Raw genomic sequence first — 72089 nt, 5'->3', positions numbered from 1 at the left:
ATCAACTATTTTACAGTTTCACCTTTACATGATTCACAAAGTCACAGAACTGCCAAAAATATCAACACAAATATACCAACTGCTGCACCGTCGTCAGCATCAGCATCAGCAACAACAACAGCAACTGCAAGCACTACAGTATCCAACGTTTCAACTTCAAATTCCACTTCAAAAGTTTTTATTAAAAAATCTGGTAGTAATTCATCTACGCAGAGTTCTAATCGTAAAGACAGTTTTGGTTCAAGGGACTCACTTAATGACATACTATCCGAAACTGGTTTGCAAAGTGGAAACGTTGCAGCGCAACGTAAATCTTTGGAAAATAAAAATTTAGATTTATCAAACGCACCCGATGGTAGCGGTAGCAATCGTTTGTTAGTGAAAAAATTCGAAACGAAAACAGTGCACTCTTCTAGTAGCAACATCACCACAAGCAGCACTGCCATGTCTACAAACATTTCCACAAGTGAACTTCGCAAGAGTATAGAAAATTTAGATGAGAAATTAAAGACTCCACCACCTGTACTTACCAAGAAACCAACAATACCAACTAAGAAATCCACAACAGTGACAAGTGTTGCTGGTAAGTTATTTTAAAATATTTACACCAAATCCAGATCCAAACCCAAATAATCAAAAATATATTTCTCTATTTAAAGGCAACCTTTTATCTGGACTCAAACAAAAAGTTAAAAATGTTGAAAATAAACTAACCACATCAGCCTCGCATGATTACGCAGACGGCATAGCTAGCAGCAGAATGCAGAGTGGTAGTAGTGGTTTACCTGATCTTGCACCCAGCGGTAATGTTGTGATGCGACGTGCAGCAACTGTTGATGCAGATACAGATTTCGATCGCGTTGAACGCGCTTCTATACTAACAGATATGCGTGCAGGACGCGTAAAGGCACCAAAACGACGACCACCATCAGCCGCTATGAATATAGTGGGTGAAAGTAATAACAATTCAGTGTATGTCAATGGTAGCGGTGGTTCTAGTGGCACAGAACAACACTCCACTGATGATGGTAAACCACAATCGTCAGATGATAATTCATTAAGTGAAGAACAACAACTAATCAAACCAAAACCACGTGAATGGGAGAAGAAAAAAGCACCATGGATGGCAGAATTAAAGGCATCACAAGTTAAAAAGAAAACATCACCAAATATAGAACCACGCACTATCGGTACTGAAAGTACTAATGCAACTGGTAGCACAGTGGCTGAACGTACATCAAAACTATTGGGTGATGATACAAAAATCAGTAATAGTTCTAGTGCAAGTAGTTCGAGTATAAGTTCGAGTACTACAACTAAAGTGCAATCATCTTCTGTAACATCAAGCGTAATGCAACAATCAATGACTGTTGAAAGTAGTCAACAAATGCATAAGAAAGAATTAAATACTACAACAACAATGGATGCAATGAGCAAAAGTATGAGCAATAAATTAGCTGCGGAAATTGCAACAACAACTACAGCAACAACAAATGATGATGTACGTACACGTCCCAATAGTCTATCGATACGTAATCGTAGTATATCACCTTCAGTAAATAGTACACGATCAAGTGCTTCGAAGAGTTCAGCCTCACCAGCAACTGTAAATATGGCTGATGGTAATAGTGAAGCGCCCAATAATAGTAATTCTATAATATCTGCTGTCAGTTCTACAGCGGCTAAAACAACGATTGTCAATAATCATCATGCGCATACAAATAATAACGCCGCCTCCACAAGCACAACGACAGTACATGAGAATAATGTGGCCACTGTAAGTGGAAAGTCAAGTCACGATAGTGCACGTGTGCAAGAGCTTGAAAAACGCGTTGATAAATTGGAAACCATAGTAAATTCACAGCAACGCACTATTGACGAACTCATACGTACACTCCGTGAAGAAACCGATCGTGTGAAGGTGCTGCGTGGTGAACTTGATAAATATGCACAGTGCGTGACACAAGTTTAATTTTAATTGTTTTATATGCTCGCTATGTAGTTACATTAAAAAAAAAATCAATGATCAAGCAATCTTGTAGAACCTTAGATAATGTTACGTTGCATTTGTTCTTTTAGCATTCCGAGTTTATTTTAGATAAAATTATTGTATTTGTTTTATATGCATAGACCATATATGTAGAGAGAGGAATAAACTTTTCAAAAGTGGCACATAAATTTATTTAAAGTTAAAATAATGTATACTGTATTTTTTCTTCTATTTTTCTTTTCATGCAATAATGGTTTTTTTCTAATTTAGAAATCAATATATAATAAAGCAATTTAAAATTTAAAGACTGACGTTTCTTAAAGCTTTTAAATACATATTAATATTCTGACATCAAATAAAAATATTTTTTGATTTCAAGCTAAATAATATATTCAGTTATGCAAAGATTTTAACGATCAAAATGTTCTATATAAGCTACAAATTATAATTTTTATTTCTTATACCAAACTTCTTTATTTCTTAATATTGTATAGTATAGTATTTATTATTATATGGTATTTAATATTATATACTTATTATTATATAGTATTTAATATTATATAGTTATTATTATATAGTATGTAATATTATATATTAATTAATATTATAAAGTAAATAAAATTAAAAGTATGTACTTTTTAATATTACATAGTATAGTATTTAATATTATATTATATCATTTAAAATTGTATACATAAAATGTTTTGCTTTCTTTTTTTTTTATTAACGTGACTTCAAACCAAACTGCTGTAATTAAATTAAAAATTATCCATGTGCCACTTAGAAATAATAACCATTTTCTATCCAATCTTAACGTAAAAAATTGATGCTAGCTGTAAAACTTGCTAAATTTTTTTTAAATATGAACCCCATTCCACTTTCATTGTTTGATTAAACGTCAATGCATGATTTTTCAATTGTATATATAATTTTTTGATTTTAAAAATCTTTCATATCATATTTTTAAATATTTTTAATGAATGTAACAATATGATATGTGTGTAGGAAACCGATATTTCAAAGATTGACTATTTCAATATTCTTTATGTTCATTGCATTTAGCTGCGAAGAAATAAAAAAATAGACGCATGTTTTACTCTCAAAATCAATTATCAATCCGCTTCAATCGGTTATTGCTTTGTTAATATCCCATATATTTTAGAAACATTATTAAATCCCTTTGAAATGATGCTAAGCTACACCACTGCTTGTGTTATAAAAATAATAACAAATAAAATGATCAATAACTATATACATGTAAATTAAGTTAAACTCTAAAAAATAAATGTGTATTAAAAAAAATGTAAATTAAAACGTATTATATTTTTTCTATAAATAACCATATATATTTTATACTTACATTTAGAAGTTTAGTACATATATAAGATTAAAAAAAAAATTAATTATTAAGCAACTATTTTGCAATATTTTTATTAATGACTTTTATGTATTTAGCTTTGAGTTTTCAGTTAAAAACTTTATAAATTTTAAAATATTTCAGAAAATTCAATTGTTAATTTAACTTTGCCATGTTTAGCGAAAATTAATTTAATTTTAAATAATATAAAAAAATGCATGCAAAAATTTATCCCCAAATGTTTTGTAAATTTTTAATTAATGCGAATTACAATAATATATCTTTTGATGATTTTTATTTTTAAAATAAAAATAAATCAAGAATATATTTTTTGGTTACAATTTGCTGCTATATATTTTATGATTATAATTTGTATTATTATTTATATATAAATTTTAATTTTGTGAAATAAAAATAAGTAAAATAAAATATAATTGTAAAAATCAACAAAATTTAAATAAATTCAAAAATAAAATATTAATGTTTTCTAATCAATTTTAAGTATAAGTTTATATTGCTTTTTTAATAGCTGTTAATTTCAACAATTGGGTCGATTTGTTTGTTTTTATTATATTTTGATAGAGAAAAAATTGTTAATATTTTGTTATATTGTTTGTTGAAAAAATTATTGATGCTGCATAATTATTTAGGAGTGCTTTTTGCATTGTCTTTTCACAAATAATACGTTACATATCTATGTTATACTATAAAATTTATTATTAATAATAAGAGATATTGATAGATTAGTATAACATAGAAAAAAAATCCAAAGTAACTAAAATACTAACAAAGTATTAATAAAAAAAGGACTACGAAAATTAAAGCATAATAATCATAAAAGAATAGAAATTCTTTTTTAACTTAAAGAATAATAATAAAAGAACAGTGAGAATTATAAAATAATAATAATAATTATAAAAGAATAATAAAAACATTAGTAGAATAATAATGACTGAAGAAAATGAAAATAATAATAAAAATAATAGAAGAATTATAATGATAATAATAACAGAATGATAAAAACAACAATAAAATAATTATGATAATAATAGAAAAGTGATAGTAATTGAACAAAAATAATAGAATAAAAATAATTTATTTATTATATATAAATATTAATAATAACATTATTTATTATGTATTTATTATATATAATTATATAAACAAAAGGAACAATTATAATAATAATAAAACAACAATAATATTGGACAAAAATAATAATAGAGTTAGTAATAGTAGTAAAAATTGCTATAGAATAATAATGATAATAATAGTATAATACTAATAAAAAAATAATTGAATTAAATTAATTCTAGAATAACAATAATATTGGAATAATAATGAAAAATAATGAAATTAAAAGTATTATAATATTAATAATAATAAAATAATAATAATACAAGACTAATAATAATAATAGAATAAGAATAATTATTGAATAATAATATTTGAATAATACTAATAACAGAATTATAATAATAAAATTATGATATAATAATAAAAAAATTAGAACAATAATAACAATATTAATAGAATAAAAATAATTATAGAATAATAACATTTGAATAATGCTAAGAACCGAATTGTAATAATAAAATAACGATAGAATAATAATAAAAATAGAACAATAATATCAATAAAAATTATTTACTGTCTTCATAAAATAATAAAACTAAAATAATTACCATAATTACAGAACAAGAACAAAAAATTTCTATTTAAAATATTATTAGAAGAAAATACATCACAGCGATATAATATTGATAACGGAAATAATATAATTATAATACTGAAAATAAGAGAGTAATAATAATAAGAGAATAATTGTAATAATAGAATAAAAAAATAGAATAGTGAGTTTAATAGAATCATAATGGTAATACAGTAATAATAATGATAAAATAGTAATTACAACAAAATAATTAAATATTATGAATATATAACAATAATAATATAATAACAGCATGAACACTGTGTGTATAACTGCAATGCAATAATAATAATAGAATAATAATTGTGGAAAAATATTGATTAAATACGTAAATAAATAAAGTTTAAAAATAAAAAATTATTCAAATTTTGAAAAAAAAAAAATTACAAGACATTAAAATGAATTGATTTTAATTAAAAATAAAAATAAATAAATCAAAAAATGAGCAAATTTCCTATACAATAATGTGATAATGTATATATCATTATTATATTGTGTTATCTTAGATTTTTGTTTAGTGTGTTATATTTATCTTTTAGTGCATTTTTAAATGTCTATATAAATATTTTATATTATATATTTTATTATCATTCTCTTTTCTATATAATTGGTTACACTATCAACTTTATCAAATGCAACAGAAAACAAACGAGGAGAGGTAAATTCGACAATTGGATGTTTTAGGTATACATTTTGTTGGAGTTTATATATACATAGCATAATTTATATGTATTTAATACAAAGTAAAAATAGTTTATAATTAATATCGGTTGTTAAGCAAAGTATATATAGTTTAATAATATTTTAAAAATTACCAAAAATAATTTATATAATTATATGTAATTAAATTATATAAAATTAATTTGTTATTATAAATAAATTACTTATCTATTTGTGATGTGGAAACATTAAAGTTGAAGTAATTTTATTTATTCATTTTTTTTTGTAATTTTTATATATAATATTAAAAAAAAAACTAATTGTATTATAAGCAACTTCAATTTCGAAATTATATAAAACAAAATGGTATTATTATAATATTATAAATTATTATCAACATGATTGAAATACGTTTTATAGGCTTTCATCAAATAAGGTTTTTTTTTTCTTAATATTATTTTTAAATTAAATTAAACCAGATTTAAAGGTTATAACATGGATCAAATTAAAATTTTTTAAAGCCTTTATGTATAAAATTGACTGACTAATAGACTATCAGAAAAAATTTGTTTTGTATTATATTTTTATTCAACTTATTTTCCCACTGTATTGTCTTTTTCTGCATATATATTTTATAAATTTAATAATGTTAATTAATTACACCAGATATTTACATTCAGTTCTTTAAGTTTAAAAAAAGATTATTTTTTAAAAGTATCTATAACTATGTATGCCATTCCGATTATACTTTTTACATATTTGAATGTATTGTTTTTAGCTTGGTTATTTTATTTTAATTTGTGTTATCTCCTTGTTATATTGTTTGGTATAACAACCCTGTTATGGGTTATGAAAATATATATATCAATTAAACATTTACGCAAAGTATTAAAAATAAATAACTTTTATGGCGTCAACGGAAGATAAAAATATATCTTGGCTTAATATTTTGTAGTTTATTAACATAGATAATAAATTTATATATATATATATAATAAAAAATTTTAAAGTTATATTGAATATTTTATGTGGCAATTAATTTATAACAGAAGCTGCCAGAAAAAACGTGTAAAATAAAATATATTTTTAACATAAAAAAAATAAGAATATAAATCATTTTTAAAAGGAATAATAAAATGAATATCATATTAAAGTATTAAAGGTCGATTTTAAGCTCTATGTATATATTTTATTATTTACTAAATTTATAAACATGCATATCTCACTGTACAAACATTTCATCACTACTATACTTTAATAAGTCGTTACTTCTTATATTCAATTTCTACATAATATATGCATATTTGTATGCGTGATATATTACACATTTACCTATGTATACATTAACAACTTATACACTGCATATTAACCCTGTTTAGGGCATATAAAACAAAATAAACAAAGTTAATGAGAATTATTAAATATTGTACAGTAATTTGATATAAATATAATAACTAATAAATTGATATGTTAAATATTTATATTGCCGGTAATTTTTTGGATTAATTTTGTTTAATATGCCATAAACATAAATTATATATTAAAATACTAAACCTAAAACGAATGTTATATGTTAGGGAAAAATTTGAATATGAAATAAATTTAAAATAAATTAATCATGTTGATAAGGATTATATTGAAAGTATTTCAAATTTTGTATAACAAATATATATTCATACAAATTTGTTTCAGATATTTAAAATATTAATTTCTAATTAAAGTATAAAAGAACAAATATCATTTTTGAATTTAAGTCTTAATAACTAAAAGTTGATTTAAATAAAAATGACCATTTCGTAATAAAAAACATGTTAATTATTGGTTAAAACCAAAAATATATAAAAAATATATTTTTAAAACTTAAAAAAGAGACTTAAACTATAATCAAGTTAAAAATAACAATAATAAAAAGAAAATAATTACAAAATTTAAAATAGTATTCAATCATATGTTTTATAACCAAATAAAAAATTAAGAGTTATTGCTATAAAGAGAATTTTATTTAAAATAATTTGATACCATATATAAAAATAATTTTATATATTAAAAGTTTATAATTGATTTCACTTTTTTAGAGAAATAGTTTTCAGATTAATTGATTTAAATTTAATTAATATAATAATATAAAATTAAAAAACAGTTTTTATTTATAAATTCATTTTTTGAATCATAAATATTTTTATACTATATAATAAACTAAAAAATTATTATTTTGAAAAAACAATTGAGAACTTTTACAAAATAATATATCATATATTAAAAAAAATTTTAAAATTATGAAATTTTATTTTTTAAAGTTGTAACTAATTTAAAAATTTTAAATTGTATAACTAATTTAAACTTATAAATACTTTTTTAGCATAAAAAAATAATTTAAAACTTTAAAAATAATTTTTATTTACTCAAATAACAATTAAAATAACATGAAATAATATTTAAAAACTAAAATATTTTGAAACCAGAAAAAGTAGAACACGTCATTTAATTAAATTACAATAATTTAAGAATATAAGATTCAATTGAAATATTTATTTAATATATAAAAATTTAATTACAAAAATAATTTTGAACTTGTAAAATATTTTTAAATTTTGAAAATAGTTTTAATTTGGAAAGCAATTTAAAGTTGCGAAAACAAAGTAATTTGAAATTGTAAATAAAATTTAATTTAATTATTATTATATTAATTCAAATAAGTTAACTACATAAAAATTTATTTCAATTTTTAATAGAATTTCAAAAATAATTTTATATATAAAATATAACTTACACTAAAATAAAAAAAAAGATGAAAAAATTTAAAATAATTTCAAACGATAAAACTTAATAATAATAATATAAAATTAAAGCATTGAATATATTTTTGTATTAACGAAAAGTTAATATTTATATTATATTTAATTAATAGTCACACGTTTTTATGTAGCTTTAAATTTTATTTTTCTATGTAATTATGCAAATATTTTATTATATTTTATATAAAAGTTGAATGCAATATTCTTAACATATTGCTTATGTAAACCAAAACAATAATTAATATAATATTAATATAAAAAATGTTTTTTACAATCAATAATGTGTAAACAAAAATGTTTAAGAGAACTATGGTAGGTTAAATACAATTTTATAAATATAATAAAATAAATACATATAATAATGTTTTTTATTTTAAATAGTAATGTTTGGCTTAATAATGATTTCAAATAAAAAAATAGGAAATAAATTAAAAAAAAATAATTCAAAAAAATTATTGGACTATTATAATAATAATTAATTATTTTTAAATCATTTCGTTTAGGCACAGAGCTCTATAATTAATCATTACTATAACATTATTTAAAGTTAACATAAAAAAAGGTAAACATAATTTTAAGTTAACATAGTTTTACGTTAACATAGTTTTATACAGGAAGCGTAAAACTATGCTTTAATATTTTTTCTTTTCAAATGTTAAACAACCCAACAGGCATTGAAAGTGTGAAACCTATTATTATTTTTGGTAGTTATAATAAATAAATTTATTATTTTTGTAATATGATATGATTCTTATAAAGAGAATTATAGATAATTTATTATGTTATCATATTTAGTCAGACAAAAGAAAAACCGTTTGATCATGTTATATGCTCCAAATTGGGAGAAAGTGAAGCAGAGAATAAAATCAATATCAATAAAATCAATTGATTATTCATATAAAGATGGAAGATGGAGCAATGGAACTTAGGAACTTCTTTTCGTTTTGTACAGACGACAACTGCATAAAGTTCTAAAAATGTAAGTTCTGAGGTAAACAATCTTCAAGTTCGTATTAAAAAAATGAAGAGCTATATAAAAAGATGAAGAATCAAAGCAAAGGCTAAAAGATGAGAGCTGAATAATGAAATCAAAACATAAAAAATATGAAATAAAAATACTGATATTATATGGCAAAAATAGTGTAGAATACTTAGATCTAATTTTTGACTTAACCTTTTTGATTAACCTTTTTAGAGAATATAAAGATCAAAAAGCGTACTTGTACTATAATTCCGATTGCTTCTATAATTATGATATGATAATTATTTCACGATTAACTAATTACAGCTCAAACTGCCTACTGGCTGAATGTTTTATGACAATACTATTTTATAAACCATTATTAAACCATAACTCTAAGATGTGTGTTAAGATATATATAAATTAAGTTCTAAAAATCGAAACTGTTGAAAAACACATCAAGTACACAGCTCTGAAATTATTTAATTCTCTGGAAACACTCTTTCAAAACCTCCAACCTACCTTCCAACCAATCAAGAGTATAAGCTAGCTGGTCTACAAAACATACTTTTAATTAACTCATCTGAATAACTTAATATTCCATTTGTAGAGAATATTAATTACAGTGGATAACTTAACTTATCCAGAGCATTATTGAATAAAAGCGCTTCAGAGAATAAGAATATCGAATATATTATACGGTTTCTAGAAAAAGACTTATAAGTAACGCATTAAGTCAATTAGCGTAGACAAGATTTTGAGGGAGATAAGCAGATTTCTTTCGAAGTAGTTTGAATTAATGGCAAATATAGCTTTTCAAACCGCGACCGAGGTCTCCATAGAGAGAATAAGAAAAAAAAAGTAAAAAGGGATCAAAAGAAATAAAGAGTGTGTTAGAAAGATAGAGACAGAATTGAAGTGATAGATATCGAAATGGTGAAACAGATAGGGGGAAAAGTGTAGGGGTAGATGGTGAGAGAACGAGAGAGAAAGAGGAAGAAATAAAATAAACAAACAGTCTAAATAAAATTTTCGAGAAGGTGATTAATAAAATTATACGCAATATATAAATAACAAAATACAAAAATTTATTTTTTTTGGTTCAATACATACATAAACATATAACATTCAAAAAATCAATATGAGTGGTGTGTCCACATTGAAACAATGGACAAGATGCATATGTAGGAATAAGTCGTTAAGTCCTCGTGAAGAAATGATAATGCATCTTCGATCATTTTTTTATAATCAAATAAATACATATATACATGTTTTAAACTTTTATCGTACTATATTTAACAACAAAATAAGTTTAGAAACGAAATACGAAACAGTAAATACTTTTATTATTGTCTTTGATTACATCAATGATGTTTTGGATGATGTGTAGCTCTTCTATACTGCCAAGTTTAAGATATTTGAATAAACTCCTTAGTACATACATGATCTTTTTTAGTAGAATAGTTTTTTAAAAGAAATTTGACGCTATAATTGGCTGACATTATCCAAGGTAGTATCTGCAAATCAGTAACAGATTTACATTTTCTTTTATTTTGTTTTACATTCTTTTATTTCATTTCATTTTATTCCATTTCAGTTTTTAATAAAATTAAAATAATACATTTTTAAATAAATATCAAATTAACAAAATGTACTGTTTTATTGGCTTTGAAATCATTCGAAATGTAATTGAAACCATTTTCAAGCCGGTAGACCTTTTAAAGATGCTGTGAATATCAACGGGAAAACTTTATTGACTCGTTCCACTCTATTTATATTTCATGTTGTAAACTTTTTACACTGAAATATCAGTGTGACATTTTTTTCGAAATTTTAGTGCAAACCAGTAAATGGAAATTAATTGATAATGAAGTATAACTTGATTAGTTAGTTGATCAACCTACTTTGAATTTTCCTTTTCTTCATTGCAATGAAATTAGATCAAATTAAAATAGTTTACTTACAGACCGCAGAAGAGATTAATTTAATAAACCAATAAAGTTGAATAAGTGAAGAAAGCGAAGATAAACGTGGGAAAATTTGGTATAAATGAAATTGTTTTGACGTGAAAAATATATTTAATATATAGACTGTATATAAATAAACTCATATTCCTACATAATTAGTTACATTTCTCATGGTAAGTAGGTGGTTTAAGTAATAGGTCAATCGATATCTTTCAATAAGTCGCTTAGGATAATTAATAGAATAACCATTTTCAGGCAAACTTTGTATTATTTCTAGAATAACATGTTTTGTCTAACGTTTTTTTAATATCTAAGTAACTATTTATTCTTCGTTGAATCTCTATCCATAGATCTGACAGACTTGTGGTATGGTGCATTTTTTCATAACTTTCTTTAAACGCACTAATAACATAACATAATTAATAATCACAATTATTTGCATATCTTTTCTTAAGATACATGATGAATATAATATAATCCGCTTCCCAAAATATAGAGACCGTTACATTGTCAGTTGACATTTGCATTATTGGCTGCCTTAGACGGCTTTCCGTAAATGGCATCTATGCAGTATATTGCAAATTTGACTCTGGAATTTAAAAGTAGGACAATGTTTCATTCATTGTCATTATCATTAGCAAAAAATACTTGAAATCATCAACACGTTGTTGTTTTTATCGATTGTGACCAAATACTGTACTAATTTCAAAAGCAACTTTTGTAGGAAATAATGATCTTTAACTGAAATTTTTAACGATCGTAATATGAGCTTATGAGTTTTTTGTTATGAGCTTTTTCAGTTAGAAGATTTTCATCCACTTTTACGACATGACCAAGCCAATGAAGCCACAGAATTTTAACACGCTTAACCAAGTCAACATCGCGGTGTAGATTTTACCGCTCAACGTTGTAAGGAATTCAATACTCGTTACTAACATCAGGGTTCTCAATCTTCCAAACAATTGTTCTAAACTTATATAAAGTTATTATTATCTAAACTTTTGCACTACACAACACGATAGCCATGATAAAAGAAACCTGTAGATCATAATTTTCCTCTGTCGAGGCGTATGATATTTAACTCAACTTAAGGTAATATCTTTTGGCTAGACTAACTCCTTGTGGAATCTGTAGTTTAATGTTATTTTTATTGTAAAAATCGGTTTTCAAATAAGATTCACATATATCATAACTTCGAATTAAATAAGAAATGGAAAGACTTAACGATATGTTGGCACCTGTAAGCAATTTGCCCACGTTCAATTAAAAGTATATCCAATACTCTTATTTAGATGTTTTCTTACACGTCATTGCAGTGTAGATAACCATGCTAGAAGATTGAATCTCCCTCTCAATTATCCCTGTCGTAGTTTTATTGAGCACGATTAAAGTATCTCCCATCTTTGTTCTTGTCTAACACATACGCGGTACCGCTTTACCAATCTAGGGGCCTTCTTTTTTAAGAAGCTTGGACTTCTCTTAAATAGTATTATAAGTTTTGCCAATAGTTCAAGGTGGTTTTAAGCCTCTGAGTTTTTTCTTCTACGGTAACACAATGGACCTGTAGATTTAAGTGGATCGATTTGGATTGCCGGTATAACCTAATCTAACCTAACTTTAAATTAATAGTAATAATAATCACCTTATTTAACACCAAATTTTTATACAATTTATATAAAATTTATTTCAAAATCAGAAAAATTTAAATTCTAATGTTTTGGAATTAGTAAAGATATACTTATAATTATAAGTATACAACAATAGTGATCTTAAAATATTATTTTATAAAAATTTATGCGATTAAGATATTTCGGACAACTTCGAATTTATACGCGGGTTACAAGATGCTTTTGAGTTAAGATAAGAATAAACAGGGTACTAGCTCCGAACGGAGCAGAGCACTGCGACCAGATTGATCTTTAGTGCTACAACTGACCCTAACCGAACAGAAGACATTCCGCTTTCCAAATGAAGACCAGAATGTCGTCCGTTAAGGACCTCCTAATGTCAGAAGGGGAGAGGAACTCTCCTCTCAGTGAAATCCTCCTTGCCCAGATCAAGGCTGGGCAGTCACAGAGAATGTGACTGTAAGTCTCGTCAGCTTCTAAGCAGAATCGACACTCCATCTCTTTGGACAGACCTATTTTATTAAGGTGATAACGCAGTCCATAGTAACCCGTTAAATATCCTGATGAGTTGCTGATGAGTTGTGTTGTTGATATTTTGATAATTAATTGAATATGTGTAAATAATTTGTTCTTAATCAATCAATTACTTTTGTAAAATATTGATTGCGGTGATTACAGTAATAATAAGAAATATATTACATATCAAACTCTTATTATTCATACTTATTAAATTAATTTTATAGGCTATAAATTACCTTAATTATAATAAATGGTCTTAATAAGATAATAACAGATAAGCATGAAGAAATAATTTTCATACTCGCACTATTGAAAATAATGAAACGTAATTGATTTGACTTAATTTACACATATTTTATACTCCTACATATTTTTACGCAATTTATGTGTTCATAAATACATAAAAATTAAGTGTTATGACTTTTAGAATTGCAAAAGATTATTACAAAAAAAACAAAAAAAAAAATTATGAAGTAAATAAATCGAATTCCACAGTTGAAACGATTTTCATGTTAAACTTCTTCCTTATGTGCCGTTTATTGTCAATAATGAACCAATAACCAATTAAATAATTAATATAGTTAATAAAATATATAATAAAATTGCAATGAATATTTTTCTATTCAAATAATATATTATTTCCAATACTTAAGTCGGAAATTAAACCAATACCGCAGTAATGAAGACTAAAACAAAAGACTTAAGACACAAACTTCTCAAGCGATCGAATATTTACAGTCGCGGCACACGCAATATTTATAAAAAGGTTTTGCTTTATAAATGTTTTGAGTAGTCGCACCTTGCAGTCACACACTTTAAGATATTGAAAAGAATAAAATAGTTGAAGAAGTAAAAAAAGAAAGTAAAAATAATTAATACAACTGCAACACGCAATTTTGTATTAATTTAAAAAAAAATTATAAAAAAATATTTAAAATATTGTTGATATTTAAATATAGCAGATGCATCTTCATAAAAACTATCTTCATCTAATAGGATTTATATGGCTTAATAGCAACGCAAGCATTTTACAAGAGTTATCTCAATGTGTGGAAAATGCCGAAAAAATAATTTAAAAAATTATGAAAAATTAAACAAGTGAATTAGTGAAGAGTATCTAGAATTTCTAAGAGATTAGATAATATCAAATATGAATGTAAAGAGAAAACTGGTTTTATTTTACTTTTAAGAGAAACTTGCAAAATTACTGCTTTTATCACAACAATAGCAAGCACGACAGAAACCTATTAAACTTCAAATATTTTATGTAGAATTATATGTTAATAGGTATTTGGTTGGTCTTTATGACATTATAAGTACACTACGCATATAAATGATTAGTTTTGTTTCAAAAATATTCTATACATTTTTTACAGTTACTTATTTTCATAATTAACTCGCTAAATATATAGTAATTAGTCAAATTTATTTTAGTGGTTGGTTGGTTACAGCGGCAGATTACCATATATTTTCCACTGTCCATAACTAGAAATTTTATGCAGAAACTTTAAGAGATAAAAAAAAACAAAGTACATCCCAGATCATTCGTTTTTGCCGATGAGCAATTTGACACATCTCTAACAACTTATTTCTTGTGCAAGCCAAAACAGTCACAGAGAAAATGAATAATTGTTGCTCTTTCATGTAAATTCCCAAAACATGTGCTCAAAAAAAACACTTCTTTAACAACCTATTTGTTTTGGAAGCACTGATTTAATTAAACTTTGCTATTTAATTAAGAATTTTAAATTGCATGACAAGAAATCTATATCGAATAGATAAGAGATTGTGAAAATGTTCAAATACAAAAAAATATTTTTTTGAGTTAATTCTTGAGTTGATATTGCTGTTTCGGATATCGTCAAATATCGGTTATTAGTAGTCTTTGGAAAAATCGGTTAGTTTAATTGCCGTTTATAAGCTCTGAACTGCAAATATCAGTAAATAAATCTTTTTAACTTTGAACAGTGGACTCGTGTACAAAAGCTCAGGTTTTACATATAATGGATTGACATGAGAGCTTTGTTTGTAATTTTAGTTATCAAAAAAAATTTAATTTTGTATTGAAAGCAACAACAATTGACAACCCAAATTATTAATATGACAGCTAAAATTATTCTTGATTTCGTTAGCAAAACCATGGTAAGTTCAAAATAGAATTGAATCGTAAATTCTTTAACTTGGACATTTAACCATATGTTAGTACAGTATTGTATAGTAAGAATTTATGCTTTTTTGAATAGTTTTGCAGACTGAAAGAAATTTTCATACAAAATGAAATAAAAATTGTTATTTATCATGTGTATGTATCATAAGTGCAAAATAAATATTTTGTGAAAATAGTTAAAAACTGTGAACAATATGATAATACTAACAATCATATTTGAATAATACATCGTGTGAAGCGATATTTTTGCTTTTTAATTTCAGATGTCAGTTTGAAATTTTTGATAGCTAAAATTACAATCAAAACTCTCATTTGAATGCAGTATTGAAATTTTATCAATTTTTATTGATTTTATTGGTATTCATAAACAACCATTGCACTTGCTGTGCTATTAATTATAACTGACACATAAACCACAGCTATTACATTATCTCATACAGGATTCACATGAGAGATACCTATGTTTATTATTTTAACTGTCAATTGTTGTTGCTTTCAATGCAAATAAAAATTTTTAACAGCTAAAATTATAAACAAAACTATCGTATGAATCGAGTATTAATTTGTGTTAATAAATTTTAGAGTTTTGTCAATTTTTATTGGTTGTTTATAAACAGCCATTGCGTTGGCTGTGCTATTAATTATAGCTATTATATAAACCATAGCTATAGCTAACTTAACTTATCTTAATTTAAGTTAACATACACTTAATTTCTGTTACTTAAATTAAGAATATTATTATTTTATTATTCATTTAACTTCTGCACTATCAATAGTCTTAATTAAAACTAACGCATTTAACGACAGTTATATAAAATATTACTCATACATTATAAATTGCTGGTTTCTTCAAACATCAACATCAACACTGACACTGATTTATGCATTGTATCGAATCTATTAGACGCACCATTAAGCGTAGTGAATCAAGTGTATTAATAGCGCTAATTGGTGCAAATAAGAGTGAGAGTGAATTTGAATTTTTGGTGCTTATCGTTTAGTGGCGCGAACAACAAGTGAATACGAACAACAGTTAGTTTTGCTGTTAAGCACGGCTAAGCTAAGACCAGCTAAGACCAGCTAAGAAGCGTGAGCCTATGTAAGAGACGAGCAAGCAGCTTAGAGCTGCTGAGCATAAGCAGGGCAAATGTGAGCTATTTCCTCTCGAAATTTTTCGTTTGTTATTTGTTTTGTTTTTGTTTTTGTTTGTTTTGCTTTGATTACAGCTTGTTTTAAATTATTTTTTTTTTCTTCTTGTTTTGTTTTTTGTTTTTGTTTTTGTGTATTTTTTGCTTTACTTTTGACTTTTAATAGCAAATGCAGCTTGATGCTGGCTTTGGTGCTCGCTAGTGGAGTAGCTTTTGCTCTTACCATTTCTGCTGCTGCTGCTGCTGCTGTTGTTGCTATTGCTGCTAATGCTAAGCCAAGTTTACTTGCCAATATTATGGTGGTTGTTTTACTTGTTATATTGTTATTATTTTTATTATTGCTATTGTTGTTGTTGTTGCTGTTCTTGCTGTGTTTGTTGCTATAGTCATTGTTATTGTTGTTGTTGTTGTTGAAATTATTGTGTGATATTGTAAGCTAAGGTAGAGTAAGTAAGGTAAGATATGGTATGGTATGGTATGGTAAGGTAAGGTAAGGTAAGGTAAGGTTGTGTTTTATGTTGTTTTTGTTTTATTTTGCTTTGTGGCGGTGTTGTGTTCTGCAAAAATCAAAAAGAGCACAAGACATGAAAACAAAAAACAAAAAACAAAAAACAAAAACAAAAAATACTAAAGTGCTTATGCTAAAATTGTTTGCTTGACGTTTACACAGACTTCATTCACTATCAGTTTCAGATCGTTTGGGTAAATCAGTTAAATGTGGACGCTGTACCGATTCGGACGTAAAAATTTAACTAGAACGGAAAAAGAATATAAGAAACAGTTGGGGGAAAAATGCTGAGATTGACAATTTGAGCTTAAGTTGAGCTTGACTTTAAGATTGTGCAATGAGAAAAAGTGTTAAAAAATTATTTAATTTGAAAAATTATTTATAATAAAAAATTAAATATTAAATTATTTAATTATATATGAAATAATAATGAAAATAAATTTGTTTCTAATAGAATATTTTTTTTTATTTTAACTTGAATTGCATAAACTTGGCCTAAATAGAAACAAATAAACACAGCTGAAAACATATTTAAGGACAAAAATACATAAATTTTACAATTGCAATTAGATAAAATCAATTTTTCCGTTGAAGTCAGTTAAATAAATGTTTTCAGAGTGTGTGGCATTGTAAAATTAAGGAAAAAAAATTTTTTTTTTTATAAAATTCTACAAAGAACAAAGTTTCACTTACTTAACTTACTGCTCTCATTTGACTTAGACTTGTCTTTGAAATTTCGTACTGCAAATTGCAGCATTAACAAGTATGCAAAAAATCTATCTTAGCACAAAAAAATAAATTTTGTATCTCAAAAAAAAAAAAACAAAAAAAAAAAGAAAATACCGAAAAAATATACGCGCGTGCAGTTGTCTACTTAAGCCAAAAAATTTACGCTAAAAACAGTTAACAAGAGAACAGTTAATATTCGTAACTACTACGCGAAAATCGTAACTAATAAAAATTAAAAAAAAAATAAAAAAAATAACGAATTAACAAAAACAAATACTACGCGTTTCCATTGCTTCTTTTATGGTTTTAAGTTTTTAAGTTTACTCGAATGCCTCCTAAAATTACCACAAAAATAGTGTAATCAGTTAAAGAACAACTTGAGCGCGGCTTAAAAATAACGACTTATAAATAGTAATAAAAACGTTAACAATACAAAACGAATGAACGGTTTTTTGCTTCTAAACTATGTTTACTGAAGTATACGGGCGAAATCTATACAAAACCACGGATTAAAGCAATCGATGTGGGTGAATTGGTAAGTTGAGAAAGAAGTAAATATTATGTATAGAAAAAAAAACACAATTACTTAAAATAATTTAAGACAAACCGACAGACATTTGAGAGGTAAAAAAAAAATCTCAAAAGAAAAAAAATGTATCTAAAAAATTGGTTAACAAGTAAGTAACGCTTTTTGTGGCAAAATCTTGTAGACGGACAGTCAGTTTTTGTGATACAATTGCTGAAAAGCGCGCATGCAAATTGACCAAGTGATCAATTTGAAATGTGAGCTGTTGCACATGCGCCAAACTCATGCAAAATAAACTTTAAAACAAAAAAAAAAATATACAAAAAGTCTGGATATTCAGACTCAGCGGTACTAAAATTCAAATCCAAATCTACAACGAATACCCAACCAAATAGACACCGCCGCACGCTCAGAAACCTACAAACGAACAGGCTGACCTAACTGACTGACTGACTGACTGTATGACTGAGTATTCGAGCACATATCTTTGTGTATATTTAATATCTTTTAACTTGGCCCAAAGACGGCAAACGGGGCTATAATAACTAGCAATATTGCTAGAAGTAAAGATACACTCATGTACAATAATATGTATAAAATCAAGAAAAAATCATTTTTATTTATATGTACGTCAAGGTCATGGATGTGAATGAAAGTGTTTCTATATGTATATGTAACATTACTAATACAATATATAGCAGCGTTGTACCGACATATCTGTGCATTTTTTTTTTGTATCTGTGTATATTGCATTGACTTGGCTTTTAAAAGAAGTTATAATCCGAAATATCCAAAATAATAATGAGAAAAAAAAAATTATTAATAAATATGTTGGAAAAAAAATATGTAATCAATTGATATTTAAAATTCCAAAGGAAATAGATGATTGACAGGCTAAATAAATGAAATAACACCTAAAGAAATATAAGTACAATACCCAAAAAAAAATTTTTTCCAAAAAAAAAAATATATCGTTTCTTTTATTTTTTTTTTATTGTTTATATTATGTAGTTAGCTTAATTTTTCATATCATGAAGAAACTTGGTCAAATTGTGTACTCATAAAATTTGAAGAAACTAAAAACAACAACAATAACGACAATCTAAACAATAATAATAATGAAAAAAAAGTTACAACAAAAAAATGTGGTTATTAAAATCAGTGTTTCTTTCATTGTTTTTCTGTACTTGGCTAGGCTGGCTATGGAGGTGTTCATGGTGGTGGTGCTAGTGCTAGTGATGGTAGTACTGGTGCTGGTGCTGGTGCTAGTCGTCATGTTAGTTGATATTATGCGGTTATTGTTATGATTACAAATAGCAGTAGTTGTAGTCTTCAATACCTATCTATCTTTCTAAATCTCAAGTTAAATGGAAATCAAAAACCAATCACGTGTTGCAATGAATTTTTTATGCTGCAACTATCAACAACAATACCAATAACACCAGCAGCACAAATAGCACCAACAGCAACTGTTCAAAAACAAAAAAAAAAATGCTACCAACATCACCATCACCAGTACCAGCACCAGCACTAGTAATACTTGTACCAATAAACCAACACCGACAGCGATAGCAACACTAAAACTATCAGAAAATTTATAATAGTTAGTGGCATTTTAACCAAGTTAGTAACAACAATTGGCGCTGTTATTATCTTCTTGTTCTTTTTGTTGTTGTTTAGTTATAATACATATATTAATTTAAAAAAAAACAACAAGTAAACAGCAAAAAAAATCTATTTATTGTACTATTATCTTAACTAGCTGTAGTCGCGGCACATAACCGCACAATATATGTAAGAATTCTTCCTAACAAGATACTTCTTATTAGTTTCAAACAGTAACTATGATTTTAACACAATTTCTTTAAAGTTTATAATATTAAATAAAATAAAAATTCATATATATGCCTAAAGCATTAGACTGCCAAGGTTCAATTTAAACAAAGTCCATTGAAGCTGAATTGAAATCATAACTTAAAAGATATTTAATAGAAATTGTGACTATAACATATCATTATCACTATGATTAACATAAGAATCTTCTATTTTCGTTCACCAACATTAGATCATAATCTTAAGCTTTCGCTCTCCAACACCATATGTGCAGATTTCTTAAATATTCCAGCCTATTAGCAAATTGTCTATTTAATTTTAATGTTTTCTTCTGGGCAATTAGGTTAATTTTATTAAATTAAAAGTAATATAAATATGATTATATGTAAATATATTGGGTTTCGCTATTGTTGTAATTTTATAAAAAGTTTCATGGTTTCAATTTTAAATATTGAATACAATAAACATTCCAGACACCCCTGAAAAACTTAGCAAAAACTAAAGAGACATTGGGTTAATGATAAAAATTCTATTTCTATTTATATCCCAAGATATAAACTAAATTTTACTTTTATTAAAAATCTTCAACTTAAGAATTTTAGTTAAAAAGTTCAATATTTTGAACATCTTTAACATTCGTCTTCAGGAAGTTTATACAACAACTATAAATATATATGAAAGTATAATCATCTGTTAAAAAGTTGCTGTCTTCGACTAAGTAATTTGTTATAAATGTATCTTTTACAACATTTTTGTCAGGTATAATTTATATCTTCACCACTAGAGTCCCTTTAATTTTGTTTAACAAACACGAATTACATTTTCCGATAGCAACTCTAGGATTTATGGCATCCAATGTATTCAATGCAAAAAGCCCAGTTCCTTGTTTTTGTTATTAGAAAAGTTCAATGCATTCTTTTAGACATGGTAGTAACTATTTTATCGGCTATATAAAAGGTCAGTATATTTTATTACATTATATATTGTACTAAATTATGTTTGATATGAATTAGATATTACTTGTTATTTTGCCAACAACAGTTGCTGGTTAGAATATTTTTGAATATTGTGGGTAGTATATATTGTATATAGCGATAATGTACTTTTTAAATATCAGACTTTCACATAATTTTTAATTATAAGACATCTCAACAATTTATTTTTTACTTGGTTTTATTTAGTAACTAACCATTTTGTTCAAATACTACACACTTACTGTAATTAAAGCTACCTCTAATGCGTACCCTCAGTACTCTAATGAGTACTCAACTTCTCCTCGTACTCTAATGACTTCTCTTAGTACTCTAATGAGTACTTTCAGTACTCTAATGAGTACTCTCAGTACTCTAATGAGTACTCTCAGTACTCTAATGAGTACTCTCAGTACTCTAATGAGTACTCTCAGTACTCTAATGAGTACACTCAGTACTCTAATGAGTACACTCAGTACTCTAATGAGTACACTCAGTACTCTAATGAGTACTCTCAGTACTCAGCCTAATGATTTCTCTTAGTACTCTAATGAGTACTCTCAATACTCTAATAAGTACTCTCAGTACTCTAATGAGTACTCTCAGTACTCTAATATTTACTCTCAGTACTATAATGAGTACTCTGAGTACTCTAATGTGTACTCTCAGTACTCTAATGAGTACTCTCAGTACTCTAATGAGTACTCTCAGTACTCTAATGAGTACTCTCAGTACTCTATGAGTATCTCGTATCTATTGAGACTCTCAGTACTCTCAGGGTCTCTCAGTACTTCTATGGTCTTCAGTACTCTAATGAGTACTCTCAGTACTCTAATGAGTACTCTCAGTACTCTAATGAGTACTCTCAGTACTCTAATGAGTACTCTCAGTACTCTAATGAGTACTCTCAGTACTCTAATGAGTACTCTCAGTACTTTAACAACTATTCTCAGTACCTTAACAACTACTCTCAGTACTTTAACAAGTAATCTCAATATTTTAACAGATACGTTTAGTGCCTTAACAAGTACTCTCAATACTCTAATGAGTACTATCAATACTGTAGAAGTTATAAGGAAAAGAAAAAAGAAAATCTCAAATACCTTTTCTGTAGCTGCCTAGCTTTGGCTAGAAGCAGACTGACTTTCTTTGGAATTAAACGTTTGAGTGCTGCTCTTACAATATGCTTATGAACTTTATTCCATTTTCGTTTTGAATAAAAGGTACGTACGGCTATAAAGTGCTAATATTAAGTAATTCTTGTGATTTATTCAGGCCTTGAAATTGGACCAAGCCTAAAAATAGTTAAAGTTGCATGTAAGCAATAGATTGATCAATTAGCACGACTGCCACAATAACACATTGCAACCTGATAAATCCTTCCGTGCCCTCTGTTGAATATATTTCCCGGGTAAATGTATTTGATCTTTAAATATTTATAAATTTTATGTAAACATATATATATAACTAATTTTAATTATTTAAATTTTTAATACTTTTGCGCATAAGTAAATTATAAATATAATACGTTATCGAATAAGTACTGCATTATTTTAAATAACTTTTAACTAAATGCAGTCAGACTTTATATTAGTTTTCTTAAAACTGTTAAAAAATATTAACAAAAAAAAATACATAGATTTTCGTTTATTTATTATTAATTTTTTTTATAGTTTGGTAAGAAATTGCAGTTGCAACATGCAACGTTTAAGCCATAAACTTGTTTCAAATGTTATTGGAAATCAAAATTACTTTAAAGTAACGTCAGTACTTCGGCAGAAAATTGCACACAATAATACAGAAAATACATTTAAAATTGCATATAATATATAAAAAAACATATATATAGTACATAGCATATCGTGTTTATATCTACATATATAGATAGTATATTTAATAAGTAAATGTCTACATTTATAGATACAAGATACAAGATACAATAAATAGTATAGTATGCGCATACATGAAATAGTTATATTAATAGATGGAGAACTGCATGCGAACGTGGCTCCAACAATTAAAGTTCCAAGTTAATGACAACAATAGTTTAAGCAATGAAGACTAAAAAAATTCGATAAAAAAAGAAGAAATATTAATATATATAATAAAAAAAAGGAATAATTAAAAAATATGAAACTAAGTATAAAAAAGTTATATTGAAAAGCCAATTGCATTCCAAACAATTGTAATGCAACTTAATTGTTTTCTGTTTTGAATTACACATAATAATTAAACAATCATTAAACCAGTTTAAAATCATAAATCCAATAATATAAAAAGTATCTCAACAAATATGTGAGGTGAATGATTAAGACCAAGTTAATGCCATTTTTGACGAATTAAAAAAAGAAAAACAAAAATTCAAAAATAAAATAAAAGGCTAAAGAAATACTAAAGAGTGCATTAAACTATAAAATGTTAAATAAAATATATATAAAAAAATATACAACTATCACTAACAGTTAGAGGACAAGCATTAAAGCCAAGCTAACAAAGCGACTAGTCGTCGAACGCCCTAGCCGCACCGACCCTAAGCTACCGCATTACCAAGCTGGCTTCAAACTTGTAAAAAACACAAGTCACACTTTTTAAAAGAAAAAATCGTTCACTCTCATTGTCACACGCGAGTGCATTGACAAATTTGTCTTTGGTTATTGCTGCTCTATTAGCCGTGTTTAGGCTAGCGTTACCGGGCCATGTTCAGTTCATTTGGCCCATGTTGGCTTGAATTTGGTTTTCTGTTTACAACTTCTTTTCGTTTTTTTATTTTATTTCTTCTGGTAGTTCTGTTACATTTTTGTAGACTGTTTGTTACAATTTTTCCGCTTTGTTGTCTTTTAATTCTCATCAATTTTGGTTTTTTTTCATGTCATTACTGTCAGCTGTCACAGCTGTTAGACATACAAGTGCGTGTTAGTTTTGAGGGGCCATGATGAGGGTGATGTTTACTAACAAAATGTAGACATAGTTTTGTGTGTGTGTTGTTGGTGTTGTTTGTATATAAGTTACTTAATATATATTAACACGGATTTTAGTTTGTTTTGTTTTTGCTGAATTTAAAAATTCCAATGTTAAGTTTATAATTTTATATTGTTTTGTTGTTTTGTCAGACTATATTTTTAAGACATTCCCATAAACTAAAGTTTATGTTACAATTTATATAAACAATAATATATACATTTAACCCAACTTTATATCTGAGACATTCCCATAAACTTTATCATACTGAAATAACTTATATATGTATATATATGCTTAACCTAGCATGTACATAAAGTCATGTTAAACTTCATTATACATACTCTACTTCATTTAACTATAAAAATATTAATCGCTCTTTTCTAATATGTACACTGCATTATATGCACTTCACTTCATTTTTAATCTATAAATTTATTTGACCCATTGCTCTTACTTCTGGTTTAATTATAAATCAAGTTTACGAACTGGTCTCCTAAGACATTTTCTTTTTTCCATTGTATCGGGGCGTTAACATTTTTAGTTCGCCTTTCTTGCATTGATAATTTAGTGTAATTAGAAGCGCTACTATATTTAGTGTATATGACCGAGGCGCTGAGATTTTTTTGTTGTTGTATTGCTACTCAGATATTATATGTAAATTGATTTTTTGCCACAATTTGAAAGTGTTTTATTTAAAATAAATTGACTCCTTCTACTTTACAATACAAGTTATAGGTTCGTTTCTCTCTATTAAATTTATTTTATGCAAAATTGAATTTATTTTGCATAACTTTTAATTCTTACAAGTCATTGTAGTTCTTGAAAAAAACTAAAATCTTTTATAGATATACCCATAGATAAGTATAAGCACAAATATATATGTACTTCGAATACTTTATTACTTATATGTGCATATATGTAGGCAATTAATTATATATATTAATATAGAAATAATTGGAATTTAATTTATTTCTTATACATTGACTTATTATAATTAAAACAAAAAGGCAAAAAAGCAAAAAAAAAATGAAATCATGCAATAGTTTTAATTAATGCAAAAAAAATGAAATAAAATTATTAACACATTCATATTTTGTAAAATTTTATATATAATAAATGCATTGTTCAAATTGGCGTTAATGAATTGAAAGTAATTTTTAGGCCGTCAATACAGCTGTTTTAGATATTTCAAAAGAAACGATGGTTTAAATAAATTTTTAATATATTTTTAATTTTTTCTATAAATTATAAAATTTTATTATTGGTATGAGAATGTCTCAATCGGAAAATTGCAACAAAGACTTAAATGGGTGAATTTAAGTGCGATTAAAGCCAGTCATACATCGTCGAAGAATGTACTCATGTACTTGAAAACAATGCATTAATTAGCGATTAAACATAGAAGCTATACCAAGTAGATATAAAGACATTGAAATATTAAGAGTAATAGTTAAATGAATTGTATATTTAAGTCTTGTTTATAATCAAAGAAGTCAATAGTATTCTAATACTCCATAAAAAAATCAATAAATGATTAGAACATAAAATGACGGTGATCTTGAAAAGGCGTTGTTATAATCACTTGAGCAGTCATAAGACGGACCTTTTCTACAAATTAATTAGCGAAGTAAGTGCATTGCATTGGTGTTTAAAATGACCATAATTGTTCTATATGGACTATTAAAACAGTTTCAAATTTTTATTTGCTTTTTTAAAAGCCATTTAAATTTCTAAAACGATCTGAAAAGACTTGCACATAAAATGGTGTCATGTGTTTGAGTACGGATCTTTTAGTAGCATTAAAAACTTCTAAGATAATTTAATTACTTAAATAATTTAAACTAAGTAAATTTTTTTCTATATTTGTAAAAGCCGTTGAAAATTTCTGAAACGATTCGAAGAGACTAGTCCATAAAATGGTGTGATGCGTTTGAGCCCGAATCATTTAGTAAAATTAACAAGCTCTAATTTAATATCATTTTAACAACTGAATATTAAATCAATATATACATAAATGGATTTAAGTAAATATATAGCTTAGCTACTTTTATTAAGACAAAGCTTTGTAAGGCCACAATAAAATAATAATTTTAGAAGGAAAATAGTAAAATTTTTTTCAAAAAAAAAAACCTTTATTATTAAAAATGATTTATCCAAAAATTGTAATTGTATATTAAATATGTATTAGTAATTAGAGCTTTATATATCCCCTAATTTGATTTTAGGATATATTTTTATTTTTATTTTTTTTTTATATTCCTATCACGTACTGTTTTCCTATAATCGGTCAATGAAGCAAACTTCCAAGTACTTTTTTTTTAACTTATCGAAATAGTTATAGACAAAGTTTAATGCAACTTTTTTTTTTCTAGTTTAATTAGTTTAAATTTCATTATATATTCACTAGAATTGAAGATCTACGAGTATAAATCACACCATTCCGACGACGGTCGGTTTGACGGTGCATAAAGCATTCCACCTCCTCACCGCAAAAAAAAAAAAAAAAACGAGTATAAATCAAGAAATCCACTATAATTTGTAGAAGTTACTTAAAGAAAAAATAAAAAAGATTAAATTGCGTATAAACTGCATGTCATAACTTTTGAGTCAGATTTGCATTCCTAAGAAATACAATTTTGGAAAAATCCTATACTTATGAATCATTTGTTCATGAAAAAATCTTACATTAAACGGTAGTATACATCTCAACAGTTAAATTTACCAATAGCTTCAATCAGTATCAATATGGTACATGAGCGATATATGATATTATTAATCGATTTATACCATTTCATGAATATACTTGAACTTGTTATTCAAGCATATACATATAGTCATTTGTCAGCAAATAAAATTCATATACAACAAATAAAAAAGGCAGAGATGGGAAGATTCTTACAGCCAAGGCAACAACCCTATATATAGTACCATGGCTCTTCATTGCATTAGCAAAATGTCAAGAATTCGAATACGTTATTCACTCTAAACAAAAGTTTTATTTAATTAACTCTATTGATCACAAAAGAAAGTGCTGACACACAGTCAGAAAGACAAATACGGCTTAGACAATTTCTAAAGTCAAGGAGAGCAAGACAAGGTTTAGTCTATGTGATGGACACATGCATTTTATTGCGTTTGAGACATCCTCAGAAATATAATACATTATACATTGATGGAGCTGTAAATTGTAGTCTACAGAAACTTTATTTATAATATTAAAAAAAGTCTTCACTTTTAAGATATAAGTGACTTAGCTTTTGTGGCAACAGCTTTTTAACTAGGCTTTTTGAGATGTTCATACCAAAAACACATATTTAATCTGCTCAGAAGAAGTCAAGTCAGTGAAAAGGGTCATATAAATATTTTAATAAGTTAGATTAATAACAAGGTAAAAATGTAGATCACTAGGTACAATTTACAAGTAAAGTGCCTCATTAATTCATCATCATAAATCGTCACAAATCATAAAGTGCGTCATTATAAATCAAATCCTTACAAGTTGAATCTCATAAACACATTTTTGTATGGATTTTATGTAAAAAATAGCACTTATAATAAGATTATAGTAAGATTTAAAAAAATGTAGCACAGTAAGTTCATTGAAAAATTTTCGTTTTAACTTTGAAAACTTTTTTAAATGTAAAATTACTTTTTAGTTCACATGTAGTCAAATCAAGTTTTTTTTTTATTTTTTACCACTAAATTTGCTGATACCGACATAATAGTACTTATATATATTTACTCTTTCAACGCAGATAAACTGAAATTAAGATTTTGTCTTACATTCAAGGAGATTTTAATTGTTTAAAGTCTTAAAGGTAGCACCTGATGATTTCTACCTAACACACAAAATAAAGCATTTTTATAATAATAATAATAGTAACTTATTACCATGTGCAATTACCCAGTGCTGGCCTTCAAGCTTTAATTAATGCTTAAAATTCTTAACAAAGTAAATAATATACATTTTTTAAATTTTCAATTTTTCACGCCTAATATTTTAAAAAATTTTATGAAAAATTTTAGCAAATTCAAAAAAAATATTTATTTTTTATGTATAGAAATATTAATTTAAATATTAAAGTGGCTTTTCGAATTTAAACTATATTTCAAGTAACTTTATGGCTGGTTTGCTTAACACTGATAATATGAAATTTATCTATTAGACTTACTAGATGTAGTATTCATTTAATTATATGGATTAGATAGTAAGTAGGCGACAGGGAATGGATTGTCACCTTGCCTCTAAGAATATGAGATTACTACTTCAACTACTACAACTCTTATGACTACATATAATACGTACCTATGTGTATATCTTATATCATTTCTAAAATTCCTGTTTAGTATTAATAAATTAATCATATCAGATACAACATTAATAAGACAACATTTTTAAGATTATCTAAGCTTTCGATATATATGTGCACTTCAAACTTTATAATAAAAGCAATAAACTCATAATAAAAATGCAGTAAGACCCCGCTTAACGCCTGGGATACGTTCCATTAAAGTAGACCGCAATGCGAAAGAGCGCTAAACGAGGCAATGTTAACATGTAAATATTGGGGTTAGGGGAAGATTTATAGAAAATTGCTTAGGTATTAAATTTAATAATTATGTTATATGTAATATTATGTAATAATAATAGAACCAAATATTTATTTCTTACAAAAACAAAATCAATGTTATTCAGTCAATTCTGTGTGTTCAATCTTCTGCCATCTAATGTAGTTTGCGATTTTTCTTTTGCGTTTTGTTAGAAGTTGTTTATAAGTGGATAAAGCATCTATAACACCCCGTCTTGCTTTTGAACTCCTGCCAAAATTTGGATCAATTTCAACAAATTGGTCCATAATTTCAGTTGTTCCACAAACAATATGGAATTTCTTTTAGCTCTTCTTTGAAATCACTACTATCAATATTTTTGTTTTCTTCTTGCTCAATTAATTCCTTGAGCTCATCATTAGAAAAACTATCTGCTGTTTCTTGAACTATATTTTTGACATCTTCCACTTTTACCTCATCTAAACCGGTTTGTTTCACTAATTTCAATATTTCTATCACTATTTCATCCATTTCGACAGAGGGTTCAATGTCTTCGCTCTTACTTAAATCTGTTCAAATGTTCTTCCACACTCTTTTCAGAGATCTTTCTGTTATCTCATTCCAAGAAAGGTTTATGTTTTCTACAACATTCATGATATTGTAGTTTTTCCAAAATTCTCTTATTGATTGCTTCTCTTCTCCGTTTTTTTTTCAAACATCTGCTTAAATGTTCGGGTTGAAATAAAAGAGCGCTAAACCGAAACAGCGTTAAACGAAACAGGGGTCTTACTGTATTGGATCTAATGTTTCCAGAAAAAGTTTATATTTATAAATTAAAATGCATTATATTGATCATCAAAACAGTATCTTAGACGTATAAAGCAGAAAATAGATAGTTAGAAAGCAGTAAAAATAACTGTTACTTAAATTTTATACTTTAAGATATAAGTAACAGTTTTACTTTATACTTTAAGTGCGTGATAAAGTATTATATTTTAGTAGAACAGAGTTAAGGATATTGGTACTTTATTTGACAGATTACCTGGACTTGATTCACCATCTCAATAGGATGTATCTGTATAAGTATACAGAATGTCGGTTCTGCTTAGCCTTTGATTATATTCTTTATAATTGAATTTAAGCTAGGCTTTAATACTGAAACTGCTATCCATCTAATATAAAAAAATTTTCAACAGCTGACAGGTGAAAATTTTCATCTTATTGCTCTTAATTCGAAAAGCTGAAACTTTCTTACTCAATTAGGACCAATTTCTAGAAAAATGTCATACCAATTTCTTGTTGTACTATTCCATTAAGAGAGAGATAGCACTATACATTGATAATTTATTATTTATTTATTTCTTTTCGTATTTCAGTTGTATTGTAATAAAACAGTGTTTAGGTGTTAATATGATAAAAGAAATATCTCCGATACATTCATATGCCTACTTTACTTTTCAATTTAATTTTTTATAATATATAAATAATTATATAAACACATATGGATTTGTTTATATATATGTCTTTTACATATGTTATAAAATTGTTTAATATTTTTATATAGTATCTTTATGTGATTGCTTAGTATCAAAAATGTCAACAAGTTCTAGTTGTTAAATTAATTTTTTAGAACTTATAATTTTGTAAATAAAATACAAAAAGTGGTTAAGTAGGCGATATTCATAAACATAATAATAATTGGTATATTAATTTATATGTATTAATTAAAATTTAAGAGTTTACAACAAATACAAATATTACCTTTAAAATACATTACTCTACTCAAACATTATTTAAATCCAGAAAAAAATATGGAGAAGGGATCTGGTTTTATCTCTCAAATGAAAGAAGGTCATTGAATAAAACTGTTTACATATATATATTAGTATTTGATTTAATAAACTAAATTTAAATTAAAAAAAACTTGTTTTTTGTATGCCAACGACTGACCAAATTAATATTTTTGTTTGTTTGTGATGTGGTGTTTTTAATATAATATTTTAAGGTAGAAACACCGTAACGTATGAGTAATTAAAAAATTAATTATCGCATAACAACAAAATTATCGCATAACAACAAAAAAATTTGTTCCATTTTTAAAAATATTACATTAATATATATTTGGGTAATTTGGGTGTGTAAATTTTAATTTTAATTTTAATTTTTATTAATAGATTACAAATATCATATTAGTAAATATAACATTTGTAATTGTTTTAATATAATTATGATGAAGTATAAAAACATACAAATCTTTTATAAACTATACATATAATTTTATATAACTAACTATTTGTGTTAGATATAATGGTTTATCAGACCTTAGGAAATCCCTAAAATCATTTTCATGGCATGTTATTAAATTTTTAGGTTACTTTTTTTTGGGTTTAAATCTAAAAGATACAAATTTATTTTGTAGGCAAAAAAAAAGTACAAGAATTCAAATCATTTAAAACGAATATATGTTATTAATTAAAATACTGAACATTGCATGAAGTTAATAATTTTTATTAGAAGTGATATTTATATACCGCGGCCTTTAAGGGCTTTAGTATTGAGCTATCCCCCAAAGAAACACATCTATATTAACCCGATTGATTTTTTGTACATAAATTGTTTTGATATTAAATATGGGAGGTGATTATGGGGAATCATATGCTATTATCTACATAAATAAACTCTTAAAGTAACTACAAGATTTTAACATCAAAGTCTGATATCACAGCAAATCAATTTGCTATAGTGAATATAATGAAAACTACATCTATACCTTCTACGAATTATCCACTTGCATAAGAGAGTTAAAGTGAATTACATACTAACTCTAGAATGAATTATTTAGTTTTTGTTGGCATTTTATTATAAAGTTTGTAACCTTAAGGCCTAATATCTCAAAAATCAAGTTCCAATTCTCAGGAATTGGAATTGTAACAAAAGTGGACAAAGTCCACCATATTGTCCACTATTCCCATTGGGACATAGGGCGTCAATAATTCTTCTAAATCTGACTCTGTAGTTGTCGGTTCATGTATATAGCGCTATATAGCTCACTTTCCGCCGCTCTTTTTCATGTTTTCGCTGGCGCACCAAGTCTTCTGCTACTTTGTGGATTCCATGTCAATGCTTACCTCGCAATGTGATCTGTCGGTTGTCTAAGCGTATGGCCTTCCAGTTTAACTTTCTTATTTTTATATCATTTTTTGCAGCATTTTGAGTGGTTTGGTTCAGCTGACATTCATTTAATATTCGATCTGGCTACCATATTTTTGTCATTCCACTTTTGGAGAGTGATGCCCAAATGAAAATTGGTTTCAGCTGTCAAAAGCTTTTTTGTAATCTAGGAGGCCACATAGATACTTTACTTACATAGTCAGCCGAGTAGCCTCCGCCAGTTAGCCCGATTAGTTGCTTGCTGTCACCAGTTGGTAGTAGAGATTTGTAGAGCGTGATTTTTGTTTGTCGAGAGAGGGCTTTATTTCTCAATTGCTTACTTAGCCCGAAGTAACATGTGTTGGCAAGAGTGATTCTTCGTTGAATCTCTAGGCTAATGTCATTTTGGGTGTTTAAGCTGGTTCCTAAATAAACAAAGTCTTTCACAACAGTGACGTGAGTCCCAAGGCGCTCAAGAGATTTGTTTGTTGACAGAAAGTACCACATAGATGGTAGCTCTAAATTCATTTCAATTTCGTACTATATTATTATAATTATATGTAAGTAGAGGATGATAAGTATTATCTGTTTGTAAGACAGACTCTTTAAGAAAACTGAAGAAGTTATACAAAGATATAGAAATATCTTTGTGAATTAATTAATTTCACTCTTTTAATGTTAAAATTTATTTTGTACCTTACCACACTTCCTATATTTTTCTTTGTTTTTGGTTTATAATATAATTTTTCAATTAATTTAAACAACATGAAATTTAAATATCTGCAACGCATGCAAAAGCATTGAAAATAATTTGTTAATGTAAGTTTAGTCACGTTAAAATGTTATAAACTTCGTTCGATATTGAAATTGCTCGGATACAAATCGAAGATACAATATAAACCATTTATTTTGTACATTAAAGCATGTCGAATAATTAAGTGTAAAGAATAAAATGATAAATTAAAATACCTAACGAAAACATTTTTTTTACACTAAAAAAAAAAAATAATCAAATAATATAAAACCAATTAAATGTCAAGGTGCATTTCACACTAAGCTAAATAACAGCCATATAACAGCAACAACAACAGCAACAACAACTACAACTACAGTAAAAATAATAATAATAAGAAACTAAATTAGTAAATGATTAGTAGTGAACCTTTTGCAAGCGTTAAATATCGCATCTACTCTATCTAACCGTGAAGTGTACTTAGAAAAAAATTTTCTTTTTTTGTCTTTGGCAACTGATTTGCTGAAAGAATTTCGGTTTATACAAAGGTCTAAAGATTTATGCCAAAAAGATAATTTTTTCATTCCCAACTCGGTTGACAAAGAGTAGCCTAAGGCTGTTCACTAATCTGACGGCTTTAGTGTTTACTGATTTTCTGTAGCACTCAAGTGCTACATTATGCTAATTCAGTTGTGAAAACTTCGGCGGTAATCGCCTATATGTAGCGCACAACTTGTTCCTAAAAGATATATCGAATTCTTTTTGTTTCTCATTTTTTGAATTATTTTTCATGAATGATTTCTTTAAAATTGTTGTTGTTGTTGTTTCTGCTTTTAGTTTAGTGCATTATAATTCGGCACTGAGTCACGAAATTCAGTTAGAATCATTGAACTTGTCTTGTATCTTTTTGCACCTCTAAGAGTGAGATATGAATTTTAAAAATTAATTGTGAATTGAAAATTTTTAGTGTGGCAAACAAATAAACTGGAATTTGTTAAATAAATTTTATTCTTCTTAGATGACTATCATAAATTTTATTAATATTATTTTTATTATTATTATTTCTATATATTTTTTTAATGTATTTGATTATATCGTGCAGAAACTTGTAGACGGATTAAGAAATTCGTTTTCATTGTTCAATTAGGTTCAAAATATTTTTGATTTTTTTTTCAATTCTTTTTGGGGATAATAAACTGCTTAGTTTTATACTCGTATTGCTCGTCGGTTCTTGGAGGCGCATTTTATTGCCCTTGAGTGTTATTAGTTCCAATGAAAAGTGAAGTAATTTAAAAAATTTTTTTTTTTATTTAGGTCATGAGTATCTTTAAGCAGATAATAAAGATTCTGATATATTGAAGTGCAAGACGCGTGTTTGATTATATTTATTGTTACAAAGACTTAAGTGTTTGACGTACTTTTATTAAAGAATTACATTCAAATACAATGTACTATAGTGAATCAATAATAAACACCAATAATAAGTAGTAAACAGTATTGCAATACTAAGGGCATAGCATAAACCCTTATATGGTAAATGAATAAACAATACTAATGTTATATTAAAAACTTATTAAATTTATTTTTATAATATATTATTTATTTATTATATTTTTGACATGTCATTAGTCACAATAATTAAAAACTTATCCTATTTACAAATATTACAAATGTTTCCAATTTTTTTATTTCTGACCATATACCATATCGTAAATCGTTAATGGATTTGGTTGTTTCCCGTTGTAACATATTGTACGTCTTCATGTCATTCTAGTTCTTCCTACACTTCTTTTACTTCGACCGTCCATTCAAGCGCAGCGTGTGAAATTACCGATTTATCTTTACGTAGAGTATAGTCCAGCCAACCGTTTTTGGGCTTAATTATTTCTTTGCTGATCTTTGTCTGATTTGTGATACAACACAATCGTTTATTCGTGATTATTCTTAGCCACCAGATTTCTACTATTCTTCTTAGGCAGTGATTGACAAAGGTTTGTAGTTTTTGTAGAATAGAAGCAGTGGTATGGAAAGTTAGGCTCCCATATAGCAGCACTGACTTAACACATGCATTGCATATTTTTATCTTTGATTCTAGTGGTATTAATGCCGTTTTCCATACGCGAGTAATATATATAATATAACATATATATAATATATAATGTATAATATATAATATATAATAAATAATATATATAATATATATTATATATTATATAATATATACTATAACTTAATATAATATTACTATTATTAATATAACTATTGTTTCAAAAGAGAGGTTTTTATCGAGCAGTAGTAAAATTGCAACAACAAAACTTTTTTTTATTATTTTTAATTAATTGAATTTTTTGAGAACCATACACTGTTTCGAGTATTGCCTAATACCCATCATGAGTGGTCTTGGAATTATTTCTTACATATAATTACTCGTAAATAATTTTTTGTGACTGCTAGTAACAAGGGTTGACCGCGTTAAAGCTCAAAGTCAGTAAGAGATTAAAAATTTATTTAATTTCTCTTCTGTCTTATGAAATTTACGTTAAATATCTACAAAGTGGAAAGAAATCGAACATTCTTCAATAAGATAGAATGTCGTTTTAGTTCTATATTTTTCACTATTTTGGAAAGGGGTTTGGTTTCCGTCATTTGATAACAGGTGGAAGAATATTGAAGTCACAATCACGGAGGGATTAACAAGAGTTCATTTGGTTGGCAACGCCAAATAAATATTTGGCATATTAAAAAATGTCAGTTAATTTGACATATAGCAAACACTAAAAATAGAAATCAGAAAACATAAACTTAATAACAAAAAGTTGATGCAAATTCCACCGGCATGGCAACAACATAATTGGGCTGCCATTCTTTACGACCTTTGGTGTAATCTTAAACTTGTGGAAAGAAATATTAAGTAACAAATATCATATCAAGAGATGATGCATGATCTTTTGTGATCGTCTCAAAGTGTTTTTGGAAATTTCTAAACGGATATTTTCATGTGGAGGTTGTATCTTGCGAATGTGGCTAAAAATCTCTGACTAATAATGTTAGCCTTTTGCAGTGATTAATGAAAATCCTTTCGTTAATAATGAGGATTAAAAAATTATTTTGTTGCCAAATAAACGAGCTTTTGTGAGTTCCTTCAGAAAGAAAAAACGTATATGACTCAAGGGAAACAGCAAAATTTATTGTCTAACAGACATAACTTCATTGCAATACCCCGTCCACACTATTTTTTATATAGAGAGTGAACAGTCTTTCCATTTTTCATAGACAAAATTTGCTATTAAGTGCAATTAAATGCAATTCTGAAAACTTTTAGCTGTGACAGTATTTGTGAAACTGTCACGCAAAAAGTATCCCATTCTGATTTTATATAAAAAATAATACGCCTTTGCAAAATATAAACCAAATTAAATGAAGTTCTGGTAGACTCTGCTCTATTTAACGCAAAAGTAAACATAGAAAGTAGTGGGTGAGTTCTTTCACATGTATAAAGTTGTAGTGCCTTAACTAATAATAAACACTGTGGGTAGTCAATAGCTGTCGGAAACACAGAAATAATGCAACAAATGAAAATATTTTTTAACTGCATTTAGAAAGAAAGTTTTATATGAAGATTTAGATATGAGAAAACTCTTCGTAAGCTAGTTGCCGCCTTTGTTGATCTTGAACTCAAAACCATAATCATTTACAAAGTTTTAGGGCACTATTATCCATGCTAGCATTGTATGCTCAAAGTTCTCCAGAAATAGATGGTTCTTAATTATAATAATTACCCAAAAAATTAAGGTTAATTATTAAGGACAGACTTAAGACGGCTTTTGCAAAAATAACACCAAACACTGTGTAAAAGTGATAGATAGCAGCACTAATATGGACAATATAAAAGGAGCAAATGGTACATTTGCTTAAAAATTTCAGACAAAAATCGCTTTATTAAATTTACTTCATTAAGATAGAGAGGTTGGTAGTCGTCATGTCTAAAATTCAGGAAGTAAGTTTCGACTGGATTGACTATCCGCCGCTGCTAGTGACTACATTATAATCGTTTGTGCGAGTATTATAGTCACATCATTGCCCTGTCTGTTCTCCTTATTTGTATTTATCCTTATATTAACATTTTTATTATTAAACTATTTCTTAATACTAATACTAATTAATTTAATTTATTTGTAATTCATCATATAACTGTTAACGATTTTTAAAGTTTTAACGTCATGTAAACATTTTTTTGTGTCGTGAGTATCTGGAAGTTTGTAAAAGTAGGGTTTCATCCTTGTATCTGTAAATTAAATGAAAATTCATCTCTTAAAATAAACGTTTCCCTTTTTACTGATTTTTGTTTGAATACTTAATTTAACAATTTAATTTATTTATTTTGGCTTTAGTTTCCTTTTCCCAAAGTCTTTTGAAATAGTAAATCAATCATTTGAGTTCAGTTCTTTAATTGTGTGTCGACTGACTAATTGTTAACTAAAATTGAATTCATAAAATTGCTCAATCTTAAATGTTACTCACAGCTCCACCTTTCCATTGTTATTATTCAATTTTTAAAAATTTTTATTCGATTAATTTCCGGTTATATTTTTTTTAAACGCTGTTTTAACTTGCGTAAGTAAAATTCTTACGAATTAAAGCCATGTCTGGCATAAAAAAAAAATATGTATATATATAAAAAAATACAAGAAAAAATGAAAATATAACAAAAACAAAAAATAATTTCAAAAAAAAAAGATATTTGAAAAAACATGAAAAAATGGGACTAAAATGATTAATATATTTTGATAATTTTTGAAGAACCCGTTCTTGTCAACTTATTAACTCGATGCTCCCTCAGCGATAATACGCTTTAATCCGTAATTTTTATTTTAACAGCTTCTGCCAGATATCAACTAAGCAACTTTTTTATTTGGTGCGAGATGCTAACTGCTAGCCGCTAACCGCTAGCCGCTAGCTGCTAGCTGCTCACTGCTCGCTACTCGCTGCTATCTACTTGCTGCTGCTTTAATTATATTCTTATCGAATTAAAATCTTTTAATCAACTTTAAATAATTCAGCTGTTGAGTGATGTTTAAGTTCTTTCCGTACAGTCCGTACAGTACGTACAGAAAAGTGAAGGGAGCCGCTATTTATGGATGTTTCAAAGAGACAAACATTGTGAAGAAATTCCAAGTTTGTCCAAGTTTAAGGTTGCAATTAAGTACTGTACGTGTAGTTAAAGAATTTAATTTCATTTATTTTTAGTATATTTATTTATTTATTTAATGTTTATTTTTATATTTGCACATACATAAGTTAATATATATTGAGAAAAAAAAACGTATTCTTACATATTCTTGAGTAAATGCGCATTAGTACATATTTCAGCTCGTGTCAGTTATTTTTTAATTATTTTGTATCTTTGTTATTTAAAAAATTTTTTAATTTTTTTTTTTATAGAGTGACATCTACACGTTTTGAAAACTTAATTGTTCACATCGCCTTTAGATACTTTATTTCACATTTAATTTATCAGTTTTTTTTGTGGTTTAATTCATTTATAATGAATTTGTTTAAAATTTTTTTTTTAAAGTTATTTATTTATTTATTTATTTTTTTTTTTTGTGTTTCTAAAGGTATTTATTTGAGTTTAAAAAGTAAAAGTTAAAAATCATCGATGGGTGAATGATTTTTATATTTACTCAATAATAATAAAAAGCGTTTCGAACATGGATACAATTGGTTGAGATAATGCGATGGAATTCGTGATTAAAAACATTAGATAAACTTTGAATGAGAGACGACTTTAATAGGTAATTACACCAATCATATAACGTAATTAAAAGTAAATAGATTGATTCGCAGATTTTGATAATTGAATTGACGATCAATTGTTGTGTAAGCAGAAATAGCTTAATTATCAAAAAAAAAAAAAATTATAATTTAATTGAAATATATGATGAAAAAATGACTACATTAAATATTTTCGTTAATGTTTCGTTAAAGACAAGTAGTTATAGCATAATTAATACAGAATAAATTATCATATTATCATATTACTTTTAAATTAAAATTATTTAATTTTTTTTTAATTTTTAAAATTGCTTTATCATTATAATTTTGCTGATTTTTTTTTATTGAAGTTTAAAAAATGACTATTTTCAAGCAAATATAATAAAATTATTATTATTTAATTTATTGTGTATTTAAATATATATATTGAAATTCTTAATTTTATATATATTAAGACATTTAAATGAACTTCAATTTTGCTGTTATCACATCAATGTCTTAAAGTTTAATTGAGACCCATACTTTTCCACTGACCTGATTTCTGTTAGTAAGAAATTAATAGCATTATGCATTTTATTGATTTTAAGGTATCATTATCTTTTCTATTAGAAATAACTAACTTAGAATTTGAGACTATTTATTATTGGTCCATTAATTTCTTTGTTAAAAGACGTCAAAAATATTAAATTAAAAGCGAGTCCTTTTATTATTTTGAAGAGAATACTTCACAAAGTAAATTTATGTCTCAATAATATTAAAAAATAATATATATTTAATATATATATATTATATAATATATAATATAATTTCCAATATAATTATATTGAAAAAATGTAAAGGTTCACACGGAAAAGGAACCATATATTTCTAAATAGAATCTGAAAATATCATGATTTGTATAGGTACTTTAATATAGATCGATGAATTCCTTGTTGATTTTTAAAACAATGGAAATTGAATAAGTTCTCCATTGATTGATTTAGATGGTTTTAGTGGGAAAATGTGGGATAATGATCATTTGTTATATCTATTAATGATGAGCAACAAATTCATCAATTTTAATTCTTATTTTTCTGCATTAAATTTAATGCAAAAGTGAAGCATATCTTAACAGATTAAAGCTGTGTTTAAAAAGGTAAGGAAATCTGAAGAAACTAAAGGGAAGTTATTGTATATGACATCCATTTCAGAAAATGAATGTATATTGCAGGATTGTGTATATTGCGTGTATATTGGGGTGTGACAAAAAATCAGTTGACTTTCTGATTTGTAGATATGCATGGCGTAATTATGAATGATAGATATAAGCTCTCAATTGATCCTTTTCAGTAATGTTTCTTCGTAATAAAAACACGAGACAGTTACTTGGTTGGGTGCCTTGGCTGTTTGGCAGACAACACTTTGTTTCTAATAATTATCGATTATGTGCCGTCTTAATAACACATTTCTCTTAAGAAATCCCAACAGATAACTAGATCGACTTTATCTTTTGAACTTATTTATAAACAGTCTGACAGACTATCAAGAAAGTACTTCCCTAAAAATCTGTTCCTACTGTTAGCCAAAGTAGGGCAGTCGCTGAGAAAGTGCGTAAATTCCTCTTCTTCGTTAAGCTCATGTTATGTAAAGTATCACGGACATGCCAAAATCAAAATTGTTGTTACTTTAAATGTAAATCACAAAACTGAGAGTGAGAGAAAACAGCAAATGTGTGTATGTATATATATTCTTTAAAATTTATATACAACCAAAAAGTACTAAAGTAATAATAAAAATACATATATAGTAAAAAAAATTAACGAACTGGTGTGACACTCTGTATAACATGCATTTTCTTTATAGCCCGAAAGAGCCACTTTTGACGTGCTCATGAGACTATAACAAACATTAATATATTTTACATTGGTAAGATCTTTTGTTATTACTGATAAACAGTCTGATAGACTATTGAGATAGTACTTACTTACAATATACATCTTCCTTACATTATTCAAATATGGGCACTCGCAGAGAGACTGACAGTAATTGACTCTTCTTCGTTACGAGACTGTAAAGGATGTTATGATGTTGCCTTTATAAATAGAAAATTATTAGCCATATATAAAGAATATCTGTTAAAAATATATAGTTATATAGTTATATACTATATATCTGAGTATTTCGCAAGTGTCATTTAAACGCTTCTGCATGGAATAGTTAAGTATAAACGCAACAGTATCTGTAACCAACTTGACTCCACTTTAATGAAAAAATCAAGTGATCTTATTGAGCAGCGATGTCAGTCTCATGGTATGGTTATTATTGAGCTATTCGGACTGATATCGATGGATATTAACCATGATATTTCAGATTGGTTAGTTATATGTATGCATATTTTTTTAAACTTCATTAGAAGATGTATATTTCATGTCATGAATTAAATTTTTTACACATTTTTACAGAATTTTTTTATTTAGAATGAAACGGTAATGTACTGTTGTCATTATAGTTCTGTGGTTTTTTCGTTATTCTTGAAACAGAGAATTATTTATAAGTACACCAAGTTTTTAATAAGAACAATTTCCATGAGTTACTTAATTTTATAAGTAAAACATACTTGGGATTTTTTTTTCAGCTTAAGTCTTTATTAGTTATTAACATATGAAAAGCAACACATAAGAGATAGTTTCTACTATTTATGGTATTTAATTTTTCTCTAAACTTGTTTTTTTCTACATTATTTTATAGAAATTATATATGAATTCGTTTTTGAATTTAATAGTTATTAATGACTAATTGGCTGTTATATGGAAACTTTTCAACAGATATATTTAACTATTTCTATGTTGAAATACATAGTAAAATATGGCATTTATCAGTAATATGCAAATATATGTATCTATATTTCTGCATGTCATTTGTGTATATTTTTATCATTTATAATAAAATCGAAAAATTATATAATGCAGTAGTTATTTTCTATTTTCACTGCCTATAAACAGTGAAACACTATAATTATTTAATTTTTTTTTATTATCTGTTAACTTAAAATTTAACTTGTTTTTCATGGACTAATTTTTGTGTAACAATTTTTCACTTTTAGATTTAAAGTCGAGCAGCAGTAACAGGAGCAGCGCCTACACCCACAAATTAAAACCAACAAAACACACAATCTATCAACATTTACATATTTAGTCAAATACTAACAGCAACAGCCACAGCAACAGTTGCAACAACAGAAACTGCTACAACAACAACAACAAAGGTACAACGTAGATCACTTGAGTTTTGGGCCAAAATGTACAGACATTTCCAATGGGCCACGGGCTTAGCCGCAGCCTTTGCATTATGATTCAAAGTGTAACAGTGAATCATAAAGCCAAGGCGAGTGAATTTTGAATTGACTTGCTTTCATCTTTTGGCCAAATTAAATCAACAAAAACAAATACAATTTTTTACAATAAACAAAAAAAAAAAAGAATTTAAAAAAAATTCGGAAAATACAGAGACAAAAGGCTGAGATCCAGCGCAGAAAGTTAAGGAGTCTGCGGTGTTTTAAGAGCGATCCAATCGGAATGGCACACTTTTGCTGGTATTTAAAATTGCTGTTTTTGCTGCTGGTAAGTCTGTCGTTTTGTATCTCAAATGGAAGTGTTGTTAACACAGAAACTATGTTTGTTTAGTTGATAAGAATCATCGTCCAAAGCGTATAAATAAGAATGATAATTATAAAGTTATAATATGTTTCCAAGAATTTGTTTGTTTAAATTTTAATCTTTCACAAAAATGAAACTCAGTTATAAAGCTTTATGAATGTTTTCGTTTCTTCTTAAAATTTTAACTTAAAATTTAAAGTTAAAATAGCTGAAAGCGGGGATTTCTTTGTTATTGTTCAAAATAATTAAATGATTTGAAAGGCAAAACTCTAAAATTATTTTAAAATAATACATTAGTGCAATTATAACAATAGATATATATTATAATCAAATATGTATTTTTATATATGTATATTTTATATACCTAATTATCTCTCGTATTTGCTCACAGGAAATTCCAACGTACAGACTTAAACGAAACTAAGTTAGTGAATGAATATTAATACTTATTTAATTGATTTTTATAATTCCATTTTTCTACATAACTCTATAAATAATAATTTTTAAAATATTCAAAATAATTATCATATTCATATCATTGTTTTCTGGAGAATTATGAACTGGAGCCTCTTTAATTAGTTTAATTATCGATGTTTATTTTTACACAGATAATGTATCTGGTCTTGATAGCACTCTAATATAAAAAGTATAAACTTATAATAATTTTTTAACATTTTATGCTTCTTATTTACTTCAAAAAAAAGCGAATAAATGCCTAAAACACTTTTACTCGATAGTGTCTGTGATCTATTGTAAGGAGTGTTCCATTGAAACATGTTAATTAACTTATTATCAAGTAATTTTATAGAAGTATACATGCGCCACTAACCTTGAATTCTGCAAGGCAGTAGAACTTATTCTCCACATATTAAAGTATTTCATTATATTGTCAGTATAAAGCCGTAAATAGAATTAGCATTTTTTTTAGCATGGAATACATAAATTCCAAAGGCAAATCTGTTGCATATAAATTATACAATAAATGGATAATCCGGCAACCTTGAGAGACAACTTTTTTAATTTTCATTGTAGGTTAAAAGTATTTTTAGATTTTGCCCAAAAGATTTCTATTTAAAAAAAATTTAGCTAAAAGTTTTATCATTTCAACAGAAATATTATAATTTTTAAGTTTTATGATCAATTCATTATGCCATGCCTTATCATACATCTTAGCGATATCAAACAGGCTAAATCTGGAGAATTCACTTCACTGAGATCTTTTTTTGTTGTAATTTGAGATATTTGAACCAGCTGGAGTTCAATAGAAAGGTTTTCTTGGAATCCGAAATGTTCTTTGGAAATTATATCTTTAATCATGACTATATGGTTATGGTTATATTATATATTTTTTCGTTTTTTTAGCATTCAAATTAAATTTCAACAATTTTAATTGATGATTGATAATCAGATTAGATTAGATTTAATTACGGGTTAGGAACTTGTCACCACGTCACTGCATCCTTTAATGATTATTGTGACATACCCACTTTAGTTCCATAGATGAGTTACAATTAAAAACGCCTTTATGAGATGTTGTCTATTTCCGTTATTAGTGGATAGGCTGAGTGGATAAGTACCGAAGTCTGAGGATGGCGAGACTATTACAGTGAGACAGAATGTGTTTTGCTGTTTCCTCTTCTTCGCAACAAAGTCTGCAGCTAACGTCTCTTGTAATATCTAGATTCGATAGATGTTTTTTGACTCTGTAATGTTCAGTGAAGAACTCTTTGACAAGTGCCTTTTTTGTTCAGTATTAGTAGCTCCCTTATTCTAGCTTTTGATCGATTCGGCATGAATTCTTAAGCTTGTCTGTAGGCAATTACAGATCCCCATCAGTCTGAGCTGCACTTTCCAACCATTCTTTACTTTTAAGTTTGAAAAAGCTTCATAAAGAACCGCAGAATGTTTGTGGCCCAATAAGATATGAGGCCTTTTCTGGTTAGTTCGTCTGCTTTCTCATTTCCCTTAGATCCACTGTGTCCTGAGATTCATTTTAAGTGAACCCTGTTCATTTCAGCAAGGTCTTCGAAAAGTTGAAGGTACTAGCTTTAAGGTCACTTAATGGCACCACTAATAAAATATAAAGTAAAATATTTGTAATTATAATAACATACTAATCGTATTTCATTCTAACGATTAATGTGAAAAGTGAAACTATCGCTCTTATAGTCGCATTGTAATTTCCTGATTACAAAGTCGACTTTAAGTTAGGTTTATGTGAAAAATGAAATGTAAATTTAAAAATGATTTAAAAAAGAATGAATGTTCTTCTAGTGATCAACTATCTGTGCAGCCTTTCAGTTAAAAAGAGCTTATTTGCTTTCACTTTCCAACAATAACATAACCTTTCGAACTCAACTATATCTACTACTTATGAAAATGAACAAAATATCTGTTAGTACTTAGTTTTGTATTAAGCTAGTCAGTATGGTATAGTCTATCAACCTGTTGCCTATGATTTGATCTATTATTTAAATAATAATGCAAATACTTCAAATCAAAACAAAAAAAGCAAAAATATTTTATTGCCTGATTATTTTCAATCAAATGAAATAAAACGGAAATCAATTGTAACGAGTATTAAACTAAAATAATAATTGAATTGAATATTTTTAAAATTTTAGATTTTGTTTTTGATATCATTGATTGCTTATTAAGTATCAAATAATTGCACGCGATTTTTTATTATTTCTTGCACACAGCGGCATGCATTTTGCTAGAATTTCATAATTGCAACTGCAACTGCCACTGAGACTGAAACTGAAACTGTAACTTTGGCTGCAATTATGAATGCGGCTTCAATACAAAGACTGTAATTTGCCTTGGTGGCAAGAGATTGGAAGTGCATATTAACAGCATTCTAATTTATACATATATAGTATATAGTATATTGCATTATTAAATATTCTCTTAATTTTAATACATTTTTAAATAAAGTCACAGTTCACTGTACTAATACAGAAACGAGAACTTGTGTCTTTAAGAATGGCATTATATTATATATTTTAGCTTTGAGTTCCGTATGCTTTTCATTTTGAAATGTTTTAATGCATTATGTGGTAATTTTCATTGTTAGATAATTTTATTTTTAAGAAAGGATTTTATAGATTTCAATGTGAGTGCAATTAAAATCGATAATAAAATCTTTAAATGTATCTGCATTCTAATCTTTCATCAAAGTGAATTGATATGTAAAACATTGATTTAAAAATCTCGGGTAATACGGAACGAAAGCAATGGTACTAGGCAGTAGGTGGTCATGCGATAACATACGATATGATATTGCACGAAAACAATTTTAGTCGAATAAAGATAAGCCCGGAAATGAGTTTTGCCTTTGCTAGACTTCCAAGAATATCTACCAATATAAATTACTACTTTGCGACCAAATGATAGATTTGAATTTTTATGATCAGTAATTTATCAATTAATATATGATTATATTTATTAATTTAATATACTAATAATTCAATAAATATTATGATTCTTTGTAGTTAAATAGTGGCTTTAGATTTTGCCCAAGAGTTCTCTATTTAAAAAAAATTTAGCTAAAAGTTTGATCATTTCAACAGAAATAATATAATTTTTAAGTTTTATGATCAATTCATTATGCCATGTCTTATCAAACATCTTAGCGAAATCTGGAGAATTCACTTCACTGAGCTCTTTTTTTGTTGTAATTTGAGAAATTTTAACCAGCTGGAGTTCAATGGAAAGGTTTTCTTGGAAACCGAAATGTTCTTTGGAAATTATATCTTTAATCATTGATTGATTGAAAAATACTAAAATTTAACTTAAACTAAAAATACAAAAAATACGTTATATTTTATTATGACACTTCATTTTTACTGATTCGAATATAAACTCAGAGTGTGCCACCCACCCCTGATTTGTTTTGATCGGGCTATACTCTTGCCTAGATGTGAATTAAATTTTTAACGAGGGCCCATAAAAGTACTCGTATAGGTTTCTTGGACTTATAAATGAGCTGGAAGTTAAATTAGATAAATGTTTTTTATTTCTTGTATCTCTTATCTCTAAACTTTATCTCATGTTAATTTTATCTTTATGTTTTTGAGTGATTTTATAATAGATTCACACTGCTTATCACACCTACTATGTTTTACGATACTATACTATATTGAACGTTATTAAACGGTATTAAACGTTATTAAACGTTATTTAATTTATTTATCTTATCAAGAAATGAGTGGTGCAATGATACTGATTTTAAGTTTGTCTTTATATATCTGAGTGATTCGATAAAAGCTTCACTTACACTGCTTATAACCTCTATTATATTTCACGATATTAGAATAACGTAGAAGTCAAATCAGATAAATGTTACTGACTTATTTCAGTGCATTGATACTGATTTTTGAGCTTGACGTACACTGCTTATCACCTCTTTTATATCTTATGATATTAGAATAATGTAGAAGTTAAATCAGATAATCGTTATTGACTTGTTTTATCTCATTGAGAGATGAGCAGTGCAACAATACTGATTTTGATTTTGTCTTTATGTTGCTCAGTGATTTGATGGTAGCTTGTCTTACACCGCTTTCACCTTTACAATATTTTACGATATTAGAATAACAGAAGTTGAATTTAAGGAACGGTATTTATTTCTTTTACATCATTGAGAGATGAACAGGCAACTACTGATTTTTATTTTGTCTTTATATATCTGAGTGATTTGATGGTAGCTTGATTTACACTGTTTATCACCACTACAATTTAATACGATATTAGTATGATCTAAACGTTAAATTAGAATAACGTTAAAGAGCGTTGTAACACTATTAATTTTTATTTATTTTTTTGTGTTTCTGTGTGATTTAATAGCCGCTTGACTTGCACTGCTTAACATCACTGCCGTGTCTTACGATATTAGATTGACTCAAGAGTCAAATTCTGTGCTGAAAATATAAATATTGTGGTGTCGTGTTACATCTTACCTCTTCAGCCTAAAAACTATTGCAATATTGTGGTAAACTGAAGATAATTGACTTATTGGGCGTTTTTGAGAAGTAATCAATGTTTTTTATGTCTAATTAATATCAAAATTTGATATTTGATTGCAGGAAATAGAGTAACTTAAAGTAAGTAACTTAAAGTAACTTAAAGTAACTTAAAGTGTAATTTTTTGTATCGTAGTGTTACATGGCAATCTATATAATTTATTTTATTCATTATAACTTATTTTAAATGTCTTTAATTAGTTAAAAATAATATGATACAAGTAGATAAATAACATTTCAAACAATAAACTAAGATACATTACGAGTACGACTTTAGTCATATGTTTTATATATTTATGCATTTAATCAATATTATAAATATATATAAGTCCGACCAATCTGAAGCAAATATATTCCACATTCTCCTGACAATTTTCCCATTACCATTAATCGTTGCTTTAAAAGTACAAAGCGGTCAGCGTGCCAACTGGAACCTTCACTTTGCTCGCAAAGTTGCCACACTTCATTCACTACTTAATATTCTGCTGTTACAGTTGTAAATGGCAGCTCTGAGGAAAAAGCCTCAGTTTTTCTTTGATTTAACAAATAAATTTGTAACCATTTTATTTTTGATTAGTAAAGGTTTGTGATTATGGGTTTGCCACCAGTTGCGCTTTTTTGTAAGTTGTAAGTCAGTAGTTATAGAGATTTTATTGTTCGAGCCATTCGTATTGTTCGCGAAATCAAAATGAAAATCTGCCATAAAAAGCAAAAACTTAATGCATTCGAGCACTTCGCACGTTTCATTGCAAAAGGCAAGCAAATGCAATAATTACATAGGACAGGAACTAAACAAAAGATTATGACAAGATATAATTAAAAATTTAATGGTCTTAATAAAGGGTTTTCTGAGCCCAATGTAGGTGCTTAAAGCAGTCTTTAGTTATTTGGCAACGAATTGGAATACATAAAATTAATTGTTTTTAGATTTATCTGAAATAAAAATGTTTACTAAATATATTTCATTTCATTATATGGTTTTGTTTAATTATATACAGGTATAACAGGTTACTTTATTAAAATGACTTTATTTAAATACTTAGTAGTACCGAAAATATATAAAGTACTTTCTAACTAATAATTTATGATTTACTAGAGTTTTAAACTAAATTTATTTTACTGATAAATACCTTAAAATTTCTAAAGCTTTATAATATAAAGGGTCACTTACTCAAGAAAATAAACAAGTGATAATAAAATATTATTTTACAGTCAAACTTCCATAACTCAAACTTCTATAACCCGAATTTTTCTATAACTCGAACTAAAAAATGTGGAACAGTGTTTTAGAGAGCAAATTACATAGAATTCTGCAAATTTCTATATAAAAGAATAAAACTATTGTAGAAATGTGAGAAAGTGCATTCTATAAGTCAAATTTTTGTTTTAAGTATGAGTCCATTTTGGTGTTAGGGGAAGTCCCTTTTTCCAAACCAAATGTTTAATATTTGTTTCTTATGTTGCTTCTTCATGTAAATGCCAGTCGCTGGCATTTCGTGGTTTAAAGCAAATTAAATAACTTACAATGCTACTCTTAACGATTATATTGAGCTTGACAATGAAATTTGTACACCAAGCTTTCCTACAGAAGACGATAATATTGAGCTTTAGTGGATCTGATTCTAAGCGCCACGGGAAGTGTTAATGAGGTTTCTGTGGATGTAATTATTTATCAGCCCTCCAAGAATGAAGCAGAAGACTTGGTATAAATTGGAATCTCTTTTTACTGAAAATAAGAAAAATAAATAAAAATCCCAAACCCTAATTTCCGAATATTTTACTTCACTATAACTTTTGTGCTGTATTTGATTTCAAATAAATAAATAAATTTCTTAAAATTCTAGTTTCTTTCAAAAATAAAAAAAAAAATTTTTTTTTCTAACTCGAAGTCTCCAAAAGTCAAACCTTTTCTTCGCATAATGGTACTTCGAGTTATGGAAGTTTGACTGTATTTGTATTCCAAGAAATTGATTACATTCTAGTTGTTGTAAAATTAAACGTTTTTAATATTTGCAGATGAATACTCTTCAGATATAATTAATTTTGGTAATATATCACATTTTTAATTACATAAATTGGTCGTATGAGAAACCTCAATAAGCATTTTTAAAGATTTAAATTATATACTATACAGCTTTAAAATCGTGTCTTCTATATTTAATTTTAAATTCGATATAATGATTTAGTTTTAAAAATATGTGATTAATTAATGTGATTATGATTTATGATATAAGGTGATATAATTTTTATCCTAAATATAAAAATTATTGATTTATTTTGCAATTATAATTTATTATTAAATCAACAATTAAAAAATTAATTGTGGTTGAAGTAGTAGTAATAATACACTGTTCTGAGAAAGAAGTCAAAGAAACTTCGAAGAGTCGTTCATACTTTATAGTTAACTATATAATACACTGTTCTGAGAAAGAAGTCAAAGAAACTTCGAAGAGTCGTTCATACTTTATAGTTAACTATATAATCCTAAAAACAATAATAAAAATTAATCTATAAGCTTTTGTTTTCTATTTCCCTCAGCCTTTTTTTTTAACCAATTAAAAATAATTAAAAAACTTATAACTACTCTAAAAAAATTAAGATATACTGATATAATAGTATGATCTCACAGATTTAATTATAAGTTGGTTACTTAGGAAAGTTCTTGAAGATATTAGTGTCACTTTCTCATATTAATAATCCTTAAATATTTTATAGGCCGAATAAATAATAATACTGCCTTGTTTTACACCTAATATTGTTTTGGAATATATATAGAATTGCATTTTAATTCAAGTATTTCAAGTGGGCGATATATTCTTATAAAAATTAACTACATATATTAAGATAGTCCAAATTAAGACAGTTTAGGTTCTTGATTCCATACACAATTGGTATTCAAAGACCATTGTTTTGAAAAATGGCTAACCTATCTCTTGTCTACTGTGGGTTGAAATACTCATAGCAGTTTAGGTCCTTAATAAAATGAAAAATTTTTCTCTAAAAAAGTTTTAGCTTACTTGGGTTCATTCCCTCAAAAATATCTACAAATAAATATTTTTTGCATATTTGCATGATCCGATCATCGATAAAGACAAACTTTCTACATCCACTTAAAAACTCTGATATGAGTTAATATATCTTAAGTCAGGAATAATGATATTTACCACAAGTGAAAGGACTATAGTTTCACGAAAATCGTTTTAAACTTGACTGGATTTTGTTCTAATTTTATCGTAAAAAAATCTACGATATTACGATATTTGTAAGGTTGCATAGAAATTAAATTTTAATTTGCACGTGAATTAACATTATTATGAATGGTAAATTTCATGGTATATTTGTAATCTAGTAACTACATTAGCGACACTTTGTTTTAATCTACTTGAAATCTTACAATGTGAAAATACTATAATAAATCCAGCACAGTGTTAAATAATTTTTAATAAACTTTATATATCGTAAGAACATTAACGGTATTTAAGTTGTTGACATCAAACTCTACCAAATAGAAATTCTATTCATACATGGTATATCTACGATTTAATAACTAAAAGAAAGCTTTTATCCCGATAACTACTTCAATTAAATCTCATAATGTAAGTGATATATAACCCTACAGTCAGTCTTAAACAATTTTTGTTATCCTTCAAATTGTATATATTTGATTTATTTTTCATATATAATACATATTTTTTAGTTAATAATTAAACAAATGTCTTGGTTAAGGAACATCCGATACTGGACTGGGTTAAGAAGGATTGAAGACTTGGTATTTATGGGTAGAGACAGAGAGAACTTTAAAAACATTATTTCTAAGTTAATGTAATTTATATAATTCATATTTATCAGAAAATATATAATCCAAAATATTAAGCCATATAGTAATTTTTCAAAATATATATTTTAATTCCTGTTTACGACTCGTACTTCAAGGAAGTATTTTTATACATAAACACGTTGTACATATACAGTTAGGCACAAATCAACAAATTACATTTTGTTCTATTTTTTTTATGTATGTCAAGATGTTGTAATATACAAATTTTGAAAATAACATCATAATTCTGACGCTTTATTACATTACGAGTATTTTTATTTACATATAAATTTTAGTCTGATCTGTTAGGCTTTGTTTTTATCGAACGAAAATCGTATAATTTGAATATTCATTAGTGACCTTAAACGTGAGCTACGTTCAACGTTCTAAGGAAAACGTTTTTTTTTTGGTTTTTGTAGACACGTATTAGTATTTAAGAATATTATAAACATTTTGATTACAATTAAAACAGCTACAAAATAATCATAACTTTACTAATGATTTTAATTTTTTTTCAACATATTTTTCTGATTATTCACATATTTTAAACTAAAAATACAGACAAGAGAGCATAAAATTTGTGGCAAAAATAAATAGAAATAAAATCTTTGTAGTTAGCATAAAATTAAATTTAATTAAACGAGTTTAGTGCGGTTAGGAACAAGTTTATTTTTTCAGTTTCTATATATATATTTAGCTATTTTCTTTTTTTTTTATTTTTAATTATTTTTTTTGATAAATCGTTCAATATGTTATATTTTTGCATTTATTTATTTTATTGTTTATTTTTAAATTAAATTTTAATATTATTTTCTTTGCTTTTGATTTTGATACATAAAAATTCTAAATTCTCTAATTTGCAAATTTAACTTTCGAGAAAGTTAAAACTTAAAACAAGTTCGTTGCTTAAGTCTTTTGTTCTTGTGCTTACTTGTTGTGCATGTGTCACCAAATACAATAAATTTTTATATATTTTATATTTCTTTTTAATACGATATTAAGATTTCAATTTTATTAAGTAATAAAACGGATTCAAAAATAGTTTTAAATTTATTTTAAAAATAATAATAAAGTAATTGCATCACTTTGCTGTTGAGCAAATAAATATCTTGTAAGCAATTAATAAATCACTTAAATCAGCTAAATTTAGAACTTCCGATAACAATTAAAATTTTGAAATAAATTAACAATAATTAATTGCAAATTTAAAGTATAACAATGTTTTTTTTTTGAATTTGTCAAGCTGTCAACTGTCAACCATCAGCCGCTAACTAAAAACAATGCGAAGTGGCAACATTAATTAGCCAAAATGAACAAGTTATAATGGTATGTAGTGCAGTGGCATTTAATTATAATGGAAATATACAATATTTTCAATCTTGTCTTGCCTTATGAGTACAATTTCGTTTTTGTTTTTTATTTTGTATCGAAAACTTGTGTAAATGAACAGCACTTGAAATGCTATTTTAGTAAAGAAGTTATTAATAAAATAAAAAGAATACCGCAAGATACAAGATCATAATCGTGCCAATAATAATTATTAATCAACAATATTTATGATAAATTTCTTTAATAAAACATGAAATATGAAACATGAGCGGGTGTCTTTATTGTAAGATACATGCTATATATATAACAGCGATGCGGATATTGTTTGCCTTGCCATATGCTGCAGTTCTCGCACCACTTGACGGCTTAACATCACTTACACGCCTTAAACGCCTCAAAGACAAGACCATACTACTTCGTTATGGCTACTTTAACAAAACATTAAGCTAATTTGACAAAACGTTAAAACTAATTATTTAGCCGCGATACATAAGCAAGAGATACGTTAATTGGCCAAGACTTCCGCTAAGTTGACAGGCGTGAAAATTGTCAATGGAATATGTGGCGATTGTTGTGAAAGCGCAACAATTAAATGATAAATGACATTAAATGCTTGTTCTTCGTTCGCTGTTAAATCAACACAATGTCGCAATTTAGAACAGAAACAGAAGCCATACAAATCGATCGTTTCTAGTACAATCGTTCGTTTCCTGCAGGCGTAGTCTGCCCGCACTTTGCCACAAAAAAGCCTTTCACAATTTAATGACAAGTGTCAAGAGTACTAAAAGCAACAGAACAATAATCATTCTTTCCATTATTATTATTTTTATATAACAGGATTATTTTGTGTATTTTATATTTGGCTTATTATTCATAAAGTTCACTCACTGCTATATTTGGCCTTAAGCCGCAATGACGTCAAGGAATTCCTTTGACAAAAACGGTTCATAGAAGTTCAAATGTACGGATCAAGCACAATAGGTGTTAAGTGTATGTATGTTCAAATCTATTCTTAGACAATTCTGTTAATTTTAACATTAAATGTTAAAACACTTAAAGCATTTTGCTATTTTAAGGAGGTTATGACTTTAATCAAAGGTAATAAAATATATTTGTCACTGTTTTGTTTTTTTTGTTTTTTTTTTTTTGGTTCTTTAAATGCCGCTTTATTTGTTTATTTAAGGTTTGTTATAATTTTATTTTTTCTGCTTAATAATTTTTACAATTGAATTCCTTTCAGTGCTTTTATGTCAATGTTAAATTCCAATTAAAAATGACTTAATACTGTGGGACAAGTTAATTGTAACAAAAGCTTATGTGTGTGTACCTCTGCAATTTTATACTTAAAAGGCAGTCTGTCCGTTTGACCAATAGAACAACAAAAGCTTCGTTTATGAAAATTGCTTAGTAATACGATCGCCTATGCGAAGGTGTTTATAATTCAATGTTAGTGCTATTAAATCTTTTGTCTTGCACTACACTCCATCATATGATACATTAAGTTCATCTGACATAATAGCTATATATATACACTATTATTATTTTTAATGTTATATGAGATTTAGCTTCATTTTGTACTTAATAATATAGTTGTGATATTTATACAGTAAATCATTGCTGAGTTGGGATTAAAAAATTTATTTACTTACAATAAAGTATATGATATCATTAAGCACCGGATCTAACGCACATTTGTGCTACACTGACACCAAATGAGTCATTTCTAATAGGTCATTTCTAATAGGTCATTTCTAATAGGTCATTTCTAATAGGTCATTTCAAAGCATTTACTCTCGCCATTCTCTCATTTTATTGTTGGTTTAGAAAAAGACTTTTTCTTTGGATTATGTTATCTTTCTATCACAGGATTATTTACTTTTTTATATTTAATATTGTTTACTATTTAATATATTAATATTTGTAATATATTAATAATATTATTTAATAAACATTTTCAAATTATATGTACAAAATGCATAATACTTGTATATGAAAATGCAATTTTATGTGTCAAATTAAGAGCTTTTCTTAGTATATTTATTCTCAACAAGATAAGCTTTTTGTGTTCAGAGTAGATATAGACAATTTCATTAGCTCGTTAGTTAGTGGACCTCTCAAAATGAGTAATTTGAGACTAGAGTAGATATAGCCAATTTCATGGGTTTATAAGTTAATGACATCAACAACCTTCGTAAAGAGATGTAAAAATCATTTGGAACAGATATGAGATAACAAAAGCTGTTTAAATATTTTTATTAATTTTACAATTTTGCATTCCATTATACTCGGTTTTTGTTACGTCAGTTCATGACTAATGGTCGTCGGGCCAATATAGTCAAAATTGTCATTACGAAGTATTTAGAAATGCTCAAGAATTTTTATACCAGCGAATAGGATTAAGTTCAGCAAATGATACTGCTGCAGTAATGTATAATTGTTACGATATAAAATAAAGATCGTAACGCTAATGGCATCACTCGAAATAGGAAGTCGAGTAAACGTGTGTGAAATTTATATAAATGAAAGTTTAAATTAATTATGAGTAATGTTTTTGAGAATATCTAATAATTGACTAATAAAGTAACAGAAACAGAGAAACTTAACAAAAATAGAGTTCAAGTCCCCAACAAAAAATTTCTTTAAATTTCCAATACTCGAAGAATTTTCCAATGTTGACCAGTTGATAGAGTAAAGATTAAAGGTTTGATTTTATAAATAAAATCAATAAATTCTGGTATTTGCAGTTGTTAGTATGGGGCCAGGACAAAATAAATCTGGATTACTTCCTAAGTATCTTAAAATTTCGATATTTAGTACCGATATATACCATATATCAGAGCTATACTAATACTTATAATAGTTATAGTACATACTAATACTTATGATACATTTACTTATAGTACAAACTACATTTCCGAGTTGATTCAATTAACAATTCGCATTAATGAATTTTATTATCATGGATGAAATAAGCTTACACTATCAATAAACCATATTCAAAACTTAGAGCCTTTCGTATGGTGCGCTCTTTAAGAAGGAAGGAAGAATTTGTAGAAAGATGTCTAATAGAAAAATATTTATATAATTATTTCAGTTTGTTGATGACATGAAGTTCATATCTCTTTAAATAATAACTATTTGTTAACCCTTTACAACCTTAATTTTGGTCATTTAACTTGTTACTGCTGGAGACCCAGATGTCTAGAGCGTAAATTGTCTTCCAATGTCTTTGTATAAGTTATTTTTGCAATTATACTTTTGAACGTTCTGTGATTGCGCAAAGCTATTCTTGTGTAAGTGGTTTTAACAAAATATCCTTCGAGTCATTTTCGTCCTAAAAGAAAATTCGCTAAACAAATATAAGGTTACTTCTTAATCAGTGTACGAAAAATTGATTTTGTCAAGACTGGCACTTGATAGGTGCTACTTGGAAGCAGAAAAAATAAACATTAATTGATTCATTCATTTTTTTGATTCAACCAAGTAACATTTTGAAAAGACCATTGGTGGTTGATATATGGGATTATTCGAAATTAGGTTTTGTAGTTTAATTTCATTCATTACTTATCATTGATCGTGAAATTTTTTTTTTAGCTAATTTTTAAATTAAATTATGAATGGAATTATATTAAACAAAACTAAAAATTACATATTTACATAAGTAATGCATGTAATTGGTCGGTCATTTCTATATAGCTGTCACTTCAAAAGCTTCTAAATATTAAACTTTTGCCAATGATCTATTATTAAATTTATTTAAAATATATTTAAGGTTCGACTGAGTTAAACAAATCCTTTTTAATATTTTGCAAAAATAAAGATAAATTATTTTTACTTTCCCGATTTAAACAGAAGCATAGTGCATTGAATAAAGTCATTAAGGTCGACTTAACATTTTTTTATGCAATTTAAATTTATCTACTTTCAAAGCACTTAATTTAAATGTGATTGTTCTTGTCATTTCAAATATTGGCAATTGTTAGAACTGTAAGCAACAACAAACAAAAAAACAATCTAGTAAATATGATCTAAAAACTCGCCCACTTAATTGCAGCCTGGCACGCCGAGATAAAGGCAAATCCAAAAACGATCTCGTTGTTGGATTGTTGGGGTGTTGCTTAGACGTATATGATTAAAGTGCACATCGTTGATATGTTGACAATCAGATTGGCTATATCATAGCCAATGCAGCAAAATTAACTTTATTACTGCCGGATGTTGTTTTTGTTATATTACATTTAATATAATTTTTTTTTATTTGGAATATATTTATTAATAATAGAGTTTTTAATAAAATTTATTTAAAATTTATGAATAACATACACATATAGAATATTATATATATATGTGTTGGCTTTTATAGGAAAGTATTTTATTCATAAATGATTTGTATGAGTTAATAAATTAAAGTTCTTGCAAATAATATGCAAATTAGTTTCAATTTTATGTGAAACATTTATAATATAACTGCACAGTTATTGGCATATAAATAATTTTCAAGAGCATAAAATCGTTATAACTTTTTTTTAATAACAATTCGTAATGGTTAAAATGGCGTTAATTCAAGCCACGTAATGCAAATTATATCAATAATCATACATGAGAAATATGGCATAGTAAGCGACTGAGGCGAACTAATGCAAAAGGTTTGTGTCTTAAGTCTTTTGATTTATATGCTGAATGAATTAATAACCTTAAAATAGTTGACTATTATTACTTTATTATAATAACTAAGTGCAAATAAAACATTTATTAATATGTAATAAGATTCATTATTACTTTATTAAAATAAGTAAGTGTAAATAAAACATTTATTAAAATATAATAAGTTTCAATTGAAATGAAGTGCTAATTAGTCAAAACATAAAATATTAATGAATAAAATATTCAGTTATGGAAAGAATAAATTTAATAAAAATGCATTTAATATAAATAATAAATTTCAAGTAAAAATTTATTGTCCATTTTTCATTTATTATATTTAATTCATTGCATAAATTCCATAAAAGTAAATATATATAGCGCATATTAAAATTTAAACTGACATTAAATTTTTGAGATTTATTCGAATAATAATTTATTTGACATATAAACTAAATCATAAAGCAATAACATTAACAATAAGAGTGTAAATACTATACTCTGGTAATAAAATTTATTATTTGTCAGTGTAAGATATTATAAACTGTTTTTTTTAACACTTACTGGCAATACAAATGCATTCAATACTAACTGAAGTAATAAGATGTATGATATTGTTTTGACATTTAACATGAATTTTATTAAAATGATACTCATTTTATTTACAGATGCTGACTAGAGTGCCGGTTATAGTTGCACGACCGATGAGAGGATCGGCGGAGAGTGATCTCATTACAGGAAATGAATTTCTTAAAATATTTCTTGAACGTGATGATGCACTCAGTAGCGCAGAGTCCACGCCAAAAACCAATGGCATTAGAACAATACGCAGGAGTGAACCTGACCAAAATAGTGAAGTTGGTACACAGCACAATAGGAACACCCATAAACGTAATGTAGATCAAACGGAAAAGGGAGCAAATGCAAATTTCAAAAATGCAGATGACAAACAAGTTGTTAAGTATGTTACATCTGGTAGTAAAATAGTATTTCTGGAAGAATATGATGATGATGATGCAGTTGTAGATGCAGTGGCACGTGAAATTGATCTACAGAAGGAGAAAATTAATACCAAAAATAGTTCTCAACAAAAGCGACAACCAACAAATAAACAACAAACACAAAAGTCACAAAATAATGATGAAATAAAGGTTGTTGCTGTGAGTGTTTCATCGTCGAGTAAACGTAGTAGTGCAGGCAGTGTGAGAACGTCAGATGAAATTAATAAAATTGCAGAAAAAACGAAACATGCAATAACGCACGCTGTTAGCAGTCAACGACTACAAAATAAACAAGTTGTTACCAATACAAAATCCACAACAGTAAAACCAACAAACATTATAGTAACAACGACAACGAGAACGACAACAGCAACACCAACACAAACCGCAACAACAACGAAGACAGTTGCCAGTTTGCATAGCACAACAGCAACACCAATGACAGCGGTCGACTTCATCAATCGTTCACATAAAACTGAATTTTCAATCGAGGAAGCCGAACCATTGACAGTGCTGAAGCATAGAGCACGCGTCAATTCAGCTGCCAATTTAGATACGTTTTATGACACGGATTCAGTGAACAGCGCTTCAACGAATATACGTAATGTCTTAGCAGCTCCAGCAGCCGTACAACCACTTTCGGTGCAAACTGGCGCGTATCACAGTAGCAACAGAAATTTCACGTCTCATAATCAGTCGCACATTAATCAGGCTACGCCTTCAACACATGAACAGGCTGGCACGCACGTTGATAATAGCGCCGCTGTTGGCGGCACAGCAACAGGTAGCACATCAGCACAACCTACTGGTGTGGAAGAAAAATTATTGCCATTTCAAACAGTCATCTATCATGACACAAAGGAAGGCCATGGACCACAGTCAAGATCAATATCATACAGTTCGATTTCACAAAATGTAGCCGATTTGCATACATGGCAACAGTCTGGTGGTATACTAGCAGAAGCACAACGTAATGTTAGCGAAAGTTTACGTCCTATACCACGTCCACGTTCGCATGTACATACATCGGAACCAGCAAAGTTCTATTCAGAACCAGCTAAAATGTATGGTGTACCTGCTAAATTCTATTCTGAGCCTGCAAAAGTCTATTCGGAACCAGCTAAAGTCTATGGTCAACCGGAAAAAGTATATTCGGAACCTGCTAAAGTTTACGGGCAACCTTCAAAATTTTATAGTGAACCAGCGAAAGTGTACTCTCAACCAGCAAAAGTATATAGTGAACCCGCGAAAACATATTGGCCACAAGCGCTTAATAAGGGTAGCAGTACAACAACAAGTACTACTACAACTACCACCACAAAATCACCTGATACTAAAAGTAGTTATTTACATTCCACACGCCGTCCAGCAATAGTCTCACGCATAGCATTTGGAGAATCACATACAACACCATCAACACCACAAACCATTCCACGACAACATCCATATACTAGTACTCCCACATATCAGCAAAGAGTGCAGAATAATCCAGTAAATTCCCAGGCACGTCGTGTATTATTCAATTTAGATAAATTACCTTACGATTTATTGAATGCTCCCCAACAATCATCGAAGCATCTTTTAGACTCGAATCAGTCCAAAACCCCACAGCCGCCAGCAACAAATTATGGCTTGAATAGACAACGGCCATGTTCGGAGTTAAATGCGTCAACTTTATCAAACGTGCAACAACAACAGCAGCCACATCAGCATAGACATTCATCACTGTCGGATCAACATTCTAATCAAAATGCCAAAGGATTGCCCAACAGAGGAGGTAAGCCCCTTGTTACTTTATTTATGGTTTTCTTTTTGAGCTGGTATGTTGCGATTTAGGTAAATTTTCCTATAATAAATTTGTGAAGCATTATGATTTTGTTTAAAAAGAAAAATTTATTAACAAATTTTTTATATATGAGATTTTAAACTGAAGATGACTAACTTTACAGTGGGATAAAAATAATGTTTAGTAAAATAGGAATCAAATTATTCTTTATATTAAGAATGTACTATATAAATTATTTTTAGATTAATTTAATATTTACCTAAGATTTCACAAAATCCTCACATAAATATTAATAGCATTAAATGAAATGATAACTAATATTACTGAGTCTTCTAATACCACTATCCCCATTGACGTAACAGTCTTTGTAAAGTCTAAACCTTCCATTTTTATTGTTTTTTGTTTTTGCCTTCCACTTGATGACACCTATTCTGTATATGTGATTATCACTTCACTATAAACCAATTTTTTCCCTTATAGTTGCCTTCTTTAGTTTTCCGTTAAGTTGCCGATAAAAATTTTATTTTGTAGGCTGTCTTCCGATATCCTAACAATATGTACCACATCATTTTAAACTTTGCTTTTTAAAGAATCTTATAATGCTACCTGCGTTCATCAATTGATAAAGCTCATTTTTGTAAGTTATTTTGTACATCCCATAGCTTTGTCCTTTCAAAACCAATTTTTGGTCCTGTTAGCTGTAGACAAAATTTCTTACCAATTTATTGTATATATCTTCACAGGATTTCGGTACACAAAATTCGGTTTTATTTATCAGGTTGTTATGAGTAATGAGTAATGAAAACAAGGTACTACGTTTTCTTACCAGTAGGTCGCACTTGAGCGGATAAAAAACAGCTACTCAAGTAATACTTGGACAACGACTGAATGTTTGTAAATTGCTTGAGTCACTCCCAAAAAAAACATTATTGGCTATTGCCAAGTGACTGGTAATCGGTAAAGTTCCTATATACGTGGACCATCTTTTTAAAATATTTAAAAATACAAATTTTTCACGGTATAATATTGTCCATAAATAGAGTTCAATGGTTTAAAGTTTAAAGTAATAACGGAGGCTGTATGTTCCACCTAAAGGGACAGAATTACATACATATAGTATATATCGTATAAAATTAAGAAGAACTTTAGCTTTTTATATTTTTCTATCATAATAAATTTTTCTAAATTAAATGTTCGTTTATAAATTTCCACTGTATTGTCAACTAACTTATTTTTATTTTTTTTGTACACTTTTATCCATTGCAACATATTTATAGTTTTTGTTTATTTATATAAATTTTTAAACATTTTTATTTGTTATTTATTTAAATTTTTTTTTTCTACAATTACTTTTCCACAGATCTAGTCAAGTGTGTTTCAAAATATGCTCATTCATCGGCGGCATCACCATCGGCAGTTTCTTCTTCAGCAACAGCACAGGCAACAGCGACGGGCAGTGGTGCACAATCACATTTTACAACTGAACGCAGTCACATTGAAGACTTGTACCAGCCGACCCCGGAGCAGAATTACGAAATCGAAGAGTCCGTAAGTGTTATGACAAACGGACGAGCCCATGGAGTGCAAGGCATTAGCCCAGCAATAACAACAACTCCGGCCACGTTACACAGTCACTTCGGTGGACGCAGTGGCAGTACAACATATAACACCAACGCAAATACCAATGTTGGCAATGTTGAGAATGTTGCACATGGCAGGCAACAACAACAGCAACAACAACAACCAGAACACAAACAATACAACAGTCACAATGACTACTATGATGAAGATGAAAATAGCAATCACAATCATAATGAAGACGATGTCGTAGATGGAGATGGAGATGATGTGGATGCTGATTCAGAGGATGGAGGTGGTAATCACAATAAAAATGGTAATGGTAATGGCGAAGATGAAGATGATGCCAAAGTTGCTTATGTTGTTGAGGGACGCAACTATCGTAAATATCGTGTCGAAGAAAAAACGGACGATGGTTTCATTGTTGGCGAATATGGAGTGGTCGACCACAATGATGGCAACTTACGCGGCGTGCGTTACACAGCAGACTCGACAATTAATCCAAGCCTAATACAAAAAGCTTTGCTGACATTTTTAAAACTAAAATAGAAATAAATTAGACGTGATATAAGCAAACGAAATGAACAGCTGAAGTCAAAGGTGTAAATCTTATAGTGTATTAAGTGAGTCCAATGTAGCAGGAGCAGCGCACAAAGTATTTAATATGTATTTTTTTTATTTGTATTTTTTTTTTGGAAATATTTATTTAAAAAAATCTTTTTTTTTATATTAAACGTAGAATTTAATGAAGACGAACAAAATATGTGATTCAAGTTGTACTGTCGGTTAATTTAAAGTTATAGCAAACCTACTAGACTAAACTAACGAACATTGTCCATTAATTAAGTCCATTGTGAATTTTATTTATTAAACTTGTAGTTGTTGTTTAATGATTTTTGATTTAAGTTACTTTTATTGCTTGTTATAAGATATAGTTCTAGTTTCGTATTATGTAAATTGTATCTTCATCAGATACTAGCAGTTGTTAACTACTTGCCATAATGTTCATAGCAAAGATTTAAAGTAAAGAGTAAATAGTGTCGAATTTCAAATGGAAGAAACTTAATTTAGTTAAATATTTTAATTAAATTCAGTACTAATTTAGTAATTGGTATAATTAAAATAATTAGTAAAAAAAATATTTTGAAAAAGATTTTAAGTATAGACTAAAACCAGTTTTAAAGAAATATAGTTTCTTTTAAATACATTTTAAACACATTACTTACATTTAAGGGATTTTTCACAATACTCGTTAGAATAATAAATATATTTAAATAAAATATTTAAGCACAAAATTATAATTTTAAAGTATACTATCATGAAATGTATAAAAATAAGTCCGGAGAAGTGTAATATTATAGAATAGTAAGTCTAAAAAGATATTTAATGTTAACGAACTATATGGTACATATTGAGTATGTTCTTTTCTCCAACTGCTTTCTCTTATATCAAAGTACTTAATATTTCTGAAGTGTTTTGGTACTACCAATAAAAATCCTATTAATAATTTTCTATTATAATTTTCTCTAAACAAATTTTTACTTAAATAGTTAAGTATAAAACATAATTATTTAAACACTACTTAAATATTTCAACATTATTTTAATAATTAATCAAGCATTTTAAACAATCCTTTGTGCTTCATAACATCATCTTTTCAAATAGTGTTCAATTTTACTTAAAAAAATTTTAAGTATTGACACTATTACTGTAACTCTAATTTAATTCCGACTTAGTGTTTAAATAATTAAAAATAATGTCGTAAATTCTTTGAATAACTTTACTTTTAATTAGTTTTTATGCACTTTTTTATATGTTTAGTTATATTGTTCCTTTCTAAAACAAAGCCAATTAAACTATTTTAAAAAATTTATTTAATAAGTTCATAGCAAAAAAAAAAAATAATTAAAATCAGATTCAGTCGTATGGCTACAACAAATCTGGTAGATATAAAAATTCATAAGAACACTGCAAGCCTAAAATTATTTATTGTAACCATCATAGTCTAGATTTAGTCTTATATCTAGTTTAATTTAAATGCACACATATAATTAATGATTTGTGTAAATAATGTACATAAAGTTATCTGTACTTAATAATTATCATAATAGCAATAAAAAGTCAATAATCCAACAAATAAAAATATTCATTAAAAAAATTTATCACAAAATGATTGTTTTATTTCTGTCATTATTAATTCCAAGTACTGAAATTTACTTTTGAGTTTTGACTTTTCGAAAATTACCCATTAATCACAATAAAGTTTTTACATTGAACTCTGATCTTTTACTTTTATTTTACCACAAAATTAGATTTTAATAAAATGATTAAAATTTAAGTGCAATTCATAGTTTGTATTTAACTTTTCAGAACTGTTTACATCAATATATACTCGTTTATTGCTCAAGTGCTCAGATATGGATGTACTCGTATTTAATATGGATTTTAGTGTTTTAAATATTATTGAGGCTACTCAAAGCTTGAAGGTTTTTGACATTGGAATATTTGGAATATTCGATCAAATTGTACTTTCTATAATAGCACTTTCTATTAAACGCATTTGTATAAAACAAAATGGAAATAGAATATAACATAAATCAGATTTGCTGTACAGTTGCTCAAACGTCATCGAACATCATTCAACATCATCGAACATCATCGAATTGAAATATTCGACCGTCTTTAAACACTTTCTATTAAACGCATTTGTATAAAACAAAATGGAAATAGAATATAACATAAATCAGATTTGCTGTACAGTTGCTCAAACGTCATCGAACATCATTCAACATCATCGAACATCATCGAATTGAAATATTCGACCGTCTTTAAACACTTTCTATTAAACGCATTTGTATAAAACAAAATGGAAATAGAATATAACATAAATCAGATTTGCTGTACAGTTGCTCAAACATCATCCAACATCATCGAACATCATCGATTTGGAATATTTGATAATACTGTCTTTAAGGACTTTTTATTAAACGGATTTGTATAAAACAAAATGAAAATAGAATATAACATAAATCAGATTTACTGTAAAGTTGCTTAACCATCATTGAACATCATCGAACATCCATGACTAACTCAAACATTTGAGGTATTCAGCTTAACTGCTCGAATTCTATATAATTCTTCGTCATAATGCTCGATCAATTTGAAGAACTAATTGAAGACAGTGGAATATGTTTTTTAGGACGAAGTTAAAAAAATTAAAGACTAGATATAGACTAGACTGGACTGTATTTGGAAGCATACAGTTGACTGCCAATTCTTAGTTGATTCATATTATGATGCTCATCGCAATAGAAAGTCTATTTTGCAATGTCAGTCCATTTTCCTAGTGTGACTCCAATTTCTCAGACGCAAGGATTTCACAACATATTTTGGGAACTGTTAATATTCTATGTAATTTTTATCCACTGTGATATATGTCGACATTGCTTGGTTTGTCAGATATCGCGCTCTAAACTTACAAACTTTATAATAATAGGTGTTATTTACTTATAGTTAAACATCACATGTACTAGTGGCCAGTAGATGGCACTTGTAACTTTCTCTAGTAAAATCATACAACTTTAAAGTCCGATATCGAAAAAACTAAACCGAATTTTAACTAAGTGCAGAATATTGATAAGTCGGTTCAGTATTATTCAATCACCAATTGATTATTTTGATTATTGATTTTTGAATTAAAGTTTTGAAAAATACTATGATCCTCAATCAATATTGACCCTCAATCAATCAATATAATTGCATAGATATTTTCGAGTGGTGCATATATAGTTCATCTCAAATCTATATTAAGTAGTAATTATTATTATTGGTAAAATAGACTTTTACATTATTTTTTGTTATTATTATGGCATGTTCTATAAATTATAATCACAATTTAAGAACTTAGTCTATTCACATATGTTTTCCAGATACCGCTATTGCGTAGGGTCGTCATCAAATTTCCATTCCTATCCAAAGCTGTTCTTGTGAATACTCGAATCATTTGAACGTCACATACAGTGGCTGATTAGACCAAAGCATCCTATTTCGGTGGTAGGTTTGCTACCTTACATAAAGGTTGATCCTGTGATTCCGAACCTGCTCAAGTCTTCATGTGACAATTATTGAAAAAAAAATTGCTTGAGATATTATAAATAAGATTTGTCTAGCTAACTATTTTTTTATCGGATTTTCACAAGTATAGTATCATGTATTAATGTTCTCTAAGTATTTTGTATAGCCACAAAAAAAGATCATTAATCTTAGAACTTTGGTACTAGTATATTAATTATATATAAAATTTATATAGTATTTATCATTTATATCCTAATTGTTTAAATGAATTTAAGGTGAGGTAATCAGTTGTATGAAATATATGTATGATTTCATATTTGATTTTATTTTTAAACTATCAAATGATTTAATTTATAATTTATTAATATAGTTCACATATATTCTGTTTGTTTTAAATTTCCTAATGGTAAGTTGATAACCGCAATAAATTAAGAAAAACTGTATGACATAAACATACAAGACTTTTCGAAGGCTTTCAAATAATTCAATTTGACTTTAATTAATTGATACAAGCGCAAAAATAAATCACAAATAAAATATATATGCTTTCATATTTTTTAAATATGTAATTATATAAATAATACATTAAAATAAATACATGATAATTTATTTTGTAGACAATATATCAAATTGTTAAAATGTTAAACAATTTGAATTAAATTCATTAGCATTTTTAATTAAACTTTTTTTCTTATTAAGAAAATTCTATTCGTATGATTCAATTGAAGATTGGTACAATATTGAACTACAAAATAGATAATATTACTTATAAAATGACTAATTTTACTTAAATATATTATGTCTATGATCTTTGGAGATTTTAGAAGTGAAGAAGTTCTCATATCATTTGAGTATTAAATATGTGGTTCTAGTTAACATACATAAATCTAAGTAGTATATGTATAATAGAAGTGAAAAAAAAATTTTCACTCACTGAAATACTAACTATAATAAAATGTAAAAAAAGTGTTTTCTTGAAACTATATTAAACAAAAAAAATTAAAAAAAAAATTCTCTATCTCATTTAGAAAAGTATTTTAATTAAACACTGAAAACATTCTCATGAAAAAGTAGGTTTATTTATTTTTCGAAAATCTTTTTTAATAAACAAAATTATATTTTAGAAAAAATGCTGCAAACATTGACTTAATTGTATTATAATTGATATCAAACATTGGTCACTGAAAACCGATGTAAGTAGTTTTAGTCCCAGTGGCAAAATATTTTATTGCCATTCTTCATAACAGATTATTAAAATTTTATTTGTAAGTATAAAAGTGCTGTTGTAAAGCATCCAACTCTATGAATAAATAAATGTGCAGTGAATGGTGTTTAATTAATATATCATAGAGAACTATGAGAATTCTAAAAGTAGCACAGTTGGCAGTAATTAATAGTTTAATGGAAGTTTGAAGAAACAAATGATAACTAAGTGCTTCGTTATGATCATATATCATATACGTATATATACGTTGTGAGCATTCTAAGAATTATAATTAATTATTGATTCACAAGTCCTTGTATTATATATAAAAATGGAGCAAATCAAAAGTTTTTGAACATATAGTATTTTAATGAATAAAGATAACACAATATATTCGACTAAAATATCTGTAAATAAAATAAAAAAGTATATGATAATCAAATAAGTATATAATATAATCAAATAAGTACATATATCAGCATTCTAGATCCATGAATAACTTAGAAAAAGAAACATAAAAGTGATATTAAATGTAAAAGCTTTTATGTATATCATTAGAATATCATATTAATGATTTTTTCGATTAGTAAATCTGAATTCAATCTAAATATACTCTCGATCTGTAAAATTTTGTTGTTTAATCGAACATTTTTGGAGTAATCTAACATTTTTTAGACGTATTAGTAGATATTTATATTTTTCACAACTACATATGTCGACTCAAAATAGAGTTTATCTGTCAAATTATATAAAACAGCTGTTAATTTCAGGGTAATATTGCTACTCTGGCAAAATATCTAGAGTGTTAGAGTGTTATTTTGCCCTAGATTTACCAATCGAAAATATTGTACTAAGTAAAAATACATTGAAAGAGCATCTCGATTGAAAAAATTACTAATTGAAAACACCATTAGTCTTAAAAAAATATGTTCGGATAGTGAAACTTATCTGGGTTGGTTAGTACCCAGTATATTATTGTTGTAAGTGAGAAATTTTTGAAAAAATTTCAGGACATCCACCATATTTTACAAATAAAATAATCAACTAAAATTAAACAATTACGAAGTAATTTTTTTTCAAGAATTGGCTTTTAACCTATTTCGTTTTTATATTTCAATTTACAGAAATATTGTAAATTATATTATTAATTATAAAACCAACTTATTTAAGTCAAGAATTTGCACAGCAAATTATATATATACTTCCCACTTAATTATTTAATATTTATTTAAAATAATTTTATAGTAAATTGTGATAAATAAATTTAAAAAATATCTGAAAGTTATCTGCATCAAATGGCACAATAACAGTTAAAATACAAGCAAAAGATTACGAAAAGCAATTAATTAATGAAATAAAAATATTAAGTATAATACTTTACTATTTAAAATTAAGTTTAATTTAAGTACATCGAAAAAAAACATGTCTTTAAGCAAAGATATTGATAGTATCTATGATTCTGTCAATACGAAAATATTTAAATGTCGTCAATGTGGGTCACACTTAGTGACTAAGCCTTAAGCGATTCGTTATTATATATATATAAATACAGTTTTTATACTTTTACTTTTATTTTAAATTTAGTAGATTTCTTATTTACAAGCTTCAGACAAGCAAATTGCATGATATAAAATATCAAATATCAGTTTGTTCTGGGTTTGTTTTAATACAATAACATATAGGTCATATGTTTTCACATTATCGTACAGGATATATAATTCAAAAATTATGTGCGAGATTAAGTCAACTTTTAAATATATTTAAAAATCGTTATTAGTAAAATAATTATCACATATAAATATTTAAATTACAAAGGTAAATAAAAGACAGTCGGATTTAACATTCATATTATTCAGCTAATTAAATTTCAACAGGAAACAACTTATCCTAGTTCCTTTTGATTATGTGAGAGATATACCTTAATCTGAATCAAACGATATGAGTTTTAGTTTTGATTATGTGAGAGATATACCTTAATCTGAATCAAACGATATGAGTTTTAGTGGTTCATAAAAATGTATTTGTTCATTGACTAAAAGATAATACCAAAAGTATTATCATGTTATCATTTTTTTAATAAGCTTGGTTTGTACCATAACTATTTTATACATTAGGTTAGAAAACCTATAATATATTTATATTATATAACATAAAATAATATTAAATAATATATATATATTTATATATATAGATAAGATAAGATAAGATAAGATAAGAAAGAACGGGGTACTAGCTCCCATTTGAGCAGACCACTGCGACCATTAATATATATAAATATAATATATATAATATATATTTATATTATATTATAGTTCCTCACCGAAAATTCCACTTTCTATTTTTCAGAGCTGTTAGCAGGTATGTAGCTGGTAATGGATATCGATGAAGAAACTGTTTCAACTGAATACTTTCTTTTCAAATGTCTAAATCTGGTAAGGTTTGGAAACATTCTACGATTCCATGACTCTAGCGTACATACCAATAGTAATCTTCAAAAAAAATCATTTTTTTTACCAATCGCGATGGTTAGTTTTCAAATATACATCGTCTAGATCCGGTAAGATTGAGATATTTCACAATAAAAATCTATGAATTAATGAATCTGGCGTACATCCCATATATAGATTGAGACATTTCACTATAAAACTTTAAATACCAATGAATCTGGCTGATCTTAAGAATCTCCTTTATCAATCGCACTAATTACAATTAGTACTAATATTTAAGTTACAAGGTTTGGGACGATAAAACGGTGCATATGCTTCCCTTAGACAGAAGAAAAAAGGAAAAATTTATTACCACTAAAACCAAACTTAGTTAGATTTAAAGCTAAGATTTTAATGACCGGGGTTTTTTTTGTTTCTTCGGTATGTGGAAAGCATCGAAAGCATCGACAGTATGAGACTTGAAATCATTTTCCAAAAATTTGAAATAAATGGAGAAGATATCCACAGTAATATGGAAACTTCATTCCAGTACTCGGGGGAGAGAGTTGTGAGCGATAGGCTTAATACCAAGTGGGCAAGGTTTATTTAAGCTAGAAAACATGTACCTAGTGCAGATAAAATGGGTGTAGTGGAGGGGGGAGTATGAACGGGTCTGGAGTAACAAATTGGTGCTTATGCTCATCTTAGGCAGAAAAAAAGAGAAAAGTCTACTACTACTGAAACCAAGTTCAGTTAAATTTAAAACTAAGATTTTAATTATCGGGTTGGGTTAAGAAAACGATGCTTATGCTCCCCATAGACAGAAAAAAAGGGGAATGAAAAGAAACCAACCATAAAAAATTTTGATATTTTCTATATATAATTGTTCACAAAGTAATTATAAGTTAATTATGTGCCCCGTATCATTGATGAAGTAAATAATGTGAAATTTTATTTTTAATATTTTTAAAAATCATATTAATATAGTAATATATTTTTTGCAACTGTTATAATTGTGGGAAAATTCCATAACTCTTAACCAACATATTGCATCAGTTTAATCTCAAAAGGCAAATGTCGCGAAGAAGGAGCATTAAAATCAGAAGTAAGCTCAACAACATTCATGATATCATTAAATTTTAATTGAAATCAGTGCGTTAAATCACACAAGTCGATTGCTTAAGATACAAGCACACAACGACGATGCCAAGCAAGACGAAACACCGCTAAAGATTCTAATCAGTCGCATAAAAGAAGATTTGGAACACAACTGGGAACACTTGTTCTCGTTTATGTGGACGCGACACATTCCTCAGCCTCCGGGCATGCAAGACAAGACGACAATGACAGCGTAGACGGTGTAAAAATGAATATTGGTGACAAAATCGATGTCGTGTGGTAACTTGTTTCATTAATTTTATGGTTCTGATTGTAGCTATAATTTTCTTAAGGAATTTTTTAATGCATAAAATATGATGCAAACCTTATTCCTTGTTCTTGTCAGTGTACACAGTACAACATCTGCGCTAAAATTTAATCCTTTGGAAAACTATATATAACATGCAGTGCATTATATATGATATCAACAAGATCAGCTTAAGTAAATCGCGGTGCATTCAATATAGATTGTGCTATTTCTAGAGTTCTGATTTCTGATTTTCTGACTTTCTGACTTACTGAAGTTCTGAAGTTCTGCTATTTTTTTCTTATTTGTTCAATTTTATTGGCAATGCAGTAATGCAGACAATGCAACAAACAAGTCTAAATCCCAATTAATGAATCTTTAACAATAACTTTTAATGTGGTCATAAACAACAAAATAACCATCTGAGCCGATCGGCCTGCCCCAACAAATTCAACCGCATATTTTTCCAGCATCTTTTTTCCATTTCGTTTTCTTTTCTTTGGATTTTTACAGTTTGGCATTTAATAAAATGAGAGCATTTCAAAGCACTGGCAAAGAGGAAGAACAACATAAGAATTGAATGAAGGTCGCTGAACGGCCTTGTTTACGTGCAGCTATTCAGCATATTTGGCGTCATCATGCCGTCATCGAAATTTTTATACTTGTCGTATTCTTCACAGATACCCATGATTAGCTGCTGTAAAATTGCGGTTCTAATTTTTAACAGTTTTTGTTTCTCATAGATACAACCAACAAAGCGTTCAGTGGAAGTATCTGCAAGAAACAATCCAAAAAGGATGAAGATGCTAAAATGAGTTATGAGAACAAAGTAGACATTAATTAATCATATTAGAGACATACAAATATATAAGTATGTGAAAGAATTGTTACAAGCTTAATTGAGTTCTTAAAAAGACGCCTCCCGACTAACTATACTTCACATGAATTTTTTTTAGTATTGTTTAAGTATCTTTATTTCGCTTAGTGATGAACTACTAAACGATTTAGTATGATAATTTTGCATAAAATATTAACTCAACATTTTTTATTTTTATAATAATTAACACTCACAAAGTACTTTATTAAATATTTTTTAAATTAATTATTAAAACAATGTAATGAAGTTCTTAGACTAAATACTAATTTTTTCCCATTCTTTGTTTAAGAGATTACTGAAGTTTTCCTATAATGTGATCATACGACCACATTAAAATTTAAAAATATTTTTAATATTAATATTTAATATTTTTCGTTATTATTATGTCCATATACGACTTGAGAAAAATTTTTATAAATTCCAATTTATATTTTGAAATTATGTATATATAATATATTAAATATGATATTGACAACTAATTTACATGAACAAAATGTGAAAATAGAAGTACGGGAAATTTTTAGCCTAGCAAATCTAAAATAGGCCATATATATAGCATGTGACATATGACACTGCCTAACTGAAAGCATATAACTTTCAGATTCATACCATCAATATACCTACAATAACTAAAAGAAATTAGTTATCACATGAA

At 27.1% G+C, this 72089-nt stretch overlaps 2 protein-coding genes across 5 annotated transcripts in view; both read left to right on the top strand.

Annotated features, from left to right (window-relative positions):
- Positions 1–2228, top strand: part of LOC119685396 (CD2-associated protein-like) — a 188862-nt gene extending 186634 nt beyond the window's left edge. For 2 of the 4 annotated variants that reach the window (XM_038099662.1, XM_038099663.1), the window contains 2 exons: positions 17–583; positions 660–2228. In XM_038099662.1, the coding sequence (XP_037955590.1) occupies positions 17–583; positions 660–1972 (1880 nt within the window). In that variant the 3' untranslated portion in view covers positions 1973–2228. The remainder of the gene's footprint in view (positions 1–16; positions 584–659) is intronic. The other 2 variants (XM_038099661.1, XM_038099664.1) reach the window with 1 other exon arrangement.
- A 16200-nt stretch (positions 2229–18428) lies between these two features.
- Positions 18429–62286, top strand: LOC119685393 (nuclear pore complex protein DDB_G0274915-like). Its single transcript, XM_038099657.1, has 4 exons — positions 18429–18675; positions 41720–42236; positions 57752–59861; positions 61231–62286. The coding sequence occupies exons 2-4, from the start codon at positions 42192–42194 to the stop codon at positions 61995–61997; spliced, it is 2922 nt and encodes a 973-aa protein (XP_037955585.1). The 5' UTR covers positions 18429–18675; positions 41720–42191; the 3' UTR covers positions 61998–62286.
- The last annotated feature ends 9803 nt before the right edge of the window (positions 62287–72089 follow it).

This window comes from Teleopsis dalmanni, chromosome 2 (assembly GCF_002237135.1).
Source record: "Teleopsis dalmanni isolate 2A chromosome 2, ASM223713v2, whole genome shotgun sequence".
In the NCBI taxonomy this organism is placed as follows: Eukaryota; Metazoa; Arthropoda; class Insecta; order Diptera; family Diopsidae; genus Teleopsis; species Teleopsis dalmanni.
The sequence above is the reverse complement of the archived record's forward strand: the minus strand, read 5'-3'. Positions and strand labels throughout refer to the sequence as shown.

Coding starts and splice junctions, on each gene's coding strand:
- LOC119685393 (XM_038099657.1), top strand. CDS start 42,192: ATGGCACACTTTTGCTGGTATTTAAAATTGCTGTTTTTGCTGCTG. Junction 42,237..57,751: donor AATTGCTGTTTTTGCTGCTG/GTAAGTCTGTCG, acceptor TTTTATTTACAG/ATGCTGACTAGAGTGCCGGT. Junction 59,862..61,230: donor AGGATTGCCCAACAGAGGAG/GTAAGCCCCTTG, acceptor ACTTTTCCACAG/ATCTAGTCAAGTGTGTTTCA.